This window comes from Phaseolus vulgaris, chromosome 7 (assembly GCF_051622355.1).
Source record: "Phaseolus vulgaris cultivar YP4 chromosome 7, ASM5162235v1, whole genome shotgun sequence".
In the NCBI taxonomy this organism is placed as follows: Eukaryota; Viridiplantae; Streptophyta; class Magnoliopsida; order Fabales; family Fabaceae; genus Phaseolus; species Phaseolus vulgaris.
The window spans coordinates 48,587,224-48,659,312 of record NC_143504.1 but is presented as its reverse complement, the minus strand read 5'-3'; the positions used below and the strand labels follow the sequence as shown (position 1 = coordinate 48,659,312).

The 72,089-nt window shown below is 31.8% G+C and overlaps 7 protein-coding genes and 1 long non-coding RNA gene across 11 annotated transcripts; 6 read left to right on the top strand and 2 right to left on the bottom strand.

The window, feature by feature from the left end:
* Positions 1-60: 60 nt before the first annotated feature.
* Positions 61-1,835, top strand: LOC137829732 (FCS-Like Zinc finger 8). Its single transcript, XM_068636618.2, has 3 exons — positions 61-457; positions 601-1,339; positions 1,427-1,835. The coding sequence occupies exons 2-3, from the start codon at positions 606-608 to the stop codon at positions 1,512-1,514; spliced, it is 822 nt and encodes a 273-aa protein (XP_068492719.1). The 5' UTR covers positions 61-457; positions 601-605; the 3' UTR covers positions 1,515-1,835.
* A 2,408-nt stretch (positions 1,836-4,243) lies between these two features.
* On the bottom strand, positions 4,244-6,861 carry LOC137829729 (flocculation FLO11-like protein). The gene is made up of 3 exons (XM_068636616.2): positions 6,518-6,861; positions 4,592-6,396; positions 4,244-4,495 (listed from the first exon to the last, which is right to left on the bottom strand). Exon 2 carries the CDS (start codon positions 6,180-6,182, stop codon positions 5,595-5,597), a length of 588 nt encoding a protein of 195 aa, XP_068492717.1. The 5' UTR covers positions 6,183-6,396; positions 6,518-6,861; the 3' UTR covers positions 4,244-4,495; positions 4,592-5,594.
* A 5,883-nt stretch (positions 6,862-12,744) lies between these two features.
* Positions 12,745-13,158, top strand: LOC137829373 (uncharacterized). Its single transcript, XM_068636179.2, has one exon. It carries the CDS (start codon positions 12,745-12,747, stop codon positions 13,156-13,158), a length of 414 nt encoding a protein of 137 aa, XP_068492280.1.
* A 5,197-nt stretch (positions 13,159-18,355) lies between these two features.
* Positions 18,356-19,572, top strand: LOC137828191 (uncharacterized). Of its 2 annotated transcripts, none has more exons than XR_016523478.1 (3): positions 18,356-18,462; positions 18,590-18,620; positions 18,846-19,572. It is a non-coding gene; the product is annotated as an uncharacterized LOC137828191 (long non-coding RNA). The 2 variants fall into 2 exon arrangements; XR_016523479.1 differs by lacking the exon at positions 18,356-18,462 and having other exon boundaries at positions 18,472-18,620; positions 18,846-18,945; positions 19,052-19,572.
* A 15,778-nt stretch (positions 19,573-35,350) lies between these two features.
* LOC137829728 (late embryogenesis abundant protein D-34) lies at positions 35,351-36,658 on the top strand. 2 transcript variants are annotated; one of them, XM_068636615.2, is made up of 3 exons: positions 35,351-36,054; positions 36,131-36,284; positions 36,380-36,658. In XM_068636615.2, the coding sequence occupies exons 1-3, from the start codon at positions 35,440-35,442 to the stop codon at positions 36,391-36,393; spliced, it is 783 nt and encodes a 260-aa protein (XP_068492716.2). In that variant the 5' UTR covers positions 35,351-35,439; the 3' UTR covers positions 36,394-36,658. The 2 variants fall into 2 exon arrangements, with proteins under 2 accessions (XP_068492716.2, XP_090160378.1); XM_090304252.1 differs by lacking the exon at positions 36,380-36,658 and having other exon boundaries at positions 35,353-36,054; positions 36,131-36,313.
* Positions 36,659-40,424: 3,766 nt separating this feature from the next.
* Positions 40,425-41,353, top strand: LOC137829727 (transcription repressor OFP16). The gene has a single exon (XM_068636613.2). The coding sequence runs from the start codon at positions 40,601-40,603 to the stop codon at positions 41,246-41,248; it is 648 nt and encodes a 215-aa protein (XP_068492714.2). The 5' UTR covers positions 40,425-40,600; the 3' UTR covers positions 41,249-41,353.
* Positions 41,354-49,744: 8,391 nt separating this feature from the next.
* LOC137829726 (uncharacterized) lies at positions 49,745-58,081 on the bottom strand. 2 transcript variants are annotated; one of them, XM_068636611.2, is made up of 10 exons: positions 57,817-58,081; positions 57,656-57,730; positions 55,659-57,576; positions 54,942-55,083; positions 54,748-54,830; positions 54,285-54,520; positions 52,889-52,975; positions 51,977-52,076; positions 51,096-51,309; positions 49,745-50,976 (listed from the first exon to the last, which is right to left on the bottom strand). In XM_068636611.2, the coding sequence occupies exons 3-10, from the start codon at positions 57,555-57,557 to the stop codon at positions 50,021-50,023; spliced, it is 3,717 nt and encodes a 1,238-aa protein (XP_068492712.2). In that variant the 5' UTR covers positions 57,558-57,576; positions 57,656-57,730; positions 57,817-58,081; the 3' UTR covers positions 49,745-50,020. The 2 variants fall into 2 exon arrangements, with proteins under 2 accessions (XP_068492712.2, XP_090160585.1); XM_090304459.1 differs by having other exon boundaries at positions 55,659-57,730; positions 57,817-58,007.
* Positions 58,082-63,053: 4,972 nt separating this feature from the next.
* On the top strand, positions 63,054-64,864 carry LOC137829725 (Ras-induced vulval development antagonist protein). The gene has a single exon (XM_068636610.2). It carries the CDS (start codon positions 63,104-63,106, stop codon positions 64,550-64,552), a length of 1,449 nt encoding a protein of 482 aa, XP_068492711.2. The 5' UTR covers positions 63,054-63,103; the 3' UTR covers positions 64,553-64,864.
* The last annotated feature ends 7,225 nt before the right edge of the window (positions 64,865-72,089 follow it).

Genomic DNA, 72,089 nt, shown 5'->3' with positions numbered 1-72,089 from the left:
GAAATAATAAAAAAATCCAGAGGGTCATTCTTTTTAATGACACAGTTGGGATTTATTATAGAGAGAAAAATAGTATCTTGTCAAAGAAAGATTGAAAATGAAAGCAAAGCTTTGAAGTAACAACGTTTGATTGATTTTCATGCACACAACATCTTTTGCTTTTTCTTCCTTTGGAACCCATATTCGGGCATCTATCCTTCTCTCTCTTACAACTTCAAACCTTTCCTCTTTTCTTTCCTCTTTCTACTTGTTCTTCATAAAGTTTCTGAATTAAAATTCAGAAACAAAAAAAATGATAAGCCCAAAGTACTAGTACTTGTTGCACTACAATTTCTGTTCGATGGGCATATATGCCTTTTTCCCTCTTGAAGAAAATTAACAAGAAGAGAGGATTCAGTTACTCTGACACTTTCAGATCAGCTCTTCTTTCTTTCTTAACCTGAACCTCAAGTTTAAGGTACATATATACTGTATTTTTTTTTGCTTGTTTTGTTTTGAAATAGTGTTTTTCTTTGGTGACATTTTTACTCTAAACTGATTTTTTCTGTTCTCTAGTTGTGAGAGTCTAGTTTAATAGTTTGTTATTTATTCTTCATTAAGGACTTATGCTGCTCAGAAACAGATCAAGAGCTGTGACCAAACCAAGTTTGATGGGTGATCACAGCTCCCAGCCAAGCCCAAATAAGGGTTACAAAAGAACCATCCCTTCTTTGTTTTCACCCAAATTCCGTGACTTCTCAGTGAAGTGTCTCTCAGGAGCTGAGGCTTTGAGAAGCCCCACCTCCATACTTGACACCAGAGCCTTAACCCCATTTGGGAATCCTTTGTCACATGAGAAGAAGATCGACACTATTGGCTCCCCAAGAGTGCCCTCAGAAAAAAGAAGTTCATGGGACTCAAAAAGCATTGGTCTTGCTCTTGTTGGTGCACTTAAAGATGAACCTCTTCCTCAGACCTCAACTAAACCAACTACTGCAACTGTTCTCTTTGGAACTAAGCATAGGGTGAAAATCCCTCCACTGCCGCCGCCGCCACCACCTTCATCGCCTGAATCAACTAAAACCTGTGATGTTGCTGGTTTTGCTGCCAAAACCAAGGATTCTCCATTATCGTTTGCAACAGGTGTTATGAGTTTGAGTGAGATGGAACTTTTTGAGGAGTACACGTGTGTGATATCTCATGGACCTAATCCTAGAACAACACATATATTCGACAATTGTATCGTGGAAAGTTACTGTTCCCTCCCCAATAACACTATCTCACCTTCACTCAATTTTCTTAGCTTTTGTCACACTTGCAAGAAGCATCTTAAGCAGACAAATGACATTTTTATTTACAGGTAAGGTTCACTCCCAGTTCCAATGCTTCCTAGTCATAGAATAATGAGACGTAATTTTCTCTTATAATCTGGGTTGTGTTTTTGTAGAGGAGAGAAAGCTTTCTGCAGCAAAGAATGTCGTCACCAAGAGATGATGCTAGATGGAGCAGGAATTTCAGAATTTGACGAATACTAATGGTCATTTTTAAGTTCCATAGCACAGCCTGAAAGTGATAGACTATGATGGGATAAGCATCTAGTCACAATTTTCTATTCTTGGTTAGAATTTCTAGATAATATTTTGGTGTGACTAGCATAGCATATTATATTTACCCTTTTTAAGTGTTTTGCTTTTGTTATTTTGGCCTCTCCGTGCAAATAGAGATAAGAGAGATGAGGATGTAGAGTTTTATTTCAAGAAATGGGTAGTTTTAGATTGCTTACGTTTTTCTCCTTTGTTTTTCGGCTCAAGAAGATGATGATGATGATATATGACTCAAAAATTGCCTCTTTATTATTTTTTTCTTCTTATCTGAGTAGATGATGATGCATATTATTGTAAATGGGACCAATTCATTATTTTTCTCGAGAAGATTCCCCTCTTAAAAGAAATTTTATTATTATTTGTTATGTTCACGCCATTGGATTGACAAAACTCGCAACCATTAAATAGTTTTTAGAAAAATGACATTGACAGAGAAATGTACATTTGCAAATAGTCATTTTCCGTACCTATTATCATTAACCAAATAATTGAATATTAAGCTTCCCTTAATATATATATATATATATATATATATATATATATATATATATACTTGCGGAATCTCAATGTATTAAACTTCCGGATAAAAATGATTTTATGCAGTTTAACTTATCTCAAAAGATGTTACTTTTAGAATTAGTTTTCACATATTTGAGAATTAAATAATATAAAAGGGGGGGAATAAATATTAAAATTACAAAATGGTGTCCCATGTCCCAACACCATAATCACAGTTCATTTAACAGCCCCAAGTATTTATGTGTCTAGATCAGGCATAGGCACGAAAAAGGTTTAAAATAAATGGGGTCATCATTAAAGCAACATTACGAACCCAATGTATAAAAATTCCAAACACGCTCTGGTAAATGCCGTAAATAGCATCACAAATTTAGCCAAATTATTAGGATTCAACACTACCATCCCTATCAGATAAGAAATCCCCACTACAGATCAAATAGTTATTTTTATTCACAAAGGGGGAACTGAGGTACTTTCGTTTCCTTCTCCATCTAACACAAGTACTTTTTTTGGCTATGGATTGGGATTTTCAGAGACTCTTAACCTATTTATTAACCACATAGTGTCACAAACCACAACTTTTTACTAGTGTAAAAGAACAATAATCAATGACATTCATTGTTAACTCAACTGTAAATTAGACGCAAAGCTCAAAACTATCCATTAAGCTGAAATATGTTAATGTATTCTCTAAGGCAAAGTTGAAAATGAAAGTATATGAGAAACAGGATTTACTAGTGCGCATGAAAATCAGCAGACAACTTGACTAGTCTTGTACCCAGAGAACCATTAACTAAGGAAATTGACAATCTGTAAGGTGCATTTCAACCACTATGGTGAAAACAAGAACACGTTGAAATTGGGACCCAGAGTACTGTAAAGTGAGCATGCTAAAATGTTGATAATGCTCAATTCATTGTGACAAGGAACAAACAAAGGTAACCTAGAAGATGGCGACTCCTTTGACATTTGCTGGAATTATTAGTTATTACGGATGAGAAATTAATGTCATTCAGACATCTTTCGTATTTCACCAAATACTTTTAATGTTTCCCTTTATAGTTCTGTGCCATTATCTTTGTAGATAAGATTTTTCATTCAAATTACGCACTTTTCAAACTGTTCTTATCTTATTGTCCACTCTTCAAACACCTATCATGAGTTTGCTACATCAACTATTTAATTTATGAATAAACACAGTATGAAAGTCTTGCACATAGTATGAATCTGTTTAATCAGTCAAAAAGAAGGAAAAAAAATGGAATCATGAAGCGTAATAGTGGATGTTTGAAAATTTCCAATTTCCAAACATAGTATTACATGCATTTTCATCTCCTGCTGTTCCATTTTATGTCTCAACTGTGGTTCCTTTTCATGTCTCAATTTTAGAAAACATTTCTTTTTTATGTATTTTAAGAACATAATTATTATTATTTTTCTGTTCTACCCTCAATCTCGACAATAACTTTTAAATAATTTAAATATATATTTATTATATTAGATGGAGAGAGAAATTAAAATATTAGAAAAACTTTATAACTATTTTTTAAAATCAAGAAAATTCATTATATTTCTAAATTCTTGAAAAATAACCTCAATAGATATATAAAAAAAAAAGTAACGGTAGACAAGGAAAGTGTGAATTCGATGCAATTTGCAATAAACACTTGTTGAAAATGTAACTAATAAGTTTCATCCATATCTAACCTAGAACTGAAAGAATTGAAGGAACAGACAAAATGAGTTAGAATTCATAGGTTTAGAATTAAGGTCAGCTACACAAACATCAACTACTGCTAAGAAAATTGAAAAGAGAAACTGTTGTGATCATATGGACTGAACTGAACAAAGTGAAGTATCCTGGTAAAACTACTGAAAGTGTTTTAATTTTTAGGAATGTTATATATCACCCCACAACTTACCCCTGCACGTTCCCCCCTCGAGTCAATTGGTTTATACAATGGAGCCAAACATACAGTTGCCATAGCAGGACAATAGACCATATACCATTCTGAATTGTAATTATTTAAACAAGATACCAAATCACTGCTGAATATTTAGTAATCCAAGTTCCATCGGTATTAGGAATTCAATGTATTTAAAGATCAAATAACGACAGAAGATACAGAAGTTCATAAAACTGCACAGAATCATGCCATAGGCCATAGCCTTGGACGAACTGCTATAATAAGGAGAATAAGTATTTAATTAAGATACAAAATGCAGTACAGATAATAGTCACCAACATTATATTTAAGCAGACCAAACAAATTCCACAAGTTACAGAAGCAGAAAGAAAGAAACACAGACAAGGGACACTACGGAGACAAACTGAAACACAACTGACCCCATCTCACGATTCACAACTGAAACAGCCTTCAAAAGTTGCCTCCCTGATTAACACATTGAACAATTCTTAGCAACTGCAGTGTAATGGCATGAAAAGATTATAGCAGAAGTATTTGAATAATGACCAAGTAAGATCATACCTTGAAATTTGGCATAGCATGGTCAACACTCCATGAGGATGAAAGATAAGCCAGGAGAGAACTACTAGGACTAAGGAAATAGCCATTACTTGAAATGAAACATTTGAGGGCTTTACTAGTGGGTGGAATGACACGGATTAATCCTAAAATTTGAAGCGGATACTACAAAGACTGATACAAATCCCTTCTCACTTTTCTTTGAAAAAATAAACAGAAAAGATAGTGAAGGGTAAACTATACCCTCAGTGAGGGTTGGTAATACAAAATTAACAAAGAGAAACAAAATGACTAGGGGAAAAGAAAGAAGGTGAGGAAGGTAAGTAGCAAACGAAGTGTATAACCATGTGGAAGAAGACTGATATGACAGTGATGAGCACAATAGAATCATGTCAGGCAAAGAAGGAAAGTAAAACAAATTAGAATAGAAGATTGAATGACTAAGGACATTAGAAAGAAGAAACACAGAGAGAGATTGGGGCACGGAGGGAGATGTGAGAGTTTTAAATAATATACATAGTATCTATAAAGCAAGAGACCTTCCTACGAGAGAACAAGGGAAAGTTAACTATTCTGTAAGGAGATGATGCTGACAACTATAAATCATATATTCAGGATGATTCAACTTCGAACGAAACTTTCTTCAGGTCCAATACATTGAAGTCCATTCCATGCCACTTCTACCCATCATTACCACCATTCTACATACATACCAACCATATTCATGGAAGCTTCCTTGCATGATCCATAGCAAGCCTGTTTTCAATAGATTCCTCTAGTATACACCCAGTTACCCTCTCCACAGCTAAGCTCAATCCAATTCCAAAATCAGGAGATTGTTGACCCACCATCACAGCCAAGATTGTCAAGGATACCACCAACTGAAAGCTACATAAACCAACTTAGACTACAAGCTTACAAACTTTATTTGGTATCTACACATATCTAACAATAACCCACTTTCACTAAAAGGACTTTCTTACAGGAGCCTATTGCTCCTTGCATTTCAGTAGTCATTGATGTTAAGATTAAGAATCCGACACAGGGTCTTCGTAGCAGAATCAGCATTAACAAAGAGATCCCTAGTAAAAGGCAAATCCAAATGCTCCCTGCCTGGGGAAGAGGGTGCAGATTTAGCCACCGGGCGCATTTCAATCTCAGGGGATGAGCCAGGAAGGTTAAGAGACACGGTCCTCTTTGGTCTGACAGAAAACTTGGGAATTGGTAAGGAACTAGGAGGTGGGGAATTTGAGTAGGTAGGACCAGCCCATAACTCAGAGAGCAAAAGATCACCACCACCAGGGACATCTTCGCTCTCTTTCCTACAAGCTATACCATTGATGGGAATTGGGGCGCTCTTTGGAGTAACTTTTACTTTCCCAAGCGTTTTATAGTCAGAGTTAGGTGGTGTTTTAGGGGAACCATGTGATTTCAAAGGAGTTGGCAATACACCTGTCCTCCCAGACTCAAAAGTCCTGCAACTGATATCCCTAAAGCCCCTGGAAGTTGAACCCCCGAATCGAGCATGACCCTGCGACTTGGACCCGCTGTAGTATTGGTTCTTATGCTGCTCAACAACAAAAAGGGTCTCCATAACACCCACAATAACTGAGTCAACGAGCGATTTACAGGTTATACCCACTAGATCCAAGAACTACAACTCAGTACAAGGTATCAAAGACAAGCTCAAAACCAAAATCTTTGCCGTCCTAGATAATCTCCCCAACAAACCGAACATGTAACTGAAAACCTTACAACACCCAGGTAAAAATCTCAGTTCAAATCAACCACGGAAACTTTCTCAGACACTGAAAAAAAAAAGAGCAAAGAATACAAAAAAAAAATATTAAAGCACTGCCACAAAAAAAATTGTACTTTATTAGGCATAAAATCAACATTTTCTCAAGAAAGAGGGAGCACGAAAATTACCAGTCAGTGGAAGGGAAACAAAATTCAAAAGGAGAACACGAGAAGGGTATGATAGTACTGTTGCTTTTTCCTCAGAACTACACTGGTTTTACGGTGTAGGTTAACTTACAATATTGATCTATGTGTTTGTTTGATTTAGTTTGGAAGCACTGAAAGTTGCATGGTTGGAGAATGAAAAAATCTAAAAAAACAGCTCCCCAGCAGCGGATCTGAAAATTAGATGAACCTCATCATCACTCTATACAGCAATAGTATATATATCTGTATTAGTTCATATTTAATTTAATTAATATAATATAAGTAATAATAGGAGTGGTTGCCCTGGTCAATATTACTTATGTTTTCATTTTTTCTTTATTGTCTCACTCATTTTAAGTCATATTTTCTATCTCTATTTCTTTTCTTCTAAATTAACTAATTACAACAAAAATAATGCAAGTGCTGAGCTGGATTAGGTCAAGTGTCTAACCTTCAACAGCAATTAAAAATGCATTCAATGTACCTAAGTAGGTTGAGGTAACCTGCTGGTGCAGGTTTGGATCCACCTCTGTACGTGTCATGGGGTATGACATTACACGTGCCAGTTTGGGTGTTTTTTCTATGCTTTACTTGGCAAGAGGAATTATAAAGTGATTAACTAAAGCAGTGTCAGAAAAAAAAAGTATAGTTTATGTTTTATTGTGCCCCGCCGAAAGTTATGACATTGCCAAACACCTACGTTTCCCAATGCTATCAAAAATTATAAGTTTCAAAAACACAAATTAAAATTAAAAAAAGGAAAATAATTAAATTTATTCTCTCATTTTTATAGAAAATCAAATTTCTAAAAAAAATATTATATATTACTTTTTGTAAACATATTAAGTTTAAAAAATAAGGTGTCTTAAACTACCCACTGGTGTTCTTGTTTTAAAATTTATGAACAATTATAAAATATAATCATCGTTTAGCAAAAATAATAACTCACTTATAATTGATTATGTAAACATAAATAATAAATTAAATATTTAAAAATATATTTTCTTATATTATAATAAAATAAAAATAAGTATTAAAATAATTAGTAAAATAAAATAAATATTTTCTTCGTATACATTTTATATTATAAAAATAAATTAATAATATAATAAATAAAATAAAATTAATTAATTTAAATTTTGATTATTTATTTTAAAATATAATTTTGCTTATTAAATTTTTATAATAATTTTATTTTAACTTTTAATTCATATTTTCAAAATTTTATTTCTACACTAAATTAATTTATGATTTTATTTTATAAATTAATTTTCAATATATTTATATACAACTAAATTTACTTTATTACATCAATTAAACTTAATTCAAAAAATATATTATTTTTTACTCATATTTTTATCAATTTAAACAACCTCATTTTTTACACTTTTTTTTTTCCTTTTCACTTTCTCTTTCATCCTTTTCTAAATTGAATTTGAAACTTTATATTTGGGTTATAATCATTTAAATTAGTGACTAACCTAATAATACAAAAAATATATTAACTTTTTGGAAGTGTGAAAAAAAGTAACTAATTAATAGTATAAGAAATTCAATGTTTCCTATTAACTCTTATTTCTTATAATTGCATATAAACTTCTTAATTTTTTAAATTATAATTCAGTTTCAAAATATTTTTCATTAATTATAAATTAGTTCTTAATTATTTTTTAAAATTTACAACTTAGTCCCCAAATGCTTTTAATAATCACATATTAGTTCCTAACTAATTTTGTAATATTTGCAATTAGGCCTCTAGTCTACTAATTAAGTTGATTTTTGTAAACACTCTAAATTTTTAAAATAAATTAATTATTTGATTTATAATAACTAAATTTATAATATACTTGGTTTAATATTTTATTTCCATTATAAAATTAATTTTTTTTATGTATATACTTAACTAAAATTTGATCACTATTTTTTATTTTCTTCAATAGTTTTGTTACTCAATTCATCACTAATTAGATTATAGAGATTCTGTTCTAAAATTTAAAAATTTTAAAAATTAAGATAAAAGATCAATAATTCATAAAATAGATGTTAAAATAAATTAAAAAATAATGAATATAAAAACATAGTTTTAAGCTAAATTAGTATATGATAGTGTAGAATTAATGTGCAATTATTAGGTTAAGGTGCTACAATATGAAAAATTAAAACAATTACTCACATTTTCTGTCACTGTTGTAAAACAACACAAGTTTTTATCATTTACTATTCATTAATAGTACAATTTTGGTATAATTATATTGTTGTCCCTACCTTAAAGTCAATGGTCAATTTAATTTAGTGATTTTTAAAAAAAATCAATTTTGTTGTTAAAAAGCATGTAATTTAGTAAACGATGTTAACTGATGATGTGACACTGTTATGCACACATGTATGCACGTCAAAGTCTCATCCTCACCCTCAACCCTAAATCTTTTTCTCTACCCTCTCTCTCCCAACCTTAACCATCTTCCTCCACAATTGCGTTTTCTGGTGCGCCATCCATACCTCCAGATGTGTGTGCAATGCCAAATGAATCCTTTTTAGGTCCCAACGTGGGAACCTCACCGCCTCGAACATTGCATTCATCTCCTCCAGGTCTAGCCCTTTCCTTCGTGCTCATACAAGAAGTCGTGTGACTCTAGCGGCCCTTCGGAGATCGAGAGTGGGTAGCCCCGTCATAGGCTGAGGAGGATGCGAAGAAGAGTTTTTGAGGAAGGGACTTGGCCAAGATGGAGATACGGTGGAAGAGGAGCGAAGATGGTGCCACATAACAACATCCTTAAAATTTGTGCAAATAACATCGCTTCAGCTTCGCCAATGCATTTTCCTTCCTCAACTCCCCCATCTCCATTTTCATCTTCACTGCTTCAATAGATTCGACAACTTCTCCGACTTCTCCTTCTTCTTCATTATTGCCATGCTGGAAATACGAGAGGTGTCGCCACAACTGACAACATCGAAGATCAAGCAGCAGAGCATGCAAAAGTGGCAGCTTGCGAAGGAAGATGGTTAAGGTTAGGAGAGAGAAAGGAGAAAAGAGGGTTAAGGATTGAGGGTGATGGTCAGGCTTTGACGTAAAGACATGTGTGCATAACAATGTCACTTGCATTTGTCACATCATCATCATCAGTTATCATAGTTCATGTGAATTTAAAAGAAATGACAAAATTGTATATTTTTTAACAAATTTTAGACTAAATTAAATTTTTTTAAAGACCAGTAAATCAAATTGCCTATTGATCCTTAATGTAGAGATAAAAAAAATGTAATTATAGCTACAATAATGTAAAACTTAAAAGATTAAAATTTGTTATCATTCTATCTTATCTCTTACCATTTTCAAGTATGTATTGTAAGGAAACTAAAACGATGTTTTCTAGCAAAATTAACTTTATGTTTTAGTACATTTTCTTGCTTATAAATACAATCCCATCTCTTTCATTTTTCCTCATATATTCTCATGACAAAAGAGAGGGTAACAACAAGGTAAGTCCCACCTCATTCTTCACAATTTTCCATTCTTAGGTTAGATTTGTGATTTCCAAAATTAGGTTCTTGAGTTTTTCTAGTTCAAATTTTAGCTTGCTTCTTCTTTCTTATTTTTTACTATTTTCAATTTCTCTTTAGTAATTCAAATTTAGGAATATGATTATTGGCATGAGAAAAATCAAGCTTTCACATGTCTTTAGAAAAAAACACTCCCTCGTATAATTTTTCTAAATTATGAAAAAAATAGCTTATACATAAAATTAGAAAAATTAACTCTAATGTTTTTTTCATTTTATATTTTACATACTTTAAGGATTATAACGAGATAAAGAATTAACTGAGTTATGTTTAATTGAAGAAAATATCACCTTAAAATTATAAAATACTAAATTATTTTTTATAAAAGATAAGACACCAAAATAAATAAATAAAATATACTATACAAATAACCATTTAAATAATTTTGCCAAAAAATAGATTTCCTATACTATTCCAGAGTCGTTACAAACTTAAAATAGGAAAACAGTAATACTGCAGTGGGCCTACATAACAGGCTGGGGAACTGAAAACATAAGAATAAAAAAAAGCAGTTTCTTCCTGCACCCCTAAAGTTTTCTTCCTGTACTCCCATAATTTTGTAAATCCTGAAACTGACCTTCACTTGGATTTGAATTCGGGATCTGGGAGTGTACTACGGATTTATCAATCCGGAAGTGAATCATGTTGCTTTCCGGATGAGGGAGTGTTCTGGAAGCAAAGTTTGTATAAATTCTTGATTTTCAGATTGTTGAATCTGGAAGCCTAATTTTTATTATGGATTGATGGATTCATAATAAATTTTCAATTATGGATTTCTGAATTTGGAATGCATATTTTGAATTATGGATTGGTGGCTCCGGAATGATTTTTTCAATTATGGATGTTTTGTATTTTTTTTTATTTTGGATTAACACTGTTATTCATATACTACCTGAAGGACCAATCCGGGATATTATTGAACGTGCCAATACGAAGTGCCAATCTGAAAATTCACCGGATTTCATAATCCGAAATACAAAAATATAAATATACAGTTTTACATAGAACAATTTTATCTTTGCACAACCTTGTGGGATGCATGAAGAAAAATGTAGGAATACAAAAAGAAACTGCCTAAAAAAATGCATTTGTGGGAGCAATTGATTACTCTTAGTAATATTTGAGCCACTGTGGTTTGTGAGTTTCCTCATTGGGCCTTCGGATAAAAAAAATACGGACATAGCCCATTATCAGATATCCATGGTAAATTATAAATGGCAAAATTTGGGAATTTCTTCTTCCACTTCCATAATTTTTTTCCTCCACCTCCATAATTTTTTCCTCCATCTCTATAAATATTTTATTTTCAAAATTACCTTTTTGTCGGAGAGATGCATGATTTAATTTTTTAATTATATAATCCATAGACTTTTCAAATTCTAAAATATTTTGAACTAGGAAACTCCACACATGCAACCTAACACGACTTCCTGGATCACGACATCTTCAACAATCATCATTATATGTCCAACATCTACCACGACACCACCACGTTCCATACATCACCATCACATCTCTGCCAATCTTGCTCCCAGAGGCTGAGTTTTGGATGGTGAGATTTTTTGTGCATTGAGAAAGCAGAGAAGAGATTAGATGGGGGCGCAGGTTTTTTGTATCAAGGGTCAAATGGTAGTTTCACTAGTCCATTGGGGTGCAGAAAAAAATAAGGAGGTACCGGAAGAAGCTGACCAAAATTTAACAAGAAATGATCTCTCCATTCGCCAACCCGTCTTATTTTGGCTCATTTCATTGCAAACGCTTCAAGATAAACTAAGAGTCCTGATCAAACTACCCATTTATTTATTTTAAATACATATATATATATATATAATTAAAAAATTGATAATTATTATTTTTAATTAAATTACTGGATTACAATTAATAGTTAAAACTTAATTTATTGTTATTATTTAAAAAAACAATAAAAAAATATTATATTTAAACTATACTTTTAGTTTTAATAAATTAATTTTAATAATATATATAATATAAATATTAATAAAAGCGAGTGTATTGAGTTCTTATGTGACGCACTTTCCCACTCTAATTTGGATATATTAGAGAGTGGTGATACTTTTAACAATTTAAGTTTTTGATATAACCACGTACGATATAACTCATTTAATTAATTTGTTGATTGAATGATTCCATTATATTTGAATGAAATATTTAAATATTAAAATATAGTTGTGATTGGGTTGTTTTAAAAAAGTTTGATGAGAATGTATGGTTTTCCACCCATGATAATAATATAATAATATTTGAAATTAAAAGTTAAATTGAATGTGATTAAAATATTATATTATGATTGTTAGTATGTTGAAGTTGTAAAGAAGAAAAGATGTGTGTAAAGAGAAAAGCAGAGAGAGGGTTGGAGTGTTTGAGAGAAGAGAATAGAGAAGTTGAGTAGGATATGAATGCATAAAAAAGTGTGGTTTGAATGGCTAAGAGAGGCACACTCAAAAGTGGAGTCTGACAGTATTCGATTTGGTGGGTATCTTTTTATCTTGTGGTGCCAAAGAATAATAAAATTAAGGTCAAGCTATATATGTATACATTCCCATGGAGGAACACCTTCATACTTCCCTCTCTAATTTTCGACCATCCAAACAGGGACTTAAAGCCTGCTCAATACTATGTTCGCCAAGATGGTCAACCCCTTCGCAGAGAAATCTTCCCACCGCGGTGTCGTTTCACCCGTCCCCAACAAGCTATTGAGACTGCCCCACGTCTTCTCCAAAATACTAGAGCTTCCTTGCCTCTCCGACCACGACGTTTTCGTCGAGGAAACGCCGCACTTTTTTCGCTTCGTCGCCCCCTGCAACGCCGCTGGCGTGCGAGCTCTGGCCATCGAGATTCTCCCGGGGATAACCAAAATCGTCATCAAGAGGATGGACGGCACTGATGTGGCGGTGGCGGGTCAGCCTCACCACGTTTCTCTAGGCGTTGGTCTCTGGCGGTTCCGGCTTCCCCCGTGGACCCAGCCGGAGATGGTGACCGCCGTATGCAGCGGCGGGAAGCTTATGGTGACCGTGCCGAAGAACAAAAACAAAGCAAACTGAATCCATCTCCAACCCTAGAACATATTAGGCGTGTGCTTTGCATAGTATTTTGTATATAAACTGTGTGATCGCGCTTACACATGAGCTTGGCTTTCTCTAATAAAATCACGGTCTTCTTCCCACTTTGCCTATTTATTCGGCTATGGTGGGTGAGTAATCAACTTCTTCTTCTTTAAACTCACCAGTTTTAACTTCCATTTCGAAACTACCCAAGTCCTCTAATCAAAACACGTATGCGTAGTTTATGAAAATTGTGCGGCTTACATAGGATTGTTAATTTGCAAACATTTGAAGTGAATCATTCTAATTCCACTCATTTTGTTCGTATACATCACTCAGAGTTATCAAGTAAAAAGCATATCGTTGGATCAAAATTAAGAATTCAGGACTTATTTTAGAAAAAAAATTGTTCATTTGTAATACTAATGATGCTTACTTTTAGGACTCTTTGGTGCCTCCAGTAGAATAATTTAAAACAAATTTAAAAAATAAAATGAAATAATTTACAATTTATTTATTTTTCTCAGAAAATACTTAAAGTTTTGGATGGTTAAATTACAGGAACTAATTGACTATCGTTTTTTTCCCAGCATGATTCTTTCCTGCATTAACGTATAGAAATATTGTACTTATGATAAACTTTTATCGTACATTATTCTTTCTATGTTCACCAAATCGATTCCCGTGAGCATATATACTTTTTGGCACACAGAATCCAATTATATTCTAAATATATTTTGTAACAATTTTGTTTTTATTTAAAGATAGATTTGAGGGACTGGATTTAAGGAAATTTGATGTGAAAATACTGAAAAAATGAGATTGTTTGGATTAAAGGAAACATGATAAGAAATGAAAAGAAAATCTATAAAAATTAATGAATGATATGATAAGTGTGATTGATAAAATATTTTTTTTTAAAAAGTATAAGATTTCAAATGTATCTTTATAGCAAAAAATAAATTAAAATAAAATATGATTAAATTGTTTTTATGTATAAATAAAGTAAAATTTATGTAAAAACATTTTATAATTTTTTTGACATATATATTTTGTACAAATAAAATTCCTAAATTATTAAAAAGATTTAATAAATATAAATCCTAAATTATTTAATGTAAATAAACAAAATTCTTAAATTATCAAAATTTTAAATAAATAAAAATAAAAATTATTTAATATTATTATTTAAATAAAATAAATAAAATTCTTAAAGTATTTAAAATCTCATATAAATATAAATCTAAACTATTCATTGTCAATATTTAAATAAAATATAATATGTTTGGTTGAAATAACTTTTTTAAAAATTTTCAAAAAATAAATATAATAAAGTTTTTTTTTAATTTTTTTTTACTAAACTTCGTCCTATTTTCTCTTCAATCATCAAATACAAACACAGAGGCACTAAATGATATGGGTAGTCGTATAAAGGAAATAGCTTCAACGTGGACGCATACTAAAAGCTGTGTGGGCGGTGCTATCCCCACCATTATGTTCTTTACCTACAATTTAATTCCAAAACACTTCTAACATTTTTTTTTATGTAAAGTTGTCTTTTATGAAAATTTATTAATAAAAAAAAATTTTAGTCTGAAAACAAATAAAATTCAATATGGATTTTCTTTTAAATAACATTCAGTTAAGAGTTTTAATCGAAGTGCATTAAACAAAATTATAAATGTAAAACAGCGATAATATAAATTGAATCTATCAAATTAATTTTATGTTGACTTTCAAAAAAAATATTTGATTTTTGAGATATAAAGGTTGATTACATTTACTTATTTTTTTTTATAAAATATTTTTTATGATTAACATTTAAATTTAAATTAAGGGGTTTGTAAGTGAACATGAGAGAAGAGGGAAGAAGGAAGAGAAAAGAAAACATATAGTTGATAAATAAATAAATATGTCTATTATAGGAAAAGTACCTTTTTATATATGTGCAAAGAAACAGAAAATTATAGAAGCAAATTTTCTATAACGGATTACTTTACATTTCTCTAAAACTTATGTTGCGATTAATTAATGCTATTAGTTTATTTTTAAAATTATGAAATAAGGAACCACATATTGATTTTGTTATTATATCAACAATTTGAAAATATCCTAGAAGATAAATGAGGTACACAAGTTTTGTTAAGTACGATCACAATGAAAATGCAGGTCTTTCACTTAAGAATATATTTTTGTAGGTGGAAGATGTTAAAAAGATAATTATTAAAGGGGTTGAAACTCCTGAAAAAGGTATGTTGTTTCTGAGTGTTAGAGATTGAAACTAATTATTATTTTATATGTTTTCACTGACTTGATCGTCAGAGTGTGACGAACAGGTAGAACCTTCTGTCTCAGCAGAGCGTTGTTCCAGTGCACCAAAAGGAGGCAGATTAGAAACGGAGTTTGCCCATCCAATCAATCCGAAGGTCAACCGACGAGAACAAAAATAGATACAAATTTTTATGAAAGAGATGATCCAAGTGATCTCAACAAACACTACAAAGATAAAATATGGAAGAACTACCTATAATTTTGATGTCATTTACATAAATGAGGATGATGAGTGTAAAATTATCACCAGATTTAGTAAAAAGACATGGATCACTTTTAGTTTTGGATTGATACCAATAATGAGTATGACTAAGTTTTTTAAACTATGAAAGTGGAATTTGTTTGACACCATATACAACTTTGTGTAGCTTGAACACTTGTTTTGGAATAAGAAAAATAAAACATAAGACTTATAGTATGTACACAATTTATTCTAAATTACCATGAAATAACACATTTATGTCGATGTGATTAATGAACCATTTTAAAGATATTGCTTAAATCATGATGATGCAGACAATTGTTGGTTTGACTATTGGGCTGAAGGATTTACCGTAGTAAAAACCCAACCCTTTGTAAGCAACTTGGCATTGTGACGCTAAAAACTTCCATTTGCATTAAACTTCTTCTTATAAATTTATTTGTATCCAATCATACAAGCAACATTACTTAGACTAGTAAGAGTCCAAATGTTGTTCTCAATAATAACATTATACTCAACATTTATAGAGTTGAACCAATATAAATTTCACATAACTTATTTGATTAAAGTGGATTCAATGTAAGTAGGAACTGTGACAACAAAGGACTTAAATTTAAAAAATCATGCATCATTTATAAAGTTGAACCAATATAGATTTCATAGAGCTTATTTGATTAAAATGGGTTCAATGTAAGTAGGAGTTGTGACAACAAAGGTCTTGGATTTAAAAAATCATGCATTGGCTTGTGTAACCATATCATGATCATAGTTAAGTGTGGTACAAAATAAACATGTGTCATATGCACAAGAGGGTGATGTACATATAATAATATGATTATGCAAGGTACATGTAATAATATAATAATATGATTAGTGTGATGACTAGTTGATTAAAATAAACATAGTAAGTTGACCATTTATATTAGAAGAAATAGGTTGGATAACAACGAAAATTAAGAGGTGAAAAAATATTATTGTTTATAACGTATTTGTATCTTGTATCAAGGCGTGAATTGACGAGGAAAAAAAGATAGCCATGAAAGTTGAAAAAACAAGAAAAAAATTAATAAAAACATGAAAAAAATTGAGATTTTTTTGGTTAAAACTTTCTTTGTCTTCATGAGTAGATTTGCGAACCAAGTTAGCCATGATTAAATTTTTTATAAAAATTAATAAATTATATACTGATTATATATACAAATTATATTTTAATATATATATATATAATATTTATAATTTCTTTATTAACTATTAATATTAAATTTCATATTATAATTAAATAAATAATAAATAAAACTTTAATTTTAATTTTAATTATTAATATGTATTTTTATTAATATTTAATTTGAATTTATTTTAACTCTAATATATATTTCTAAATTCTTTTATATTAAATTATTTTATATTTATCAAATTTGTAAACTTACATTCTATAAATTTTAAAAAAAAATTTCAATACCATACCTCATTTACAAAATTTCAATAAACTTTTCTCACAAATTTACCGTAATCCAAACAATCTCACTTTCCTATTAAATCATTCAAAATTCATTCTCTCAAATCTCCTCCTCAATCCAAACACACCATTAGAAATTAAGAGAACAAATTTCTTTAAAAATAATATAAATTTAATATTATATTTTAATTATTTATTATTTTAAAATAAAAAATAAATATTTTATTATATTTATTCAATATAATCGATTACATTAATATGTTAGTCAATTTAAGGTTAAAAAATCAACTTTCTTTCATACTTAAAGAAAGAAAATCTGACAGGTAATTTTGTCTAATTTTTCGTAAATACACATCTATTTTTCTTATATTTTTCACATTTGTTCGCTCTCCAACTTTCTATTGTTAAAACCAAACACACCCTAAACAAAACACGTCTTTTTATGTATTTTTACTGTTATTTGCTATTGTGTGTACGAAACAAGTTGTAAATAGTAAACAATAATTTTTAAAGTATTGATTTTTTTTTTTTGAAAATTTATTTATATTAAGAGATAGTATTTCATGTAGTGGAACCTTTTTTTTTTTATACCGAATTCATCATATATAGGAACTTAAAACATGTTTTTTTTTTCTCGGCAACTTAAAACATGTAATTACACGTTCAATTCTATCTTAAGCTATACATATTATAGATAATAAAGAAATTTGTATTTATGAATATTATCTGAATCTGCGTGAATGATAATGGCTAAATATGTTTAAACTAAAATTATACTTGAATAAACCAGAATAAATATAAATAAATTAATATTCAACCTTTTAAATAAGCTATAAGAATATTTTTTTTATCAGCCATAATTAAATATATATAATTTCATTTTCACTTTTATCTTTATTTTATAAATTACTAAAATTTTACTAAATTTTTGTTATTTTGATTTTAAAATGTGTGTAATTGTATTTTTCTATTATTAAATTAAAAAGAATAAAATTGTATTATTTTAATATTGAATTTTTGTTAATATTATTTTTGTAAATATTTGAATGGTTAGTGGCGCATGCATAGATAGAGGAGTCCGTTGATGTATAATCTCGAGACAAAAGTACATTAATGACCGTAACAAGTGCAGTCAAACCTTGTCTGTTTGTGCAAAGTAATCTTTCAGAAACAGTGATACATGCTGGTAACGTTGAAGTGGGTACATCACGTGAAGGATACAGATAAAGATTAGGAGGTGAAGTCAGGTGGAGAAGACCGTTCATTCACTGTGGCCTTGAAGATTGGACCCTAGCATGCAGAGGTTTTAATTCTGGTATTTCCATCGTTGAATACATTTCTTTATTCTGCGTTTCTTAACATGCTATGAACCTGCAATGCTAATAGTTGGTGTTGTTGAAGATGTATGAAGAGTACTGATGGAGTTGTGTTTCTGTGGACAGATTTGGACTGGTTTTGATGAGTGAAGAAAAGGTAATATCTATGGTTTTATTTTAAAAGAAAAAATAGTTTTGTGTGAATTTAAGATCATACAGATCTGCCGAAGAGATTGCTTTTGTCTAGATTCTTCAGAACCGGCATGCCCTTTCATGTTATGCGTTCTGAGATTCTACAATATATAACAAGTCTCACATTTTTTAATTTTATTTTTATTTTAAAGAGTTTTAAAAAAATTATACTTGTTTATGCATGTTTCAGTTTATTCTCCTAGCTTTTAGGGACATGAGGTGGAGAATTCAGATGAGGATGAAAACTGCTCTTTGAAGGTGGTCTGAAGTTTGAGGCTCAGCATGCAGAGGTTTTGTTTATTGTTCTTTATTGAGACTTGCCTAGTATCAGTTAAAGTTGTTTCTGGATTTTGATCTTCTGATATAGAATAAGTTTAAGAGGGTACAAATCTGCAGGGCCCATAGTTGATGGTGGTGAAGATGCATTAAGAGTACTAAAAGGATAATATTGTGTGGACGGATTTGGACAAGTGTGGGCACAGAAGCAAATCCGATGAATGAACAAAAGGTAACATCTATGTTTTTATTTTAAAAGAAAAATTAGTTTTTGGGGAATTTAAGGTTGAGGAATTAGGATTATCGACACAAAACTGACGAAGATAGTGCTTACTCTGCATTCCGTAAGTATTATCTGGTAAGGAATAATAACAGTTCACATTTGAAAATAGGTTTTAATCATATTCGTGACATTAGTGATGTTTTAGCATCTCCAATGTTTTATTGATTATGAGAATTCTTAGGTGACACTAATCTCTTTTGTAAAAAAGAGATATATATTTTTTGTAAAAATTAAGTATGACAACAATGATCTCAGAAGATACAAAGCATTAACCGCTACATGACCTATATGGCATCTGTTTTACTTCAGGAATAACACGTAGAATCTCCTAAAATCACTTTCAACAACTATTACTACTTTTTCTTCCAATATTATTTTAATTTAGAAAAATATACAATGACAACCTTATACAATTCTTTTTTTTTATCTAAAATTTTAACTTTTGTATGAAATGATAAAAATACCATTTTTTCATATCATCAATGAAGAGTTGGATAGTGGAGCAAGTTGTTCATATATCATTGCTATTAGATTTATTTTCTTATTTCATTATGTTGTTCAGTGTTATTTCTTTCTAGAATTTCAAAGCAAAATTTGTGTCATTGTTGTTTGTCCAAAATAATTAACTATGTTTATTTTAATAATTCAAAAACCTCATGGAGAACTTTACAAACTGAGTTATTTATTATAGGTATTAATATCTTAAATTCAATAATATTTTATGAAAATTGCACAGGCAAAAAATATGTTATTTTTAATATATTTTATTTGGTTTGTTAATATATTATTATTTATTTAAGTTTTCATGCATTTATATTTTTCTCTATAATTAATTTTATTAGGTTATACATTTTTTTATTACGAGGTGTAATAAAAGCTAGAATTAAATACAAATTTTATCTTTAAGAAAATAGTCTAATATAATTATTTACAATAGTACTTTTTAATGTTGTTTTATTTTCTTTTGAGTTTTGTAGGGTCAGGTATTTTTTATTTATTTGATGAGGACACCATTTTATACTTTTAATTATGTTGTTTTTAGATAATTGGAAGATGTATTTAATTTAATAATATTAATTGAATGCAATGAGATAATAAAGCAACAATAGTAAATAAGACTCTTAGATGAAGTAAAATAAATCAAAGTAAACATTAAAACAAGATATATATGAACCAACAAATTTTTTATTTATATACTGATTATTACATATGAATATTAATTCGCATATAAATTGAGTGTTAGATACAAATATTTATATATGTATTTAATTCAATATGTAAATACACATTACATATGGACACTACAAGAAAAACACAGATTTGCGTGGGCAAAAAACGGACGTAAAACAGCAAAAACCGACGCATAAGCTCGGATACAAAAAAATCGTGGACGCAAATGGAAATTAGTGTGGGCCAGTGAATGCGACGCAAAGCGGACACCAATTACGTTGACCAGGCGGATGTAAAGGCGACGCAATTGCAACGGCTTATACGTGGGTCAAACCGACACAATTTAAAATGTCGGCTTGGCCGATGAAATGAAAAAAAAAATTAGTATCAGACTTTGCGTGGGTCTGACCCATGCAAAAGCCGACGCATGGATTAATTTTTATAAAAAAATAAAATATAGTGTGGGCCAAAAGCCGACGCATAAAGAGGATGAAAAAAAAATTATTTTTGGTTCTAGCCAGTTTAACCTGTAAACAAGAAACAACATCCAAATCACATTCAGAAAAGTTGGTGTCATTCACACCATATCCAGAATACCAAAATAATTCAGATAGTTAGACAAAGTCTTTGATTCATTCAAATATTCAAGATAGATATAAATACTTAAACAAAACTTAAAATTAAAATTGTAGTTTACAAATTTAACTAAAAGCATTAAAATTTAAAATGCTAGATAATTCAATGACATAAAAGAATGTCATTGAATATATAAAGTGAATTCTATGGTGATGTGATTTATGAAAACCTGTAAAAAATACAAATAATATGAATAAATAAATGAAATAATTAAAATGCTCAGTATATAATAAAAATGTTAAATAATTAAAACCTTACAGTCTAGGATGCACTTTAAGGAACAAGTTGGTCATCCTGCTCAGGATTATACTCGTGATCAAATTGAGTTGTGCTACTGGAAACATTTTTTTCACGTTCCATTGAGATAAGCTTTTCCTTTTTAACCTTCATCTCATCCTCCAAGTGTGCATACTTTTGAACCCACATACTAAGCTCAGCACGAAGCATTTGATTTTCAATTACATGCTTAGATTGTGAAGTGTCGAAAGCAGAGGATTGAGTTAGGGAAGAGACTCCTTGGCGGAAGTTAACAGCCAAGTCTGCCGTACCATACACCCAACCTCTAGTCTTTCCTCCAGCAGCTTCCTTCCAAGTTTGAAGCTTAGTTGCAGGATCAAATTGATGGACATCAGTGCTAGAGTCCTGAGAACTATCTGCTTGAAGGGACCTCAATCGCTCATGATAGTTTTCCTACATAGATCATTAGGAAATGAAAGTGTTAGGAAATTAAAATATAAATATAAAAAAAGTTAAAAGAATAACTTACATAAGCTTCACGAGCACGACTATCAACCCATTTACCCTTCTTGTTTATGTGGGTAGCCATAAATAGTTCATCAGGCTCTGAAGGACGACCATATTGACGTTCCTAATAATGTTATACAATTAAAAGTAGTATAGGTTGCAAATGTCAAATGAATATCATGTAAGGCAGTGAGAAGTACTTACCAAGGTCATTGCAATATCTGTATGTGATTTTCGACTTGTGGAGTGCAGTGCTCCACCACGAGTTGAACCCCTATTGACTTTATTCTAAGTTGATTTATCTTTGAAATGTTGTGAATCCCAATAGTTCAGAAGGTCATCCCATGCCAACTCACATATCCAAGTAGGTCGGACACCCTTTGTCCTGGCTTTGGTCAACATGTCACAAAGTCTTTTTCTGACTTTAGACTCATAGACCTTTTTAATTTGCCACTCATCCTGAGGTGCCCAAGTGTCTCTACTCTGTTAAAAACAAGAAAATAGTTAGTTTCAGTTTTCCCATTTTGGTTTATCTATATGAAATTGTAATTAAAAATTAAAATTACCTGAAAGTCAGTCCACCATTTTAGTTTGTCCTCCTCAGGCATGGCATCATAATGATGATATGGACCTCTAAATTGAGACTGAATGCAATGTCCAATGGCCTTACTAGCAAAATGATTTGGCGTCCAACTACAATACAAACAAATCAAATTACAGACAAAGTAATATAAAGATAAAATTAAATATAGATTTAGGATGACTTACCCTCTACCAAGAAGTCGGATGATGACCCTACCAGTAGGGTCACGCTTGACCTCCTCCGGGGGGAGGTCATGCTCTGAAGCAGCAGTAGCACCATGGTCAACATGGTCAGAGAGACCTTGCACAGAGCCAGCAGTAGTCAGGACAGAGGGAGAAGATGTGGTGTGGACAATGGGATAAGGAGTAGTCTACACAAATGTACCAGGGGTAGGATGAAGTGGAAAACTCCATGTATGGTGGACTGGTGTAGGGACATTCTGATGGTAAGTCGAAACAGAAAATGATGGCCTTGGTGGTACTGGAATACTAGGAGGGTGTGAAGCTGATGAAATATGTGTGTGATGAAGGGATATAATGGGATGTGGATAAGCATACCGAAATTCTCCATGCCCAGAGGACGAGGGGATGAAGGAAGACGGACTAGAAGACGGTGTTGAGGAATGGAATGAAATATATGGACCACCGGATCAGACGGAAGTAAAATACCAGAATAAGAGATGCTTCCTAGGTCTTTAGCTAGCTCACCATGCATCGATGTAGAAACTCCACGTCTCGGTTGCCCACGCCTAACAATCCTACCATCCCTCCCTCTAATCCTAACCATTTTTCCTGAAAAATTATTCGTTCATAATATTAGTATAATTATATAATGATCACATGTTTGTTCATAGTTTATTAAAAGTAATATACATTAGTCATCATTGTTATCAAAATCTGAATCGTCATTGTCCATGTGATGTTCTGAATAATCTTCATTTAAGAGGTCAATATCTTCATCATCGTCATCATTATGTGCTTCAGTATCATCGTTGTCATCAAGTACTTCGACATTAGATGTGCCAGCTAAACATTGTAAATGTTCAATTCCTGTAACTGGTAACACATTAGACGTCTCCTCAGCTTGATACGACAATTCATCGTTGATGTTGTCAACTTGCACATGTCCTCGAGGTTTTGTTTTAATTGGAATGCACCATCCACGAAGGTTTTTACATATATCTAGATAAGTGACATAATAAACTTGTTTGACCTTCTGTGGAAGAATGAATGGATCATAGGTTCCATATCTTCCACTTAACTTGATTTCAACTAAATTATAATCTGGATGAAATCTAGTCCCAACATTAATTGTAGGATCAAACCATTCATAATAGAAAAGCGAGATCTTCTTCTTGAGAACAACATACACCAATTCATATATATGATGAATTATACCATAAAAGTCATCTTCTCTTCTGCTAGTGACACCTTTAACATATAATCCACTATTTATTGTTTTCTTACCATCAACCCATGCCTTTGTGTGAAATTTATATCCATTAACGAAGTAGATGTTCCATGATGTTGCCTTTGAATTAGGTCCCCAAGAAAGTCCCTTTAAGTTTGGGTTGAATACATTCCTTTCATCGTGAACCTGTGTTTTAGTGATAAGAAAAAAGTACATTTATTTAAGAAAACGTGATTTAACAAAGTAGAGTCACTTGGGTACCTTAGGATGAGTGACAGATTAAAAAGGTCTATGAGTCTAAAGTCTAAAAAACATTGTAACATTTTGATTAAAGTTAGTGCAAAGGGTGTCTAACCTACTTGGATAAGCAAGCATGCATAGATTAAGCTATTAAACTATTGGGATACACAAAAGTTGAAGGATAAATCAACTCAAAATAAAGAGAACAGGGCTTCTGCTCGTGGTGGAGCACTGCACTCCAGCGGTCGAAAATCACATACAAATATTGCAGTGACCTTGGTAAGTACTTGTTACTGTCTGACATGAAATCCATTCACATTTGCAACATATACTGCTTATAATTGTACAACAATATTAGGAACATCAATATGGTCGTACCCCAAAATCTGATGAACTATTTATGACTATCCACACAAACAAAAAAAGGCGATTAGGTTGATACTCGTACTTGTGAAACTTATGTAAATTATTGTTCTAATTTTTTTAAAATTTATTTTAATTTCGTAACAAATCCATATCTTAATGACCTTTGTAAGAAAACTATCATGAACTCTTGAGCCCTTCAAGTAAATAGTTCTCAAGGTAACACTGATGTCCAACAACAAAGCTTCGAATTTGGAAGGAACTTTTCGTAGGAAAGACTAGAGGTCGAGTGTATGGTACGGCAAACTTGGTTGCTAACTTCCGCCAAGGAGTCTCTTCCCTCACTCAACCCTCTGCTTCCAGCGCTTCACAATTTGATTAGGTGATTGAAAATCAACTACTTCATTATGAACTTAATATGTGGGGTCAAAAGTATGCACTTTTAGAGGACGAAATGAAGGTCTAAAGGAAAAGCTTGTCTCAGTGTTAGAACATGACAATGCTTCCTTTAGTATGATCCAAAGCATGACGACCAACCTATCCCTTAAAGTGCATCCCAGACTGTTAGTGTAATTATTTCACATTTTTATTATATACTAAGTATTTTAGATATTCACATTGTTTGAATTTTTTTTAAAGGTTTTCATAGATCACATCACTTTTTTTTCTACTTCATGGGATCCATTTTATATTTTCATTTACACTCTTTTTATGTAATTGAATTATTCAATATTTTAAGTTTTAGTTAATTTCTAAAGTACAATTTTAATTCTAAGTTGTGTTTTATGTATTGATATTCACTTTGAATAATTGGATGGATGAAATTATCTGAATGACTTGGTTTTACTACTTGAATGCTTTTTGTATTGTGAATGATATGAATTTGTTATTTTGAATTTTAGAACAAAAAATAAATTTTTTTTTTTGCTGCCATTTCCAATTCCCTCGACACCCGAGGATATTCTTATATTTTTTTTGTATAATTTTTGATCCAATCTCGTATTTTTTTATCTTCTTGTATATACGTTAGCCAAGCCCACGGAAGTTTTATTTTTTTAAATTAAGTTATGGTTGACGCAAAATCTGATGTCATTTCTATTTTTTTTATCTTCTTCGTCGGCCAAACTGACGCATACACATTTTTTTTATACAATTGGGTCAGTTTGGCCCACGCATAATCTGACGATATTACGTTGGTGTGGTATGACATCTTCGTCAGCTTGGCCCATGCAATGTGCATCACCTATGTTGGCCGATGAAAACCTTGTCTTGGGTCATCATTTACATTAGAATGTCTCCTATGACCACCACTACATTGCTTCACTCACCCAATTCACATTCATACGCTCCACCTAGGTGTTTTTACACACATCATGCAGAAACCTTGTCATGGGTCACCACTTATACACACAGTTAGGTCAACACTTACACTACAAAGTCTCTTATGACCACCATTACATTGTTTCACTCTCGCGATTCACATTCAAATGCTCTACCAAGGTGCCTTGACATACATCATGCACTGCCAACGCATGCTTCCTAATAACCAATATGAAACACATGACCATGTAGAAACCTTGTCACAGGTCACCACTTACAATACAAGGTTTTGGATGACCACCACTACATGATTTCACCCACCCAATTCACATTCATACATTCCACCTAGGTGCCTTGACACACATCTAATTTCTATAAATGATGACTTTTTACGGCAAGTGCACCGCGTTTGTCAAAAGTAATAATTGTCCCTAAGGACGGATATCGATCCACAAGGAACAGTGTGAATTATCGAGTACAATAATCGCTAAATATAAAAACAGAACAATTAAAAAGAGTTTTGAATTAATTGTGTTGGCAATGATCAATAAGAAAACAAACAAAGAATTAGTTGTTTCAATTGGAAAAATAAGGATTAGTTTCTTCTCTCTCACTCTCAAGTATTTTGATTAGCATGTCAATATTAAGTTCTTTTGATTGAAATTGATGCCCGTATAAAAATCATTTATATCGATTCCTCGCATATAAAATCCTTAAGAATGTCCCCTAACTATCGATCTCTCGCATAATTATAAGAACAACTTAGAACGAAGCTCAGACGTTTAATAGCAATTAACATTTCAAGTCTATTCCTAGCACTCAAATATGTTAAGTATTGTTGTTTAGGTCCGAACCCTAAAAATACCTCCTGGTCAGATTTAAGATTCTCAATTTGTCACGGAAAATTAAAAGTAAAAAAACAATACCAATAATCAATCAAGAACTGAATATTAATATATAAAATATCACCTCAATACATAAGAGTTTAAGCAGATTACTCCCAATCCCAAAGGGTAGAATTAGCCACGCATACTTCTATCACCTTCCATTCTCCCAATTGGGTTACAATTCACTCTATGGTGTTTTCCTCTCAATCTGGCACACTAAGGTTGAGCCTTTAGCCCTCTATTTATTCTAGTTTTCTAGGGTTAGGTTTATTGTGTCGCGCTAATGGGCTAAATGATAAAACTTAAAAAAGGCCCAATCTTTCTTTGCATCTTTTCCATTCTGGGACCTTCTATCTTTATCCTTTTTAGCTCAAATCATTCATCTTTAATCCAAATCTCCAATCTTCCTTAGAAATCTGCAATTAACACCAAATTTGGGAATAAAATACTCTTATTCAAATAAAGATCATAAAAAATGTAAAAAGGTATAAATTCATAAATTAGGGATTATTTTATATGTAAATTAGCAATAAATCCTCATAAGTGCCTATATTTTAATATGAAATATTACTGAAATTAGACACTTATCAATAAACCATCCCACAAATTCATATATTTGACAACTAAAATGCCACAATCATAATTGCATACAACAAATAAATTTTTAACCCTAAACGACAATTCAAAATATTGTAAAAACTAATTAAAATACATATAAAATCAGAATAAATAACACTATTACTTTCAATACTAACTCATTTGGATGTAGGGGAACCTTTTCTTTTATCAATGTAATTTGAGGTCCACTCTTTCTAGAGAATTCGTCAAGAATTTCAAAAAGATGTTGGAGTCGATTAAACTACCAGATGCAATATAACAAGAATGATAAAGAAATCCTAACCAATTGAAATCATTCACTATTGAAGAACAAGCAACTATTTACTATTGCTTTATCAATTTTCTATCGACCTTCAATTCTATTACCAATGAAGTCCAACACATGCAATTTCCTCGTCCGATTGCGTACATCCACCAATGGTCATTGAACACTGTTGGCACAAAGACCTAAAAAATAGTGCAAAATTTTAAATTGACAGTGAACGTGAACATGAACATTCTGAACAATACCAACATTTATTTACATAGAACATCACTAATATTAACTTACAAAATCACAATATGATATTCCCTGATATGGGAATAAATCTTTCCCATAAAAGGACATGTAATCAGAACTAGTCCAAGATATTTGTCCCTCATTCACGTTGATCTCTTCAATTACACGAGTTTGCAACAACCAACTTTATTATTACTATTACGAAAAACTTAAAATAGATAACAAGAAATTTAAATCTACATTAACCGCAAAAAAAAGGATTGAATGAAAATCGCTTTACCATTCCACATTTTCCAATTTCATTCAAATTTAACAACTCAATTACAAATAACATAACCTACAACATAAATAAGTAAATAATATAACTACATACAACAAATACAACAATATGTAAATTTTTACCATGTTGTCAACTCTTGAGCGCGACCTTAATGATTGCAAGTTCATTCTCGTCAAAATATTATTTTCTATGTTGACAATAACACTACAACAACATTTAACACAAAGTCATCAATCATGCAATAACAACAAGTCAAGTAATAACTAAGATAACTTATGTAGGACATTTTGTTTATTTACTTACCATTTTATGTCACACTTAAAAGAACAAATTGTTCTATAATTTTCAAAATATCCAAACCAGATAAACTTGGACCACCAGAGGTTCGATTGGGTCCACTATACACAAATCCAATTGACCACTGCTTTTCTTTGTGAAGCAGTTGTTGGACCTCTTTAAGTTGCTTATCCAAATCTAGTATGCTATTCTTGTTAGCTGTAACTTTCTTTTCACAAATTTTATGTTGGTCAAGTAAGTTCTCCCACTCACTTGTACCATCACTACATTCTGAATGGACTGCGACAAATAGTAAGAAAACTAAGTTTGACTGGATTACAAAGAATATAATAACTTTTGCATTGAGTTGTGATGAATTTTTCAGGATATCCCAGTGTGCAACTCGAAAAGAAATGTGAGACATTCTTGAAGTCACACATGAGGGGAAAAAATGTTGTCAAGAGGGCAAGGAAACATGCTCTCATTTAAGAATATGAAATGTTCAGAATGCAGAAGGGAGAATCAATATCTGAAGTACAGAAAAGATTCTTTCACATTGTGAATCATCTTATGAGCCTTGGGAAGACCTTTGAGAAAGAGGAACTAAATATAAAGATTCTCAATTGTCTGGGCAGAACATGGCAACCAAAAGTTATTGCCATATCAGAATCAAAAGATCTAACCTCAATGTCAACAACCTCTTTGTTTGGAAAGTTGAGGGAACACGAATTAGAAATAAATTGATTGTTTGTCCAAGAGAATGAGGACAAGCATAGTAAAGGCATGGCTCTGAAAACAAATGGACATAGGTGTCAAGACTCAAGTGATAGTGAGGAAGATACACTCAGCTTGATGTCAAAGAATTTTAGCAAATTCTTGAGAAAGAACATCAACAAACACCAATCTTCCTAAAGGTACAATTCCAAGAAACTAAGTGATTTCAATACTAATAAGTATACATGCTTTGGATGTGGTGAGCAGGGACATATCAAAGCAAAATGTCCAAATAGTGAAGCTAAGGAGACAACAAACTTCAAGAAAGGAGAAAAAAGAGGCAAGACAAAGAAAGCCTATATAGCTTGGGAGGATAATGAAGTGTATTCCTCCAGCTCCTCCTCTGAAGATGTAGAGGCTAATTTGTGCCTAAACGCTTCTATCTCAAGTAGTGTAAGTTCAACTTCTTCATCTAAAGGTGATAGCTATTAACAACTTCTTGAGACTTTTAAAGAGACTCTGGAAGAAGCATATAAGCTAGCCCTCTTAAATAATAGATTGAAAGGTTTGAACAATTGGTTGGAAACAAGAGTTAAAAACTTAGAAAAAGAGCTCGATAATTCCATAAGCGATTTTGAAACACTTGATATCATTTACAAAAACTCTTCTTGTAAGTGTAACTCAAGCTTTTGTGAAAATTGCAAAATTCTTGAAAACAAAGTATTTTATCTTGTGAAAACTATGGATAAACTCACCAAAGGAAAATCGATTTTTGAGAGTGTGCTAGTATCTCAAAATTGTGTGTTTGGAAAATCAAGTCTTGGCTTTAATCCACAGAGTAAGAACAATGGTTTTTTAAAACCTTTTCAACCTTTGCAGAAAAATAATCGGTTAAAAAATCGAAACAACTGATTGTTTCGGGTTTAGGGTTAAAGAGAGGCCATTTTGTAAAATTTTGCAAAGCTAGGAAAATTCTTGTTCCCAGAGGTATATTCAAATGGATTCCTAAGAATCTTATTGGTTTTTATGATCCATCTAACATGAAAGGACCTAAATTCTTTAAGGGATCAAATCTTGTTATTTGATATGTTATTTTTCCAGGATTTTGCTTCCATATTGAAGGATATGTAGAATCTTGCCTACATGGATGCATATACTCAAGATATAGCTTTGCTTCTGGTGTTATAAACATTTTCAATTTTGTCCAGTGATCTTGAAGAATAATTTTTCATTTTCTACTTATTGTTCCTATACTTCAACAAATTGTATTAAATCTTCTTCGGTGATTTTGCAATTAGTTTCTGGCTTATCTGGTTATCTATCTTCTATATTCTCATACAAAAAATATGTGTTTTGATCTGTATCTTTGAATTTTGGTTTATGTTGAAGGATTTGATTTTATTAATCTCAAAATGTTGTCACAGAAAATCAATCGATTGTTTTCACGAAACAACCAATTGTTTCAGCCCTCACAACACTGTGGTTAATTTTGCTTTATTTCTCTGTGCCTTGATTCGTATCTCTGATCATTCTCAGAGCCGTTGGTGGTCAATGGTGCATTTATTATTGCTTTGAACATGTTCTCTCTGTGCACTTATTTTCTCTCTGCATTCACGTCAAAGACTATTGTCCTTCTTCACTTTTTGCTGGAAGTTCATTTCTTTTCCGTGGATTCTACACCACCCACTTTTAAAAAGGATGAAAATCAGGGTTGTAAGGATTTCTAGGTTTCTGAATTATTTTGAAGAGGAGTTGTCTGAATTTGTGAAGTCCTAAGTGAAATCAACAATGGTTCCCTAAGTAAGATTGGGTTTACCAAAGTTGATGGTAAATGGATTAGCAAAGGAGAAGACAAAGTTGGCTCATCAAGTGGAGCACAAGCTGAGGAAGAAAATGAAGTTGCTGCCATTGGAGATGAACCTGTTGTTGAAGCTTTTGAAGCTGGACCAAGTACTGCCACTGAAGATGAGAGGATTACATCCATGACTCCGTTTGAAAGGCTCATGATAAATAGAATGGATGACTTTGCTGATAAGCAAAAGAGCCTTTATAAGCTGTGTGACAGAAGGTCCAGAGTATGGATACAAGGTTTTAGACCTTGGATAAACAAATCAAGGTTGTGCATAACCAACTTTTTGAGTTGCAGTATGGCAAGGATTATTGAAGCACATTTACAGCTTTCATAACAATTTCTTCTTCTCCTTATGTTGTTTTTATCCCTTCTTACACTCTATTTGTGAAGACAAATAGGGGGAGAAGTGGCTTTGGGGTTGTAATCATCTAATTCCTGCACTTATTCTGTTTGATAACTGCTTAGATAGATGTTAAACTGCTGCACTCTGAATATTTTAACCGATTAATCCTGTTTTTTAACGGGTTGTTTTTCTGCTACTGCATCTATGTGTGTGTAATTGGTTTTCACACTGATTTGGTTGCTCTTCCTCTTTGGAAATCACCTAGTGGAAATTGGTTATGTGATGCTTGATATATCTAGAATAGATTACCTCTTGTACCTGCATCTTTTTGTGATTGCACGTTGTGCCAAATTCTAAACAGAACTTCTCAAAGCAACCCAGGGATTTATTTTAATCAAATAGGGGGAGAATGTGGAAAATGAAGCTTTGATGCCTCAAAATCCATGAAGACAGCTTGAAGACTTTGTTGTTGAGTTTAGGATTTAGTTCTAGGTAGTTTAGAATTTGCTAGATCCACTATTAATCAAATTCACAACTGAATCAATCTGGTTTTAAAAAGAAAAGTGTTTTTTCAAAGTTAAGTGAAAAACAAGCGGTTGAGTTCTCGTTTTAATCGGTTGTTTTTCCCCTAACCTGTGTGAAGGGTTTTTTAAACTGTTTTGAATTTGGTTGACTTAAATGTCAAACCAATTCAACTGGTTAAATCTACATTTCAACCGGTTGATTTTTGAATTTCTTAAAACTGCTTTTCATAAATCTGTTATATATGTTTTCAGTTGTTTTCAAATTGTTTTGGCTCATGTTTAACTGTTTAAAACGGCTAGTTTGAAGAGATATAAAGCTAGGATTACCCTCCTTATTTGAAAAAGGAGAGAAAAGTGATTGAGTATACATTTTGTGAAAGTTTGGATTCAAGAAAGCAAGATTGCATTGGGTTGTGCTTCAGTTAAAAAGTAGATCAGGAGCAACTATGATTTCCTATAGTCAAGTGTAATATGTTTCATATTCTCTTGTAATTTTTTTTCGGTTTGAATACTTGTAATATGTGTATCTGTAAAGTCAGAGGGTTGTTTTGACTGTGTGTGTAAGAAGTCATAGAGGGAGTGTGTTCTTGAGTGGTCAAGATCACCTCTTTGAGGTTGTGGTTTGTTGTAAATCTGTTGTTGATTACTTAGTGGAATACCCAGTGGTTTTTTGGGGACTAGATGTAGCTCTGGTAAGGAGTGAACCAATATAATTGTTTGTGTGATCTCTCTCTCACTCATTTAAAAACTGTTTGACTTGTGATTTTATCTATGCTGACATAAACAATTGATTAAATCATATTTTCAACCAATTGTTTTTCTGATAACAGTTTTTAATCAATTTGTTTTCTTAGCTGATATGATTCTTTGATCTGTAAATCATCATTAATCTTCATTCTTAGCCAGTATTTGCGAAAAACTTATCTTAAACAATTCTCCCCCTATTTGAAAAAGGAGAGAAAAATGATTGAGTATACATTTTGTGAAAGTTTGGATTCAAGAAAGCAAGATTGCATTGGGATGTGCTTCGGTTAAAAAGTGGATTAGGAGCAACTATGATTTCCTATAGTCAAGTGTAATATGTTTCATATTCTCTTGTAATTGCTTTTCGGTTTGAATACTTGTAATATGTGTATCTGTAAAGTCAGAAGGTTGTTATGACTGTGTGTAAGAAGTCATAGAGGGAATGTGTTCTTAAGTGGTCAAGATCACCTCTTTGAGGTTGTGGTTTGTTGTAAATCTGTTGTTGATTACCTAGTGGAATACCCAGTGGTTTTTGGGTACTAGATGTAGCTCTAGTAAGGAGTGAACCAGTATAATTGTTTGTGTGATATTCTCTCTCTCACTCATTTAAAAACTGTTTGACTTGTGATTTTATCTCTGCTGACATAAACAATTGATTAAATCATATTTTCAACCAATTGTTTTTCTGATAACAGTTTTTAATCAATTTGTTTTCTTAGCTGATATGATTCTTTGATCTGTAAATCATCATTAATCTTCATTCTTAGCCAGTATTTGCGAAAAAATACCTTAAATAATTCTCCCCCCTCCTCTTGTTAAGGTCATTAATTCTAACAACCTTGCTTCCTCTCCACCCAAGCACTACATAAGTTACTTAAAAGTCCACACCTCTATTTTATCTCCTCACGCAAAAACATAAACCATCCAAATGAGGTCGACTGTATACAAGACTTTTGTTCCAAACTTAAGTGTTTGTTCACATAACCCAAACACTTTGACTTGCAATTATGCCTAAGAACATGTATATCAAATACAAATACACTTTAATATATAAAATTATGAAGAAAACAAATATACCATCATGTCTCTTTAAAACAAAAATCATGATTTCAATCAAACCATAGGTTGAGGTTCAAGATCAGGATCAATCATAAGAAACGTCCTCATCTGAACGTTCGCTACTTGACATTATATCTTGAACGTCATACAAATTTCAGATTTTTCAAATCAATGGGCAATTCAATTGGATCACTGAACCAATGCATCAACAAATTATATGCATATTTCTTTTTTAAATAAAATTGCTTAGCATTTTTTGGGAAAATCTGCACCAAGACAAATCGTTTGGACTAATAGTTTTTGGAGTGCCCCAACGCTTCTACTGGACCAACAACACACAACCAATCTAGAAATGTTTAAGATACTAAAACACTATTTCAATTTTAATCCTCCCCCTTCCAATCAGCCAGCAAAAGCCATCAACGAAAATAAAATGTGCATAAATCTTGAACTAAAATAGGTCACAGTTCTAGCAATCACCAAACCAGAAATAAAAAAAAAAGAGTAACACATCCAAAACAACACTTCATGGACTACAATACTTTTATCAAACAGTATTCTGCAACAATTTTTCTTTTCACTGAATAATTTTATCAAACACGTTAACTACAATTTTCAACCAAACTCAAATGCTTCAACTCCACACAACACCACTTCCAAAATCAATCCCAAAATCACAAACCACAAAACACTCAACAATAAAATCCAAACAATTCAAATTTCAAAACTCAAAAACCACAACACAAAACAAACAAACGAAATAACATTACACTGAATGCTAAAATCGGGAAACCAAACCAAAAGCAAAATAATCAAACAAATAAGTCCCAAGCAAAGGAACAAAAAAACATACATCAATCCAAATTGCAATCCCAATCCAAAACCCTAAACCCCTCAAAATTGCAACGCACCTCTGTTATGTTTCCTTCTCCCTTCAAATCCCCTAATCGAAAATGTCCCAATTGAAAACCTAAAAACCCTCCAAATCCCTCTTTGCACAACGAAATCGGCGAACCTCTGCTTCTTTTGCTAAGCACACACAAAATTGCAACTCTTCATTCGCAATCCAGAACCCTCAAACGCAAACGTTCTTCCTTCGCAGTCCACAACCCTCAAACACAATGTTTTTCCTTCGCAATCCACAATCCTACCTTTCAAATGCACTGCTCTTACTTCTTCACAAACGTCAATCCAATGTTTCAAATGCTAAATTTAAAAAAATTTCCACGTCAGAAAGTAGGACCCACATACTATTGTTTAATATTTAACCGCCATATCTACCAATTGTATTTTGGTGCTAGGGAAATATGGTTGTCAAAATATGGGTGCCCATGTGTTACAAATTTTAAAATTTAATTTACGGAAAATGGTTGTTTGACACTCATGCTCCACCTTACATTCCACTAAATATTAATATTTTAATTTTTTTAATTTTAAAAATTATTTTAATATTTTGTATTTTTAACCTTAGACTTGAGGGCTTATGGGCACTTTATAACCTTGCTGTACAAAGTTGATGACCTGCATCGCTCACAGAGCACTATTTTACAGGCTCCTTCTTCCTTGTACATGACTATTCCAAAATAACCCTAGAAAAGAACACAGAAAAATAATAATGAAGCGTGCAATGTATATGGGTTGGTGTCTCTAGAACTAGATATATAGAGCCCTAAATTTCATGTGCTCTTCCTACTTTATTCTACACTGCATTCGGTTAACATGTGTCATGAACCTAGGTGCTGTTCAACGCCACCTGTTACTCAAAACACCAAACCATCATCTGTTTGCATGACAAGTGTAAAATTCTCTCTCTCATTTCTTCCCTTCCTGTATCCACACAAACATCTATTCTATTGGGGTGTATATATTTCATGTCTCAGTCCTAAAACCAAAACCAACACACAAACACCTACAATACAATAGTTGTCTTCAACTAAAATATAAAGTTGTAAACAGAAGCACCATGAGCCAGGAGCAGCCGGAGAGGCCTCAAGCGGAGAAGGATCCAATCAAATACGGCGACGTTTTCGTCGTCTCCGGCGCGTTGGCATCCCAACCCATCGCGCCAAAAGACGCAGCTCTCATGCAAGCTAAAGAAAACCAAACATTAGGCCAAGCTCAAAAGGGAGGCCCCGCCTCCATCATGCAATCAGCGGCCACCGTCAACGTCCGCGAGGGCGAGGTTGGTCGTGGCGAATTCTCCGACGTGGCAAGGGAGCAAGGCGTTAGCGTCTTCGAAGGCAAAGCAGATGGCCAACGCGTCATCACTGAGTCCGTGGGAAGACACGTGGTGGGGCAGTTCGTAGTGCCCGAGATACCGATGGAAACCCCCGGCACCGCGCTGGAGCGAGACGCCATAACCATCGGTGAGGCGCTGGAAGCGACTGGAGTGGCCGGAGCGTTCGACAAGCCGGTGGATGAAAGCGACGCCGCCGCAATACAAGCGGCGGAAATGAGAGCCACTGGGAAGAATGAGACAGAGAGTGGAGGGTTGGGCGCCCGGGCCCAGTCAGCAGCAACGCATAACACGCGCACTGTGCCTCAGTCTAACAAGACAACCTTGTCTGATGTCTTAACAGTAATTAACCTTTCTTATCTCTTCTTTCTCACCAACAATGAGAAATTAAATTAACCCTATATTATTATGATTATAGGATGCGAGGGTGAAACTGCAAGCCGATAAAGTGGTGACGCGAGAAGATGCAGAGGGAGTGATTGGAGCTGAGCTGAGGAACAAGTTGGACATGAAAACTACCCCTGGTGGGGTGGCTGCGTCCATGGCTGCAGCAGCCACACTTAATCAAAACAGTCAAGTTTCTTAACTAGTATCTCTTTTTACCTTGTATGAGTAGGGTACATTTTTATGTAACATTAGCTGAATTTATTTTGTGTGAAACCTGCAGGAAATAAGGGATGATACATGAAGATCTTACATATATCATAGAGTTTAAGTTTCAAATAAATCAAGTCACTCTGAGTTTGACTTGTAACAGTACTAGTTTTAGTGGCAGCTTTTTGTGTGTTTAATTTTCTCTTTCGTACTTTTGTGTACTTGGACTCTCCTACTTTAATACTAGTTTTTTCTTAAAAGAAAAAGGGATTGGCCCATTGTGCATGGAGAGGGAGGGGAATTTTGGGGTGAATAGGCCCATAGTTAAGTTCAATGATAAAGACCAAAGCCCTATATGGTCGGTGCCGGAATAGAACGAAGAAGCACTTAGATTGATATTATATTTATTTAAACGGATTAATTGCTGATAAAAAAAATGAAAATGAAAAGGTATACATAAAAGAATGATATCAAACTAAATAACAATAAAAATATTGAGAATGTAACATTATGCTAAAATATTCTTTAATAAGTAACATTTCGATTTTCTTCTTATACAAAACTTTAAAATCAAGCTAAAAGGCACAAACTTAATTCATTTTCAAAATTCAAACTTAAAAGAAAGAAAGAATGAACGTAGGTTTTGCGAGTGAGAAAATAATTTAGTATTGATTTGAATTTACGAATTTGTATGGATTCAGAATGGTATAGAGTTCCTGAGGGATAAAAAATAGCATGTGCATTCGAATACCGAAGTTAGAAAAAAAGCATATATTTCTGGTAAAGCCTTTAATGCATGGCAGGCAGAGACAGATGATGAGTCGAAGACATCATGGCATGCTCTTCGTATCCCACAACTCCATAACATATATGTCACACTGACATAGCCACGTTGAGTATGGTCGAAGTGGGACAGCATCAACATAAACATTAAAATCCAAGATAATATGAATTTAGCTAATCAAATAACTAGAGTGTGAATCCATGCAAGGACACTCTGTGAGTCTTCATATGTTGAATCTTGAGTATCTTGATAAATTAGTTTTAAAAATGGGAGTGTTAACTAATGTAAAGGCAGTGATGGTAGCTAGCACGGAGGAAGTACATATGCATGCTCGAAGTTGGTTGTTGATGCTGCAAATCATGATTGTGCACAACTAATGATTCTTCTCCACCAGTCTTACACTGTTAAGGGTGTCGGTTTCGTACCAATATTATATATATATATATATATGCAGGCACAGTAGAGCACTATTGGTGCATGACTGAGTTGGTCAGTGTGCCTGTGGACAAATGCAATTAAGTTGGCATGCATTTTATATACGTTTCACAGCTCACTCTCCTTAGTATGTCTATGGGATTCACTAAAACTACCGAAGACTCTTGTCACTCCAACTCCTGAACTCAATGATTTGACTTCAAAAACAAATTAGTATAATTTCATCTATTGTTTATTAGAGGAATGTATATATATTAACAACCTCTTCCACTGTACAACCTTAATTGGTTATATAAAAAAATGTATTTTGTATTGAAATTTTAGATAAAGAATAAGGTGAGAAAAAATTGAAATTTTAGCAAGGTTGTCAAGGTTTTCAATAATGTATCATTTTTCTGTTTACTATACTCAATATATATGCCACACACTTATAGTTTTCATTATTTTTTATTTATGATATTTTAAGTTATAAAGAATATAATATAATTTGATATACTGTTTGAGAAGTCATCATTAACTATTAACTAATATATTGATAATTATCTATTAAATAATATATTAAATGATTAACATTTCAAAGTTTTAAAATTATATTTTTATTGAAGATTATGAAATTCAACCTAGAATAATATTTCAAAGTTTTAGAATTATAATTTTATTAAAGATTATGAAATTCAATCTAAAAAGTTGGAGATAGTCTTTTAATGCATCTTAAATATGTGAGAGGTGTCATTATAGAGAAAAATTGTGAGAAGTAAACAAGAGAATTAATATCCACCACACAAAGTGAGAAATTAGAACTTTAATAAGAAATTAGAAAGACATTGTATTTCATTCTTGTTTGGTAAGATTAACTTAATCGCACTAAATGAGAAATAAATATTGTAATTTTTTCTTTAACTGCGAAAATATTTTTAATATTAGATTTCATGAGTTTTTACTTCTAAAATTAAGAAGATTTTTTCATATGTTAAAAAATTTTAGTTGACACTATACTATACTTTTATTTTATTTTTTAACTTAATACTTCGACAAGTATTCATTTTATATCTAAACAATGAGAGATAATTAGTTAAGATATTTTCATATACTTACATATTGAATAATATTGAGTATATATAGTACGAAAATTGTTGGACAAATAAAAGATTAGTTTGAGAAAAAAAAATATTAACAAATCGACAAGATCATTTAATATTTAGACATGAAAATATCTTCATATCAATTATAAAAATTGAGAAAAGCTATCCCATAGGTTATGATTCGAGAAAATATTTCTTTGCTCAGGACACTAAATGGAATGAAATATCTCGATAGCAAAATTGATTTCGGCCACACAGGAGAAATAGTTTTAATGAAGTATTCTTAGAGAAATTATTTTTACAGAAAGAAATCGAAAAACTTATAAAGAGGACATTTAAGGAACAATTACAACATATTATAATTCTATAAATAGTACTTTATAAGCATGTTAGAAGATAAGAATACATTTGTAATGCAAATATTCTTTATAACATGCCCCGAAACTTAATGGCAGCAAAGAAGATTATTTGTTTTATTGTGTGTATCTTCAAATTTTCTTTTTATTTGACAATTGCCCTCAAGTTCTCTTCTTCTTCTTCTTCTTGAATTATTGTACTTTTATTTCAGTATTTTACTACTAGTGTAGTTGAATATAGCAAAAAGATTTTGTGTTTTCATAATTAATCATATTAAAAGGTGATAATATATGAATTGCACTTTTGTTTATTTAGTTTAAAAGATCAATTATTACTTATACGAGATCATTATTAAATACATTAATTTAGAGATTTAAACTGTTTTAGATATCATGTGTTAAGGGGGGCAATAATGCAAGATAATTAAATGAAATATGAGGCCAAGATTATTTAGAGTAATACCTGGGAAATGGGAAATAGCATGAGAAACTCAAAATTTGAATATTTGCAGAAAACAAAATATTGGGATTCAAGTTTATGCCCGTTTATGTACCTACCATTAAAGTTGTTGGTAAGGTGTCTGTGAGAAGCAAATATGCCAAGGTGAAGAGCGGTTTGTTGGTCTCTGATGGGTTGTTTGAATTGTTGAGTGATGAGACTAATGTGTTCCAAAGGAAGAAGACGTTGGTGTTAGGAGTTTGGTTCTTGGCTTTTTCTTTTCCTCGTTATTAAGCAGGACGCACGTTTTCATTCACTTTCTGCTACTTCCAGTTGAGTGAACACAGTGTCACGTACCTGAATGATTGGAATTATTAAAGCGCACACAAACCTGCCTTATACCATAACCATTCTTATACCAACGTCACAAATTAAATCCTTTTAATGCTTCTTTTGTTTTCCACTCTCTGGGTCAATCTTCTGCACATCACTTCAATCAGTTAATGATAAAGGGTAACCCTGTTTAAATATAACTATTATGCAAAGCAAGAGTCTGAAAAAAAGGATGAGAGTGGGACCGAATTTGAGGAGAAGGTTTTTATTGTGGTATCTTGTATGAATAATGAATTGATAGGCGCCTGATACATCACTTTCCTGTATGGTGATTTTAAGTAGATCTGTGCATGAAATGGACCAACCATGAGTAAAATTGTCTTGTACTATTTGGAATCCTTCTATTTTTAATGATTTTATCTTCGCATTGGTATTCACTACTTCGTTTGTGTCTCGTAAACAATTAAATAATACCACTGAAAGGCTTGTTATTGGTTTTGTGCCTTGCTTTTGTTTGATACCACTTTAGTCTTTATCGTTTCCCATGTGCACCTTGCTTTCATCTCAAACTAAGCTATGCACTGAAAAACCGCATCATTTGGGCGTTTCGCTATACTAGTCTTTTAATTTACACGCTCCTGTCACCTCATATATTCATAAAAATTATAAAACTTCAACTCACTTTCATTTTTTTCGTGTTTCACCCTATATTTTCCCTTCGATCTATACCTCACAACCACTCCTACCTATATAATAATATATATATGTTGTTCTTCATGTACCAAAACCTTCTTCCCATCTGCATTTCTTCCTTCACTTCTTCTAATAAACCTTTCTTTTTTTTTCTGTTTTCAAACAAATTAATATGCCAAACACAAGAAATCTTAGGCACCTCAACCTCAACATGTGCTGCTCAAACACACCCACTCCTGAATCAGAATCTCCTCCATTGAGCCCTGTTACTACTTCCTCACATCACAACATTCACTGTTCATCTCCTTCTTCCATGATGATAAAGAACTTCAACTCTATATATGACCCTACCTTAACCTCCAACCACTCTTTCAGCTCCACTTTCTTCTCCACCACCACCTTCTTCGAACCAGAACCTGAACCTCAACCCGCTGACTTCGCCACTGCTTTCGCCTCTCAGAGGTTCTTCTTCTCCTCTCCCGGCCACTCCAACTCCCTCGTTGAATACACCAACAAAACTACTCAGCACCACTCGGCGTCCTTGAGAGAAGATGGTGATGTTGAGAAGATGAAGACGAGTAAGAAGGTGTTGTTCAAGGGGAGCGTGGCGGTGGCCACGTACTCGCCGGACCCTTACGTGGATTTCCGGCGGTCGATGCAGGAGATGGTGGAGGCGCGTCCGGAGCTGATGGACGTGAAGTCGAACTGGAATGTGTTGCACGAGCTTCTTCTCTGCTATCTTGCTCTCAACCCAAAGAGCACCCATAAGTTCATTCTTGGTGCTTTTGCTGATCTCCTCGTTAGCCTCATGTCTTTCTAGTGCTGGATCTTCAATTTTTCGATGTAAATTCAAATAATGAAACATGTATTGCTCTTTCCAGATACTCATTGTTTCATTAATTTATCTCCTTCTTCATTGCTCTCACTCGTTTTTGTTTTTCCCTTTATTTTGGTTTCTGTTCATTATGTTGCTAATAGCTACAGTAATAGAATCAACGTAAATAATATAAAGATCTTCTTTCTCACTTACAGCCAGATGGTAGTACGTGCAAGAAATTATGATCAATCTTTACTTAAAATGTGATCATATTTTTCAATTTTAAAAATATAATTATGTGTATGATACTGTGAGTGACAACTTCGGTTTCTTTCCTTTGAGTGTTGGGAACCTCTTCTCAAACTTGGTCCCCTCAGGAATGTCGTTGTCTTTGTTCATCTTCCATTATCCTCCTTATAATCTTTATCCATCAACCTTTCTGTTTTCTTTTACATTTTTTGTATAATACAATATAGTGTAGCAGTACTTGTTTTGTTTTGGAAAGAGAAATTTTGAAGGTTTTGAGAATAACTGTAAACATCCATCTCATTTTGGGTAAATTTGGATGTAGGAAAAATATAGAGAGAAATAAAAGAAAGATATAGAGTGAAAATGGGGTGTATGCTAATTTATAGCCTTATTGTTGGGAACTTTAAGTCGTATTTCTGAGCTTGGTGCCCTGTGACCATCTTATTAAAGTTGCTCTTTGGAAAGTTGCTAATAATTTTCGGGATGTCTAGTCAATATGGAAAGTCTTTGATGCCTCTATAATTTATACTAGGAGTACGCGCCAAGCAACTCTAGAGAAACATGAAATTCCTTGATTTTTGTGATCTTGTAACATGTGGTAGTGTTAGTGTTTCATGTTGTAGTTCGAAAATTAAACTGAATTAATGCTGCATGACCAGTTGAAGAAGTTGCTGCAGACAACATTAGTCAAGAACATTGGCATAAATAGCTAGAAAATGGAATGCACAAGCTGGCTAGGCAATTACATCAATGAAGGGAATGAGTGTGTTTCATGTGTTCGTACTGCCTTTGTATTTTAGTCCAAAGGAAAGAACAAGCACTATTCTCAACCCTGCAATAGCAGAGGAGCAACCATGATGGTGTTTTATTGATTCATTGAAACTTTCAGTGAATGCTTCATTAACCTTTAATTTATGTCAGCTAAGATTAACCAAGATGCAGAACAGTGGTAAAGAAATGGAATCAAACTCAGATGGATCATGAAAGATTCTAACATTTTGTTCATGCCCATAATGTTATTTATCTCTTTACTCCTTTGTGACACACAATTGAACTCCTCACAGACTTTGTAATAACGAAATTTACTTGTCAAAGTTGGCTGCTATATACCATGTGCACACGTTCGTGTAACATTGATTAGTTAATTATAATAAGCCAATACTAATTGTATATATAGTATTGGCTTATTATAATATGCATACACTGATTACTTTTGTTGACTTGTTGCAGTGAAAATTGTGAGAAATCCGTCTCTATAAACAATTGCAACTGGTTGCTTAATTGTTGTTTGATTGCACAGAATCGATGCATCAAGACAAAGAGTGACTCAGAAAGGGCCAAATGCAAATCAGTAAAATATGAATTGGGAAACAGACAGAATCAAGGAATCCAATTTCTGGCCACTTTTCATTTTTCTGGCCTCTTCTGTTTTTCTGATCAGATGACTGGGATAAGCCACGCTGAAGATTCACTCACTGAATATTTTTTTTGGTATTATCCTTCTCTTTTCATATATTAAGATATAGTTCATGATCTGAACTGAGTGCTCAGAAATCACTATCTTCTTCAGCCAGTGCCGTAGAAAAGGAAAATAAAAGTAATAATTATTTTTTGGTTTTGGTTTGAAGTTTTCGTATTTAAATGTATCCCTACATATTTTATTAATTGGATTCAACTCAGATCGACTGTGAAAGCAACCTCTTACAAATTAATTTACTGATAAAACAGCATTTTAATTATTTTTTTTAAGTAACAAATCACATTAAGATGTAAAAAATTATAATTACTCGTTTTCTTAAGAAAGAACGAAAAACACAATCAGACGTGAAACCAGATTAACTACAAATTATTATTTATCAAATCTCCCTTACGATTGTCTCTATATCCTAATAAAAATAAGTATTAATGTTTTATGACATTAGATAATTGTTTATAATTGAATTATAACAGTGTAGCGGTATTGTGGATTGCTTTGTTATGCAAATAAGATTATTAATATTTATAATAATTATTGAAAAATTATATATATATACACAATTAATATATTAATGTATTAATTATTTTATTTTATTTTAAACTTAAAATATATATATATATATTATTAAAATAAGTTATGTCAAAGTATTATTTTTGTTTTTTTTTTCTATCTTTCAAATAATGCAATAAAGTTGTATCACAACAAGATCGATCCAGAACCGATTTACTTCGTTCGACACAAAAGATAAGTCCAAGGCAGGTTTAAATGTAATATTTTAATATATACTTTTATTTCCGTGGAATTTTTATTTTGAATTATATCGAGTAGTTTCTTATATATTGTTTCCCTGGGTTCTTAAAATGATTTAAGAAAATTATAACTGAACTATTTGAAATAACTTATTAAGATAACAAACAAATATTTAAATAAATATAAAGAGAAGACATAAATGATGAAAATGTAACAAATAATAATTTAATAAGAAAAAGATAATATAATAAGAAAATATCAAACATTTGAATAAAAACATATTAATATTGCTCTTCTTCATATCCTTATTGTTTTATTTTTGCATGATTTTTATATGTAGTGTGTTTGTTATCCCAAATTACAAATAAAATTCATTTTAACTTCTCATATCTTCTTAGATATTCTTTTCTATTAAAATTGATACTATCTCTTCTGCAATATATAACATTAATCTAAAAATAATTCAATCAGTTTCTAACTATGAGGTTTGGACACTTTTTCTTAAATATGTATTCGGACACATGTATTCGTGTTGATACTGGTAGGATACTTATTGGTAAAGTGTTTAATTCAAAAAAAATATTTATTGGATTTTTGAAAATTCTAGCAAGTTTTTAACACAATATTAAAATGTATAAATACATTAACTTTCTAAAAACTCAAATTTATTATATAAATTTTTATTATGATTATAAAAATAAAAACGAATTCTTTTGAACCAGTCATGAAAAATATTTTTCTGCTTCCAAAAGAATCGGAAACATATTTTTGCACATAAATATTTATTTTCAATTTATATAATTCAAAATTATATAATATATAAATTTGTGTTCCCGTATCCTAATTTTAGAGATTATACATGTTGTTTCAGTATCCATATATGTGCTACATAGGTTTCTAAACATATAAAGCAAGACTTAGTTCTCATTCAATATATTCATTAAAGAAAATTTCTTATATTTATTTACCCACTAAATATTATCTGGATTATCTTTAATCTGATTTACTTGATAAAAAAATCACCATCTACAATACATATTTTTCATGATGTTAATTTATCCATATATTTTAAACAATTAATATATTAAGCTATCAGTTATATTTTAATTCAAATAATACGTTAGAAGATAAAAAAAAAATTATTATATTTTAAACTTAAATTTATAATTTTAAGTTTGTTCTTAATATTTTAAATGAAGTTTGTCATTTAATTATATAATAATTTAAATTATTTAACTGTTAATGTAACAATTTTATATATCTAGAAGTTATAAAATTAAAATATAATAATTAAATCTTTATATGTAGAGGATGACGTGTCCTCGTCGAAATTGGAGCAGGTTTAGGTAGGTACAAGGTTGGTAAATAAAATCTTTTTTTTCTTGAGAATTGTTTCATTGTACTTATAGTAAATTGTTTTTTCCGCTTTTATTGTGAATTATGATTTCTAGGGTTAACGTCATATTTTATTACTAAATTTTTATATTTTTGTGAAATTTATTAATGAATTTTAAATTTGGTAAATTTTATTATTTAAATTTTAAAATATACATATTTTATCTCTATTATTTTTATGTTAAATTATGAACCGTGTGATGACATTACATTGGCTTTCAATCATACGAAATATTTATTATATTTTTAAATTATATATTTTATCACTAAATTTTTACATTTTTTTAAATTTTATTCCTAAATTTTCTATTTTACAAATTTTACCAATTTTTTATTTTATAAATTTTTAATTAAATTTTCAATTTTGTAAATTTTATCATAAATTTTAATAGATATTTTATTGATATCAATTTACTAATCTATAATTATTTAACCAATAAATAAGATAAAAAAGTAAAAAGTTCAGTAATTTGATTATTAAATTAAACACAAATATTTCATGTTGTATTAATTAAAAATAATTATCCAAATTTTCTACTCTTAAATATTAAACTATTTATTTATAAACTATTATAGGAAACGAGTTTACAATCTTGAAAACTTAATTTATTTAACTACATTCATGTTTAAAATTCCACCTGGTTTATATTTTTAATACTTTATCTAAATTTACGTTCGAATAATGGTAAATTAACTAATATAAAGTTATATAACATGGTAAACTGAGAAAAATATATAAAGAAATTCAAAAAATGTGCGGGAAAAATAGATACAATACAAATAATCAATAATAGTTTATATCATTGTAAATAGCAAAATAAACGATTTTAAAGTAAAAGATATTTTGAAAAAATTAAATTAAATTATTCTCATCTAACACATTTTAGTTAAAAAGATTGAATATATTTTTAATCCTCAATTTGACACAATTGTTATTTTTTAATTCTCCAAAAAATAAACGAGTAGATATTATTTATCCAAAAAATTTGCATCCTCGTCTATAAAATAAAACTTATAATCTCTTAGCACAAACACAGTATAACTAAGGAATAAAACAATTTTTTATTTATTATGTTGTATTTAAAATTATCATTGTAGAAATTAAATTGTTTATCGTCTTATGGTTACGACTTCAATTTGGATCTAAGTCTAAAATATAGAAGTTGTATCAAGATTTCATAACTTTTTGTGTAGATTTGTATATCAAAAAGTTGTTGATACTCAACACAACTTTAATTAGATGTAATGTGAGCAAAGTCAAAAACATTCAAGACGACTTCATAATTCCAATAATTAAAACTCATAACAATATTAATAGAAATTCTAATAATTTTCTATGTTTGAAGAGATAATTATGGAGAGAAATTATATTAATGATCTACATCTAAATATGTAATTTATTATTTGGTTACAATCAATTAATTTAGTAATAAAAAATAAATAGATAGTATTTTAAAAATTAAATTGCAGCGAAATTATCATGATTAATTAAATACTAATATAGTGAAATTATCATGACTAATTAGGTATTGATATGTAAGAATTTAAAGTTGAAAATGTTTACACATTTTTATGCATATTGACATCTTTAAATATAGAAAAAAGCATAGCCAAAAAATATAATAAATCCACCCATCAATCTGAAAATAAATAAGAAATAAAACTACTTATAAATTTCAATCACCCATAATTCCTTTTATTAAAACTCATAACAATAGGAAGTAAAACTCATAAAATAGGAATTCTAATCATCCTCTAATAAATTGTAATAAACACTATTTAGATATTGTTTCAATTGTTAGTGACTAAAAGTTTTTTTATGTAGAAAAATGTTTGTCAATTAATTTTCTACAATCATGATTTTCTTTCAACATTTTTTACCTTATTGACCTCTTTAATTTACGTCATGAGAAATTTGTGAAACACACTCAAATTTTTACAAAAACAGGTCTGATATAGAAATTCAAACTACTATTTACATAGGCATACAACCAAAACATAAAAATAACATAGGTATACAAAAAAAAAAATTGAAATAAATATTTTTTGAGAAATTTATTGTATGGTCATGTCTTTACCTTTTCAAGTAAATAATTGTATGAATTATAGAGATTACATACTATAATTTTACCCACAAAATTCTTTTCTTTGCATGTCAATATCTAAAATTGACAATAAGATCCAATAGCACTTGACAAACATTGTTTCTCAAGGTTATCTAATTTACACACAAAGCTCTAAAGTCATATCTATAGAAAACTCTTTCAACCTGCAATGCACATTCAACCGTATCATTTCTAAAAACAACAATTATTTTTTTTAATCTCTTCGAAGAGTAAATGACTACAAAAGGGAATCAATCAACACAAAAATTATAGTCACATCTATCTATAAGGAATCAAATTTTGCATGAGATAAAAACTAAGCTGCGAAGTACTAAAATTTATTTTCTGAGAAAAGGACTCCTAATTTGAAGAAATTAAAATCAATTACAACTGAAATTATTTACTTAAATATACCTCGCAAGTACTAAAAATTGGTGTTCTGAACCAACTCCAAAATCTCCTCTTCCCTTTTATTTTATGGTTAATGTTGAATGCATCATGTAAGCAATTAATTAAAGATTGAAAGTAATTAAGAATAAACCAATTAATTATATATTGTAAACAAAAAACCATTTGGCATACCATAAGCATATAACATTCTTAACAGATTCTCTTGGAAAACCATTGCATCAAAACTTTCATAGACTTCGTCATGCATACATCTATATATACTGATGGCGAACAAAGATCTCCATGCTGAGATAGTTGACAAACCACAAACCGAATGACCCTTGCTATGAGACTTCAATTCTTTTTTTTGTTTTAAGGATTTTCAACATTTTACAGTTCTCCATAAGAAACTATCAACAGAAAAGATAAAAAGCAGCAGAAAACTTAAAAACTGACATGAAAGTTGGATCAAATGGTCACATTAGATGAAGAAAAAAGGAACATGAGAAATTCAAAAATAAACCGTGGATGAGTAAATAAACAATGGACAGAAAAGATAAATGAAGGCACACCAGAAAGCTAAAAACAAACCATAAAAGAGATTAAGAAAATCGGCACAAAAGATTAAAGCAAGAATTTGTGAACAGAAAATCCTAAAATACTGCATCAGTAAAAAAAAAAAACGAAATTAACAAAAAACCAAAAATATCAAAAACACTACAGAAAAAAAAATCATAAAACGTCACAAAAAGAGAACCAAAAATATGTAAAAAAAAAACCCTAAAACATCACATAAAGATAGCCAAAAATAAATAAAAAATAAAAAACACTGGAGATGAAAAAGTTGTATCAGATGAAGAAATAAAAATTACTGAAAGTCAAAAAATAGAAATAAGATGAAAACATCCTTACAATCCTAGAACACGAACTCAACAATAATAAGGAAAAATACACTAAAAAACAAAATGATAAAAATGAGATGAAGAAATGGTATAAAAGATTACCTCGTCATGAAGAATGAAAAGAAGAAAATCGAACAAAAATGAAAAAAAAAATGATTTTATACAACACCATATATATAGTGAAAAACAATCGTCATTGTAATTTCAAATTTCAAAAGCACGTGTCAATTCTACAAATGTATAATAGTATTTTTGGACAAAAATATTTTTCAATACGACATCTTTGCAGTTGCCGGAATGATGAAAAGGAGTAAAGGAAGATGAGAGAAGGGGGGCAGAAGATTGAAATGGAAGGTCTTTCAGGGTTTAAGAGAAAAGAGAGAGATCGAATTTCACAGAGAGAAGGGTAAAGCAAAATGAAAGTGAAAAATATGAGTTTTAAAAAACGTTAAGTGACAAGTTTTGGTTTGTCGAGATGTGGTGTGGTGGAGGTTTTACTACTTTTGGTATTAAATATTTTGAATTTTTTTGTACGAAATTCTCTGATAGATAGTGGTCATCACCATAACACACGTATTTCCAATTTTTGTACCAACAAATTTTGTCCACTTACATCACTTTTCCATACCAGTCAAAAATTTAGATTTAACAATTGATTAGTTAGCTATTCGCAAAAAATAATCTATAACAAAAATATTTATTGAAATGGATATAAATAATTCTTTCAATATTTGTATGGTATAATGAAATAAGTCTGACGTTATAATTGGTCACATCCAACTGACACCGATTCAAAAGAAAAGTAGAATGGGTTAGGATTTTTAAAATTCAAGAGTTGAAATTTGTGAAATTGAAACCTAAGGGATAAAATTGTATTCAAAGGTAAAATATATAGTAATATAATGCAGATTTATCACACCGCCGTTACGCTGTTAATAATTTAGTAGTTGATAAAAGGGAAAAAAATAATTCTAAATTTCGAATGATAAATATCACAGTTTAAAATTCGGGATAAAAAAACATAAAATATAAATAAATAAAAAGAAAAAATATACAATTAACCCTAATTTATAAAAACGTTACAAATATGTTTTAAGGTTCAAAAGTTTTCCAGAAACATTGTCATAATATGGCTGACACTTCTTAACCTTTACAGTCAACTTGTATTCTCACTTCTTCCGGTGAGAATGTCGTGAGGAGATAAACATAATTAGAAGAAACATAATAAATGATAGCTTGATAAAAATGTTTTTTTTTTCAAAAAATTGATAATGAAGAAGGGAATCTAACATTCCTAATATAAGACTTTTGAGAAACAGGAATTACTAGGAAGTTAAGATCACCCTATTCTAACGGCCAGGATATTTCAAAATACACGTACAATCTCGTCCATCCTTAAGTACAAAGACCAAGGGCTAAACTCCCCTTCCAGATTGCATTGCTAGATTCCCTTTGTTAGTGAATACCTCCAAATATAACCTACTTATAACTACAAATGGTGCACAAATCAACTGGCTTGGTTTGACAAAAATATCCCCCCGCTACCACGAGAAGCACTGCCTGTAGATGCACAACCAGAAGCCGTGTTAGGGCTCCACGGGGAGGGACCACTGTTCCGTTCAGTTTCATCCACCTGCAAATCAGGCTCAGATACCTCTGAAGACCCTTTCACCCAAGGCTTGTTATTGGTCATGTCCTGTGATGTACGGTGCAATAACACGTTAGTGGCGGAAGCACCTTCACCAGAGGCACAATCACCATTAGCTCTAGAATCAGAACCACAAACACTAATAAATTCACTATGTTTTTCTTCTGTTCCCATGAAGTTCGGTGGACCACAGTCCGTGTCGCTTCTCAGTTCACAACTGTCGGAAATTATACATGAATCCTGGTGAATAGAGTCAGCACAAACTTTTGAATCTCTTGTAATACTTTCTGCACCACAGGGTTCCGAGTCTTCGACACTTATGTTATTTGATATAACTTCATTTGATACTTCGACACGATTTGGAAAGTTTTCAGTAACCTCCAACGAAACACTAACACACTGTCCTTCTGTAGCCTCAGTGTTAATACGAGATGTGAGACACAGTCTTTCCTCATAAGGAACCGCGCAATTGTTCAACTGGCTATCTCCAGCTAGGCAACAAGTATCAGTCACATATTCACAGGCATTTTTAATACTGTTGTCCATGACCGGATTCTCATCACCTGTCTGACGAACAACTTGACATGTGTCACCTTTTGAAGATTGTCTATAATCATTAATGTTGCTAGCAATGTCAGGTACATTATTCAGTGAACCCTCAGGAAGATGACAATCAGATTCAGTCGATATGGTTTCATCCTCTATCTGGCATGTATTAGGGCGGGGAGGAATCTCTATATGATTGATCAAATCAGATCCAGATGAGCCCGCTCCATTGCAATTATTTACTATTTGATTGGTTTGAAGATTGAAAGCTACAATAAATCGTATTGGGTAAAAATCAAGTTCAAATTTTTGAAGACAGATAGCAAGTGCATTTGTCTCCAAGCATACAAAACTATAATAAAAGGAAAAAGTGTAGAGGCAAATGTACCGTCTGAAGGAATCGGTTTATGACCAGCCAACTCATGTTCTGATATCTTCTTCTGTAACATATCTACATGAGGAAATACCAATAGATTCATATTATGTATTGTTTGCTTGATTGTTGATTCAAGTGGCTCAAACCCAAAAATGGAAGTCCAAGTTTCTCTGAGTTCTGAGATAGCTGGTATCACCAATAACTCAACATTTAAAGAGCCGAGTCCCTGGAAGTAGGAGAAATAGAACTTTGGATCTCAGCAAAATGGAAGATAAAAAAAATATGAAATCGAGAGAAAAATTGAGAACAAAATGGTGTCAATCCACAAAAAGCATCTATCAAAGTGCAACGTGATTCTTTCCTATGATAAAACTAACCATATACTCTGGGCCCCAATTAAAAAAAAAGCTCTACTGTCTTTGTCAAATAGTTAATATAATATGGGGATAAAAGTATATTTTACTGACTAGTTAGCAGTATTTACTTTTAAGATTCAGTGCCATCCAAGACACTGTTCATTGTTGTGCATGCATATAATAAAATTAAGATGAAAATGTAAGCACAGTAAAATCTACTTTCATTTTCTCTACTTTTCATCACAAATCCAATGTTCCCTTGTTGGTCTAAGACTTTCAAATCCAAAAAAAGAGGTCTTAAGCAAACCCTGTCCAGTATTCAATATTCATCTATAGCAAATAGGCTAAGACGGTATTATCCCACCCTTCAGAAAATATGGCACACAGATCATACATCATTTACTTGTCTTTTACAGAAGATGTGACAGAGTAACGTTAGGGAAAAAATAACAAATTATAGGCTAACAGAACACAGATTTCTAAAAAAGAAAAACAACAAAGTTTTGGCAGCAAAAACTAATGAGACAAAAAATTTACCAATTCAATGGCATTTAGAAGCCTGCGGCACATTCCTTGTCGCCTGTACATATAGCGGGTTCCAATAAATGGCATCTCTGCTAGTTGGTTCCCATGGATCCTATTTGATTAATTAAGATGAAATGTCATCAGAATTTTTCACCAGGTTGGAAGGGAGAGTAGAAAAGCTATGCAAAAGAAATTTTCTAGGTATTTGGCAGAAAATAAAGGACAGTAAACCATCATATCTTATCACAGAAGAAAAAGACAGCCCCACGGAATACATCAATTATCAAACAAGTTAACTATCCTACAAACGGAATGTTAATGCCCATGAAAAATGAAGGTTCTGGAAAAGTAGACCCAAATAGTTAACTGATGGCTGTGTCACATGGATGGATATGGGCGTGCAGTATGGCAAACTTTCTAAAATCTAGGACAAGGCCACAGCAATTTGTTATATACAACAGTATGATGTAACAACAATAAAGTAATTAAAAAACATAAGTATTTTAATAAACTTCTAGCTTAAAGTTTATAGAAGGTTCAAGTTGTGAAGGGAAGAAACATGTTACATAACAATTTATTTCATTTATTAACAAACTAAATAACTTTGTAACAGAAGTTAATGTTTCATATCAACTAACTCAACTTATGGGATACATGGGTGCTTCTATTAAGCAGTAGCATATTATACTCGTATCATGGGTATGTTAGGAGTGTCCATGATCATAAAAAATGTAAACATCGATTACATATCTTGGTGAGATGCCTATATCGCAATTTTTTGAACAAAAAGAATATGTCCCAAATTTGTGAAGTGCCAAAAAACATTGAACTCAACCGTTTGCAGTCAAATACCAACACAAAGTATTTAATCCTTGTTTTGCCACAGAATTTCATAAGCAAATATCAAATTAAGTAGACATTTACCTGATAGATGCAGCAGAAATTATCTCATCCCCTCTCTCTAGAATTGCAGTAACAAATCCACTATAACTCAGACGACTGAAATTTGACCTGACAGATAAAATTGCTTTGTTATTACTAGCATGCATAGTCCTAGAATTATACCAATCCATTCTAATACAATATTAATGTTCTAGATTCATGAAACTAGGTCACCGTTGTTTATTTACTTAAATATAAATGTAGCAACTGTGAAGGAAATTTAAAAAGAAAAAATACATTTTCTGAAAGTTTACTAATAGGATTTGACTGCATCAGAAAGTTTCATATATTATGAAACTGACATGTATAATATTAAAAATGAGCATTGAATTGATCATGGATTTCATAGAAATAATCTTGACATGGATTCAATTGCTTAACATGAATCTAGAAATTATTAATGCAATTTATTTAGTTATATGCGGTCTACCAATTGCAATCATTGATCAACTCCACAATTTTACAGACCAAGTGTAAACCTAGCTTAGTATCACTATTGCACATTACAAATTATCGATTAAAAGGTTGTAGGGATATCAAAATGCCCACAAATGGACTAAACCTTTGGGGTTATAACTTATAAACCCACTCTTTCAAGAGGAACCCCACGTGTAGGTCGCTAAAGCACTCTAGAGATGATAAAACATCAAATATAAATCTGTTATCTGCCAGTTCTACAATTTTCCATTCCAATGACCAAGAAAGGGAATACTATCTAACTGATCATGAATTTCCACAAAGGGGACTCATTACATCCCAATTACATAATTTTCCATTTCAATGACTAGGAATCATACATGTATATTTCATAAATATCAAATATTAAAAATCCAAGGTTATAATCTTTGTTGAATTTCTAAATATGAATGCAACCACTACAAGACAGCCATCGGCTTATGAGAATTGGCTGCACACATAGGAAATAGGCTCATGAGGCACATTTGTTGCAGCAGATTGAATGCAATCAGTAACATCCAAAAAGAAATATTTTGGAAGAGGACATAGGGATAAAAGCACATTAATTAAATGATAAGTCTTTTGAAACATTATATACATGTCATAATTTACTTCCACATCCATACATTCGTCTAGCAAAAAAGCTCTAACATTAATATCCTCTTTTATTTCAATTATTATTCTGCACTTCCCTCCATCACACTGATTTAGTTTCAAAAGAATATTACCAAACTTCCGTTCACAAATCATGTGATAGTTTTTTAATTACCATACCTTTTTATTGAAAAACTCAGACCACATATAACACAATATGTTAATCAATTACACAAACATAAAAGAAGGTGTAGGCATAACCAACCAGGCGTTGCAAAGAAGAAAAGTGGTTAAAAGAATGTGAATAAGAGGGGCAAGATGACCTTACCCACGGTTATAGAGAATACTGTGGATCAGATTGACCCCACTTCTATGATCAATATATGGCATGAAGCACTCATCCATTATCGATAATGCAACAGCAAGCTTAGAATTACATTCAACCATCTGAGGTTTTATCTCAGAAGCATCAATCCCAACATCTGACCGCCGAATAAAAGTCCATGAATATCCATCTTCAATTTCATGTTTAACCCCTAGGAGCATTTCAAGTCTCTCAGATAACTAGACGACAAAATGAAAAAATAAAATTAGTTTGATAACAAATACAAGAAAATGTTTCCAGATTAAGCAACAAATACAATGAACCAGGAAGCAACAAATCATTAAAACAGTGACCAATATTGCAACTCAAAAAGCTTGCCACGAATCAATTTCCTAAACCAATTAATCAAGCAACTACCAATTACAAGCAGCAATCAATATTAAAGAACATGAAAAACAGATCATACCTCTTGACATCTGTTTCCACAAAAGAACACATCACTGGAATCAATAGTGTTGCAATCATTTGCCTCAATGCAGGATCTGTGACCTACAAAAGTTAAGAAAAATTATATTCATTTCAATCGAGGAAAAGCAACTGCTACTCACTTGAGAAAAATGAGCATCTACTAAACAAAAGATATGTATTTATAGGACATACATTTTTGCTCACATAGTCGGCACGTGAGTAATTTTGACACAGTAAGATCATTATCACCATCCTTTTGGTCTGAACATCCATTAACTGACCCACAAAATTTGCAACAGCAATAAATGCAGTGCCAATCACCAGATGGAAACTTCTGCAAGCAGAAAACAAAAAATATCATTTACTTTCCACTACACTATTTTCTATAATGACATGGATACATCAGAAAACTAAAGATATAGAAATAACAATAAGAATTTCCCATTATTTCTCACAATGTTACAGGCATAACCATCTCAATTTTTTCTAATAATAAATATATATCATCAGTAGACGATAATTGAGTTTTCTAGGTAGTGAACCATCTAAGCCACAAATAACCAATATAAGTGACTGGGAACCACGTATTATGCCTTGTACATCTGTCAAAACATGCTGATCCTGGCCATCTTTCGTATTTAAAAACAAAACATACAACAATTAAGAAGCAAAAGGATAGAAAACACACTAGTGCTCAGAAATGCAATAAAACTTACACCAAATTAGCATAAATTCAAGTCATTTATCTGTCATGACTCAAGAGACTCTAAATAAAATGCGACAACTGGATAATGCTTAACACACTGAGTTATCTATCCTAATAAGAAATAAACAATGAAACATATCTACTCAGATCAATTATATAGAAATCACTTTAAAATGACATTGACCGCACATCAAGATACATACTTCTATATCCAAGCAGTCTTGATGGAATGTTGATGGGCAACCATCACAACATATCAGGTCTCCACCATCTCCACAGACCCCACAAGTATCATCATTCGGATCTTCACCCGCAACATCAACAAAATGAAAACCATGACGTTCAGATTCATCTTGCTTATTCCACGAATCTAGCAAACACTTTAAAAGAGACTTTCCTTCCTCCACATATATATTTTGAAGTGGATCAGCGAATTTTCTTCCTGCGTGAACTTCAAATTCTGAAATTGTAATGATTTTATCACAGCAGCCACAATGAATGCCATCTCCTGTGATCTTACCATCCAGTACTTCACTTTTATCTTCAGGTGCCTTATAATGAACCTTCCCATTTAGAAGGACTGTGCCCAAATCAATCATCCAAGCAAGCAAAGTTCTTTTTCCACTGTACAGTACATATCCCTCAGTTTCTGAATCTATCTCCTCAGCATTACGAACCAATGGACCACTTCGCAGCTTATTTTGTGTTTTGTGTCGCTTATGATCCCTCACACGAACTGGCATCCTGTTAGGTGATATAGCATCTGTGTCTCCAAGTGACCGCTTCCTTTTCATTTTCCTCTTCACTGACTTTTCTTTGTTTTTGTTACCACTGACTCCATCAACTTTATTTCCACCCTTTCCCCCTTTCTCTACAGATTTATCTTTCTTTGTTCTTTGCTTGTTAATTACCTTTGTGAGTATTTTGAAATCCTGTGCTGGTATTGGTGTAAATTTGAAGCCTGGCCCATATGCCTTACCTTCACCATTACCAGCTTCATAATACTCTTTAAGCCTTTTGTAGGCCAAGGTGATTGACCAGTGTGTGTGTCCGTCCAGACTAACATACACTGCATCATGGTACTCTCTACCATTCCTAGGTCTATAGTCAACTGTCCAGCCTGCAGCTGAGAGAATTTCCTTTATTTGCTCCCTCACTAACTGCTTTACTCTATTTTTTCCACTTTTTTCATTCTCAGTATTTGATCTTAATGGTGAGGCCACCAAATTGTTGTCAGTTTCCGAAGCCTTACTAAATTTAGACTTCTTGCCAGAAGTGACTTCCTTCTTTTCTAGCTCATCCCCAGCAGATTTCCTTGAATTTGTATCTTCCATTGCATTCACATTAGCATCATGTCTCATAGTTAAACCCTTTTTATCTTTTCGAAGGGCAGTCTTTTCTTTTCTATTATGCACATCCACATGGTTTTGTTTTCCGGCCAGAGGGGGTCTTCCACGCTTACGTGGCAACTGATCAACTAATTGATGATCCACTAATTGATCTTCCACTTTCAAATTTATTTTGGGAGGCCTCCCACGCTTCCGTTTCAAATTCGTCGTGCCATTCTCTTCCTTCTTCACCATAGCCTTTTCATTCTCAGAACTGTCAGCCAAAAATTCATCAGCTTCTTCACATTCCGCCTTAACTTTCCCCCTCTCAAACCCACTGCATTCTCTATCACTCTCAGAAACAACATCTTCATTCTCTCCATAGTACACTCTTTTATCCTTCCCCCCATTAGACCTTGAGCGCAACACGCGACCCCCAACCCGTACTTCATTATTCGAACCTTGCTCCTTCTTTGTCTTCCTATCTACCTCAGCTACTACAGTACCACCCACACCACTAAAACAACCCCTACCACTCCCATTCTCTTCCAAGTCAACCTCTCCACTCGCACTCACATTCAAATCAAAGCCACATTCTTCTTTAACATCACGTGCAGCTTCACCCTTCTTCTCAATCGTTGAGTTCTGCACCTCCAAACCCTCGCCATCCAAGTCAACAGCCTCGCTCTTCACAACGACCTTTTTCTTGTGAACAACTCCTTCGCCTCCAGAAACCGTCCCCAATCGCGCCCGCGATCTCAGCCCCTCTCTCATTTCTCACGGAACCCTAATTCTACAAACACCATATAGTATAGTTATTAGGGTAAGCCAAAAGAAAACCCAAACGCATAAAATACTGATTCCATTCTAACCAGAAAAACTACAGGTACAGTTGCGTAGATGAAGCAAAACGCGTGTAAGGTACGTTTCCCAATCGGCCTCTGAAACTGGCCACAAAAAGAAGAGCGTTAAAGAGAAATCGAATAGAGAGATGAGATGAAGATGAAACGCTTGCAAAGGTTTGGAAGCTTACCAATGTGCGAAAATTTGCAAGAAATTCTACGAGACCTGAACCTCCACGCAATGAATCATTCGGTTCCGTGGCAGTCGAAAGGGTATGGCGTACCAAAATTGCTTTGGAATTCAAGGTTTTAGAGCGAGAAAGAGACGAATAGAGAGAGACACCAAGAGGGGTTTAGGAGAGTGAGAGAGAAGACGCACAATTGACAATATAAAAATAAATATATACGGTGAGAGAGCGCGTGTTCAGACTTTCCACTCTCTTTCTTTCTTTTTTCTTTCTTTTTTCTTTTGAAAACTTGTTAATCAGATATATGGTGCCAAAAAAACACTCATTCAATTTGATTTTCATAATATTTTTAAGATCTTTTGGCATTTTCTATTAAAAACGAGGCATTTAATTTTATTTAAAATAACTTGAAAAATTTAGAAAATGTTGAGTTTAACTGATATTTGAAAAGATATTAGGGTAGAAGTAGAAGATGTTATCTTTCCATATTTTAGTGGGAAATAAATATTTGGTTTGAAATTTGGTTGTTTTGTACGGTGGTGGTGGTGGCGGTGACTTCTTAACTATTGGCGGCACTGGTGGTGGTTCCCATCTGCGTTCTCCAAACCTAAAACCCTCCCTATTTTTTCAGTCCTATTTTGTCAAGTCCAATAATCCTTTAGCTTCTCTTTCCGATTCTGCCATAATTAAACTCGTCATTTCTTTTCATCTTCCTCAATTAATATTATATTTTTTTATTACGAAAATAAATATTAATCAATCAGCAAAATGGAAATGGGTGATAAATGATATTTTCACCACAACATATTATTTGAAAAAAAAAAAGAGGTGATGAATGCTTAACATTAAATCGGTTATTGTAGATATAATCTAATTTCTAAATTTGTATCACTGTTAATCTAAACAAACCTTTAATTATTATTTTTATTGACTTATTTTTATCTTCGAAGTGTGAAATAATTAAAAAGTGATAATTCAGTTATTATATGTGTAACCTTTAATTTATTTAATGATATATTTAATCTTTGTTATATGGGTATTGGGCTCTGGCTTGTTGAACTGAAATAAAAATAAAACAAAACAAATAGGAAGTGGGTGGTAAACTTAGTAAACTCACCAGAAAGTAAGTAAATCAAACTTGGTTCATTCTCCTTCAGTCTTCCTTCTTCGAAACTTTCTTCCTTCTCTTTAAATCCAAAACCCCAAAACTACATGGCAAATTTTCCTGCACCATATCAGTTCTAACATATATATTCGAAATGACAAAAATACTCTTTAAAAATAACAAAAATAACCTTAAATAAAAAGAGAAGTGGATAAATATTACTTCCAAAACTCTTTTGAAATATCAACCTTGAGTTTTGTCTCATTTAATTTTATTTTATTTTCATTGTCATATTTTCCTTTAAGATGACACATGCATGTAATTATGATGGTAGGGAATTCTGAGCTTAAAGTTGGTTTTTGGTACGTTTAATGAATATGTGGTAGCAGTATTGTATTTTGTCATCTTCTCCAAATTCTAGTTTCCTTATAGTTCAAACAAAACTAAGATAAAGAAAGCTAGTTTTCTACTAAGATTCAATTTAGGTTATAAATGATAGCTTAATTTTGTTAATTTGACAACCTTGCATTACATGGAAAATTTTACAACTTAATTGATTATTTTAATATTGAGAAAAAAATATTATTAAAATGCATGAATATTCAACTTCAATTGTGATTCAATTTCTTATATAACACTATTTATATTTTTATTTTTCTCGTTGTTTTTATTTCTCTATTTATCACCTTTTTGTTTTTATTTTTTTATCTAGCACCATTTCAAGAGTAAAATAAAATAAAATTGAATGCATTAAAAAAATAAATCTTTTTAATGTTTAATATAGTTATTAATGAATAAAGAAAATTTTTTTACAAAATAAAAATATAAAAAAAATAAATTAAAAATGTTTAGTTTAAATTTATTTTTTTAAGAATGAAAATAAAAAATTAAACCCTACAACAACATAAAAGTTGAATTTGTAAACATAAATTAGTATTTATTTTTATTATTATTGATGATGTAATCATGTTAATTTTAAGAAAAAATTACAGGACATAGTTATAAAAAAACCAAAGTCAATTAGTATTAATTAGTAGTGGACACACAGATAATATTGAAGTGTCCACCCTAAATGCAAAATCCTAAAAAAAATACAAATGCTACACTTAATACTTAACAGAAACAAAAATAAATAAAGAATGACAGAAAAAATAATAATAATAACTAAAAAATATATAGAAGATAAAGGCAAAACAAAATAAGATAAAGATAAAATATAAAAAAAATAAAAACAAATCTAAACAAGATAAATATAAAACGATTCTAAATAAGTATGTCACACCCAACATCTTTGATTTCTCCATCTTTCCTTTTGTATTACACACCCAACATTTTGTTTGTTATCAACAAATGACTTCATTATATGTCATTGTTCACTATGATGGTTCAATGAAATAATGTTTCATTGAAGGATGTACATTAAGTTCTATGACACCAAAAGTTGTTGTTATCAAAAGGGGAATGACCTAGAAAGAATGAAAGAAGGCATCAAATGATTGTAGAAAGCATTCATGAAATCATCCAAGCTGACCCTTCCACACCAGTGTTAACCATAATAGCGCACATGAAGTCATCCTTAGAGTATACTGTCACATATAAAAAGGCATGGCTAGGAAAACAACTGGCCATAGAAAATGTATATGACAACTGGGAAGAGTCATACAAAAAATGGTCAGCACTCCTAAATGTAATGCAACTTTACGTTCCTAGGTTTATTCAGAAAATAAAGACCCAACCTATTTATGAAGGAAACCAATCGGACGCGGACCACATCATCTTCAACATGGTATTTTGGACATTCAAATCATGCATTGATGGTTTCAAATTTTGCAAGTCGGTGGTCCAAGTTGATGGAACTTTCTTGTATGGGGTCGCAGTTGCGCAAGATGACCGGAAAAAATTATCCATGAGTTTCTTTGGAAAATTTAAAACATTATATAATTTTTGGTATAATTAGGCTGAGATGCTTAAGTTTCATATATGGATTGATAACTTAGTCAGAAAATTGGATTATTGATATTTGTAATTTTCTCTTAAGTGCATTGCTCTAACTTAAGTGATAATGTACTAAAGATAAATTAATTAATTTTAGTAGATATTTTTCAAGTGAACTATCGTCGTTTTAGTGAGGATCAACCTAAGATAATAAGTTCAAATCTTAGAAGTTTTCGTTAAAGTTTTTAAAAAATTGACTTAAGTGAAATCTCCTCGTTTCAACGATACCAATTAAAGAGAAATTGAAGTTTTATTTAACCAATGTCATTTAAGTGAATATACATTGTAAAAATGATATTCCCTTGTGTTTTAAGAAAAATGCTTCTATTTGTTTAAGATAGTTTTAAATGTCTTAAATGTTATACTTGTAGTATAATGTTTTTTTTTCACATAAAATGGTTATGTTTGTTAGTGTATCTTTATAGAATGTGATTTACATGTGTTTGGAATGTGATTTTGATGAAATCATTTATGTAATTTTGTGAATGGTGATTATTGGAGAGGTAACTCAACTTCACATGGCAATTGAGTTATGGAATGTATGAATAGTATATTTAGGCTTTATTGATAACATAAATCATGATGATCAACGTATAAAGTTGTGAAAAGTTTATGATTGTTCCTACATCTATTTAGGAATTAAAATTCACTGAAATTTCATGGGTGAACAAAAAGTTATCATCTATGTGTGAATTATCTCATGGGATTGAAATTGTGGGACAATTCAATGACCATGTATACAATGAAAGATATGATAAATATTAATCTTAGATGTTCGAACTCAATAAAATATTTCATAATCATATAGTCTTATAAATTGTTTATGTGATTTTTTATGTTTTTGGTAAGCAATGAATATGTATGCGTACTTTTATTAAATAAATTGTGAGTTTTCTTATATCAATTTGATGTTAACTTACATTACTTATTTCTTATACATGTCAATTGATCTTGTTTATTTATATGATTACAATGATCATATATGTGTAAGAGAGTTTAAGAACCAAATGTAAAGGTGAGTGCCCTTAAAGATATTTGTAAATTTTATTATCAAACTTTTGTCAACACGTTTACTTTTACATTAGTTGACCTTATGTTTTGTAGTTGAGATATGTTTTATAAATTCACATGAACAATTAAATTTTATTTTTCTATTTATCTTTAATGTCACTTGTAAATTTTTTTTCTCAACCATTATCTTATTTTAAATTATTAAATTTATAATCTTAAATTTGATACTAATTATTAAATTGAGTAATTACCACAATATAAAAAAATTATAACTATAATTAAAACACAAATCTTTACATTTAAGAATATAGTATCGCATGTCCTAGTGTTTAACTTGACCTACTTTAACTTTTTTTTCATAAAATAATTATTATCACCTGCAAGATAGAAGAGTTTTAATATAAATTTGAAAAGGAAGACCCTTTCCTAAATGAAATTCTATCTTCAACAACTTATTGTAGTTATAGGACTTCACCTTCTCTTTTTAGTTGTTTGCACCACCATAAGCATGTAACATCACCTCCTTAGGCTTTAACTGTTTGCATCTTTCTATTCTCAACATATGAAAATGCATCAAAGTTCAATAACTTAATAATTCAGCATGTCTTGTCTCTCATGGCAAGTGACATGATCAACCATTAAAAAAATTTCTATACATACGTGTTACCATTTTGAATTTATAAATATTAAAATATGAATATAGTATTTCAGTAATTCAATAAAAAATTAGAAATATATTGATTTTTTTTTTCAAAATTTAACTATTAAACCATTGTTATTTATAATTTTTATATACTCTTTATAATTAAGTATAATTTAATATTTAAAAATAAGAATCGTGAAAACATGACGGTTTATAAAACATTTACTTTTAACAATACTGCTGTGATATGAAATAAACATTCTGACTATTTATAAGATAATACATCTAAAACAAAATATAAAATTATGAAATCATTATTTGTTATGAAATATTTACTATATAATTACTAAATATTTACTATATAATTTAGTTAATTAAGCTTATCAAATTTAAAATTTATAAATTTATCCAACCCAAATTTAATTTTAATCAGCTGTAGTAAAAAAACTTCATTAATAACTACCCTTTTAACCCAACTAAATTCATAAAAATTGGATTGGGTTTTCAACCCGGTTCACAATTGTTTTCCATTCGCGATGGGTAGGCCATCCTCCACCATCGAAATCCCTCACGAACGCCACCGACACAACACTCGCCGCACACCGGACTTCGATACATCCGACGACTATCGCCGCCGTCGCAGCCCCAGCTATGACTCTTACGACCGCCCTACGGATCGCCGCCGCCGTTCGGAATCGCCTCAGCACAGAAACCCTAGATACGCCAATGGAACTCCCAACGACAACGCTCTGCCGAAGAAATTCGGTCGCCGAAACGGCGCGTATCTGGACCGCGACCGCGGGGATTGGCAGCGTCCCGATTCCGACTCCGACGAGGAGTTGAAGGGTTTGAACTACGAGGAATACCGAAGGCTCAAGCGCCAGAAGATGAGGAAGTTGCTGAAATACTGCATCTGGAACGTCACGCCCAGTCCTCCGCGGCGCGACGACGATGATCTAGAGGATTATAGCAAACCTGATGAAATCTCTGACCGAGACGACGTCGGTGGGAAGATTGACAAGGAGGTCAAACCAAGAGGAAAATCGAAATCGGAATCTGATTCTGAATCTGAAAAATCTATCAGCAGTGAATCAGACGATTCGCGTTCTAAGAAGAAGAGAAGGAAGAGTTCTGCTGGTTCTTCGAGGAGATCGTATAGTGATAGTGGGTCAGAATCTGAATCAGAGTCAGAATCAGAAGAAGAGGATCGTAGACGAAGGAAGAGTAGGAGGAATAGAAGAAAAAAAAGTAACAAGAGCAGCAGGAAGAGAAGATATAGCGATTCAGATGAGAGTGACGTGAGCGAGAGTGGTGATTCTGAAAGCAGTGGGAGAAAGAGGATGAAACGTTCTTCTTCAAGGTCTAGTTCGAAGCGTAGCAGAAAAGGAAAAAAGAAAACTTCTGAGACGGAAAGCGAGCCTGCTTATTCGGAGGAGGAGAATGGTTATGGTTCCGGTGATGCTGGTAAAGCTGCGATAGATGAGGTGTTGAACGCGGAGATTAATGCGGAGGCTGTGAAGTTAAAGGAATTGTTCGAGTCTCAGAAAAAACCCGCTTTGGACAACGAACCGGCTGTTGGGCCAATGCCGTTGCCGAGAGCTGAGGGGCATATCAGCTATGGTGGAGCGCTTAGGCCGGGTGAAGGTGATGCCATTGCACAGTATGTTCAACAAGGTAAGCGTATTCCGCGAAGAGGAGAAGTGGGTCTTTCTGCGGAGGAGATTCAGAAGTTTGAGAGTCTTGGTTATGTGATGAGTGGTAGTAGGCATCAGAGGATGAATGCCATTCGTATCAGGAAAGAAAACCAGGTTTATAGTGCTGAGGATAAACGTGCTTTGGCTATGTTTAACTATGAAGAGAAGGCCAAGAGGGAGCATAAGGTTATGGCTGATCTGCAGCGCCTTGTGCAACGCCACATTGGCCAGGATGTTGGTCCAACTCATGATCCTTTTGCTGCAAAAGCCTCCGATGGTGCTGATGCATGATCCCTAGTACTGATGTATGTTTACATTCTGTTATTTACTCTCTTTTTTCCTTTTTATGCTACTGGCTATGATTTTACATTTCTATGGGATTTATAGACTTGGAGAATAGATATAGATGGCATATTAAGACTGAGAAAGTAGAGGAAATTTACTGTCTTCTTTCTGTGTTATGTTTTGTTCTGTTCTTGTAGCTTGGGTAGAAAGTACATGATATACAGAAAGAAGTTTCATGATATTTTTTTTCTGTATGACTTGATGAACCATTGTTATAAGAATGACATGGCTGTTGTGGTCCCTTAAAATTTTCAGATAGACTTGGCTGCCGTTGTATCGAGCAACACCATTTTCTTTTCAAATTCAATACCCGATCCAACCCTCAATGTGTTTCACTTAACTATTTTGTGATCCCTAATTCATTGGGATTTTGACATATGATCTAATGAAAGTGAATTTTCTTGACCACTTGTTTGATTTTAGGAACCTTTTTCTGTGTAATATAGTTTTGAGAACTATATTACAATAGATTTGAGAACCTTACGTAAAGAAATGTGTGCAGGAGGAGCATGATATTATACCTTTTCTTTTGTTTTTAATATATTTTTGTGTGATGAAATGTTGTCTAGCAAAAATATGAAAAATGCTGCAAAATTAATGGGTGTGATGTGAAGGATGGTTTCTCTCAAATCCATCCTTGCCAGTTCAATAAAGTACTTTATTTTTTGTTCATGCACTTCATTCAAATCCCGTGGTTCAATAGCAAATTTTCACTTTTGGTTTAATAAGGAAAAGAGAAATCAAAGTAGCTTAAATGAATTGGAGGATCATTCTGACTATATAGGTCTGGCTAATGCTTAAGAAGACCAAGTGGCAGAAGTCTTAGGCTGTTACGATAGTAGAAGTTAATTTTTTTTATGCGCAATTTGTATGGATGAAGGAAGTAGATGAGCTGAGGAATCTTATGAGGGTTAATGGGGTGCTGGAGTAAGGACAACGATTTAAGTACACTTTTATATTCTCCAATGCCACAACCTCACTCTATAGAATATTATACCTTTTGGCCCATCATATTAAATTATTAGTTGTTTATGAGATGCTGCCAGAGTAGTATGATGGCACACTGTCAAAATGCACATTCTATTTTAATTATAAAAGTATTCATGCAGAGAAACAAGCACGCATTTTTTAAGTAAATTCTTCAAATGGTCTATAATTGATAGAAAGAAAGCAGTGTCTTGTTTAGAAAGTAGAAAAGTCCGTGCTGCATTAGCTGTACTCGCCTCGTCTGAAATTATTGTTTTGAGCACTTAAGGCTGTAGCTTCTGTTTCTCTTGTCGTTTTGACTGCTGGGGCTTTGCATGCTGGTGCTGTGAAGGTTTATGAGATTGTACTTGAAATAGCTTGCTAGCTGCTGCATGTAGTGGATGGAGTAGGTAATAGTCTCTTGAAGTGGAAGAATTACTTTCCTGGGTCTAATTTAATTGCTTCTCATACAAAACCAATTTACTTTGAATTGGACAATGGGTCACTCTTGCATTCCTATGAGTGCATACCATGCTCCTATATTAGTTTTTCCTAAAATCTGTGTAATGTGAAGCTGGACTGATTTGATTGTAGGTGGAGATTTTATATTAACTAAAAATATGATCCAATTTTAAGATATAAGTTGGTGCAAAAGTTGGTTGTGTGATGTTGAGTTAGATTTAATGGTTACTTTCTAAGTAAAAATCAACACTCTTGTTATTAAAAATCAGCTACGGCAGTGCCATGGTGGAAACCTGTGGTAGAGTTGTAGCTTGCCCGTCACAACATGATGGTGGTGATGAGGTTTTCCATTGCAATTGCTTTTGGCACAGATCAGAATGGCATTGCATAATGGACATGGCAGAAATCATATCTGAAAATTCCTAGGAAGAAGTTTCCGTCGGTGCAACCTGACCTTTAGAACCCCAATTTAAAAGAAAAGCAGTTTTAGGTCCTTTAGAACACCCAAGCCAATAAATTTAATAATTAAGTTTTATGTATCTCATAATTTTAATAATTTTCAAGAATATCTGTTAAAAATTATCATTCTATTTACTGCTTCTAATTTTTATTTTTTTTCGATTAAACACCCTTCCGTTTGATTTTTGCTCGTAACAAATCATTACTTTTGGGTTTGAATTTTGTTGGCAACAAATCATTACTTTTGGCTTCTCGTTTCCAACCTATAAATCAATTCACTCATTTACTCTCCAATCTTTTTCGCTCACAAGTCAATTTGTTTTTTCTCTCTATAAGAATTAGTCAATTAACTCCTTCACTCTCTAATATTTTTTAACTCGCAAGTCAATTTGTTCTTTCTCTCTAGAAGAATTAGTTCACCGATTGGAGAGAAAAGACGAGAGTTGATCGGTGCGATTTGGAGACAGGACGACGACAGCAAAATCAAATGGTAGGTACTTGAATAAAAATAAAGAACATTTGTTAATAGACTCCATTGAAAATGCTCAGATCTATTATGTATTAAATTTAAAAAACAAAAATGGTTTTGGTCAGACCTAATTTTTAAAAGAAGCTATTCAGGGTCCTTTATAATCAGACCCAAGCCCAATAAACTAAAAAAACGAAAACGATGACGAAGACCATGTCCAAAATTAAAAATTTAACTAGCCTTAAACGAACTAGTCGCCGCCGCTCCCAAGCCATTCCAGTGCTACCGTTGAGATGTGGTGCTGCCACTGCAAAAAACTGGTTAAACTTTAGCAGAATTCTAATAGATATATGGAAGCAAAAAACTGTTTTGGTTTAAAACTCGCTTTATTTTTTTAAAATAACTGGGTTTTGAACTTAAACTAGCTTTGGAAGTAGTTTCAGAATATAAAAACTGTTTCTTTGGAAAAAATTATGGATGTGGATTGGATTTTTAAATTCCAATCCTTACCTTGTTCAGGGTACTACCTACATTGCTTCTTTGAAACTAACTTCTTCAATTTGTTAGTTTAATATCTGCCTTGTTGTTTCGTTGGTTATTGGTTAAGGACCATTTTGAGGGGATTATGTAATTTCGAGTTTTGCTTGCAGTGGGTCTGTCTTTATGTTCTGGTGAATGGTTTCATTATGATTTGCTTATTGGGTCACACTTGAACAGTCTTGAGTATTTTATGTGGTGTTGTTGATGTTGCATCCAAGCTTGGCGTGTAATTTCTCTGATATGTCTATTAGACACATGGAGGATCACATACAGCGAAAAACAATCAATAGTTCGGAGTGAATGTTGTCTTTTCTGTCATCACGTCTCTGACTTACTCATTGTAACTCAAGTGTCTGAATGTCTTGTCTTTCGTCTGCTTCAAGAGTAAGGAAAAAATCTAGACTCCTACGATTTCCTTAGAAACAGCAACATTTATTTTCTAAATTATTTTCCAATCGAAACCTACATGTAAGCATTACAATTCCTTGTTTGGTAATCCTCAGTAAGATATCCATGTGAAGTTATTAAAACTATAGCTCAGCAATAGCCCTGGTGTTGTCTAGTCGTACAAGGATTAGTACATTGCCACTTCCTGTTTGTTATTGGATCTTACAAGGCGTATAAATATACGAAATTAAATATAAAAAGCTCTACACTTCAGCCACTATATAGATCGTAGAAGCACTTTCACAGGCAGCATATAAAAAGTATAATACATGAGCTGAGTGAGAAAAAATAAAAAATACGTTAACAACAATAACGATAACGGAAATACTGCTCCCACCGTATTACTACAAGGTTCCTGAGTACAGTTGTTTGTGTGCTTTTATGCTTTGTTTGGATTGAGTAGTGGAAAATTAAGAGTATTCTAATTATCTTTCTAAGAAACAACACATAATTAATTATGTATTCAACCTAATTGATTATCAACTATTTTGAATAACATAATCAATTAAGTGTTATGTTCTTTTTCAGTGGTAATCGATTAAGCATGGTAGAAAACTCACACAATGGTTAACTTGAGATAGAAGATGCAATGACAAACTCATTGCACTCTACTAACTCACGAAGTTTTCCAAGGCCACTCAAGCAAGACAGAAGTCTGTTTGAATAAAATGTTTGTTTCAAATGTATTGTGTGTTTTCCAGAATCATGCTTTTATATAACTTGTGAATGAACACATAATTTATGACCTAACAACAACGAGACAGTGCATTCATTTGTATTCATCATGTTCATGGTGATCAAAGAGATTATCTGTGTAAAGTCAGGAATATCTGAAATGGAATAACTGTGTTGTTGTCATGCATAGCAGTGGTGCAATGTAAAATCAATTCACTTTCAAAAAGTAAAGAAAAAGGAGGGTACAATGGTAGTATTTCACATACTATGACATGACTTTCTCTTCACTTATCTATCTTTTTTCTTCAATATTTAAAAGATTACTCATTCTTCTCTCCTCCCACTCCCTCACCCTTATCTTTGTCCTAATCCAAATGGGACGACACCCTCTGTGTCTCCCCAATCCAAAGAGAATGTTAATCTATTGTTGGACCTCATAAAACTTGCATTCAAGTTTAATCCTGAATATTACTACAATTTACACAATTGGTTTTATTTTATTTTATATAATTTTAAAAATATTTATTTTATTATTTTAATAATTGTTAAATATTTTAAATTGCAATATAAGATTATTTATAATTATTAAAACTTTTTTAAGAAAAAGTATTAAAATTCTCCATCAACAATTATTATTTCGGTTTATGTGTTTCTATCACATCGTATTACTCATCATACCTATATTGTTTCTCTGTAGATGTGATTTATATGTTAGGTGTTCACCTATTGTTTTTCAATTAATTTATATAAAAAGGACTCTTGGGGTTTACTCTCCGTAGTGTTTTCTTCTCCAGAAAGAATCATCTCGTTGAATTTGAGTTAGGAAGATGAGAATATTTCAACAGTCAATGAATTGGATGATCGAATATGTTTAATTAGACAATTATGATCAGATGTCCAAACAGTTCCAATGTAATTAAAATTGAAACTAAGATTAGGAATTAGTCTCTAGATGAACAACCACCACAAAATGCTTCCATTTCAAAAATAAAAACTCCATTCTTTGATAGCTCCTCAAATCCAGCTAGAGAGAGTCAGAGTTGGTGTTTCTTTCTCTGGTTTGTTGGTTTCTACTTCTTAAGGGTTTAAGTCATTATAAATCATATAAAGTATAAATTAAAATTGTCAATTTTTAACATTATTAGTTGAATGGAAAAATGTGACATGGTAGATTTAAAAAACTAAAAAAAATAGGATTGAAATTTGTATTAATAATAAAACGAGGGGCAGTGTGGTGAGAGAAGCAGTTATTCGGTTTGTTGTTTGATCCCGTGAGACTTTTCTTTTTCCAACCTTTGATGTAAAAAATAGTGATTGGGGCCATTGAGGTTTGACTTGAGACATATCATGATGAGGTAGCCAATGATGGTTACTTAGCCAAAAAGATTGATAAAGTTTGCTGGGAATCATAACACCATTTGATTTTGAAATGTCCACAGCATGGCAATAGTAGAAAAGATATTGGGTTGCAATTGCAAGAGATTGAGAATTGGTGTAGCAGAAAGAGGTAGATGAGAGTTTTATGCAGAAAGATGTGATGAACATATTTGATGTGTGGTGGTGGATGGGAAAAAGAAAAAGCCACATGGCATGTTGATGATCCAATTGAACTTAATTGTTGACAACTGCCTTGGATGACTTGGTACTTTCATCACATGGGTAGGCTAGGCTGGCAATACTTGTTGACAAAGCCTTATCAAACTCCATAAAGTCCAACATAACCCATACACTCTTTATTGCTCTTCTTAGAACTCATTGCTTACAAATATGCTCTCTTAGTGCTCTCATTACAAACACTAAATCTCATCAACCATCCCTTTCTTTATGCTTTCTAGTTTAAACCTTTTTTCCTCTCCAAATAAACAAACCATTTACACCACAAGCACACTAGGATATTAACCTCCATTTCCAACCAATGTTTTCTAGTTTATAACCTTTCAAAAACAATTCATGTTGGATCTATATTTCAATAAAAAATTATTGAAAAATATATATTAAAAGACATCAGTTTACAATTATATATTTTGAAAAAAAGTTATATTTGAAAATTATGATCTTATACATCTCACTTACATGTTTAGATTTATGTATTTGCATTGATTTGAAGAGATAACAATGTTAAAATTTGATAATTAATGTTAAATAAAATTTAGGAATTAATTTAATTTTTTTATTAATAATAAAAATTATTTTAATTTTTTTTTTAATTTATAAAATAATATCTAATTTAGTAAATATAATAACTAATTTTTTTTATTTCTAAAATTTACTTGTTATTTAATAATTTTTTTTTGTAGTTGTAGTGTACTATTGAATTTTTTTCTTAACAATAAATATATATATAATATTATCTTTTGTTATATAATCAATTATTTTTAAATATAGAAGGATTAATTTTGTATAAAATATTTTTTATTTTCTCAAATTAAACATACCTAAACCCACTCAACAATTATTTCTATTAATTTGATTTAACTTCCCTATATTCTTTTTACCTTTTCTTCTTCGTATTAAACACACCCTAATTAATGGATATCTAGAACGAAGTTCAAAAAACCATTTTACTATCTACAAATATAAATATAGTAATATTATCTTTTAAAAATAAGAAATTATATATATATATATATATATACTTTATTAACCATTGTGATGGTTTTATTTTTTCATTTTCTAACCCAGTTTGTAAATCAATCATATTTATATATTTTAGTTTTTTTCTCACTATTTTGAATATTTTTATTTTTCTTATTTTTTAAACAAATAAATCAATATAACCCCTTCAATTAAATTTATAGTGATAATATTATTATAATAACACATTGCTCATTCTACGAGTCACTCCTCTCAATAGAAGTAAACCTTATATGATAATTTATTATTTATGTCAGATGTATTTATAAGAAAAATAATAAATATTGTTGAAAACAAGTATAAATTAAATATTTTTTCATTATTATCATATAACACATTTTTTTGACTTAATAAAGTCAAGGCATTGAGTTAGAAGTCTAATCACTTTAATTAATGTATTAAAAAATAATAATATGTGAATTTGTATGTTTAAAGATTATGAAACAAATAAACTATACTTTAATTTTCTTAAACAAACTCAAAACATCGGTTAATTAAGAAAATGATTTAAGTAATCAAGATATTTACTAAAACTGGTTATTGATTTGATTAAAAAGAATCACATAATTTCTATAATGTTTCCGAAGGGTAGCCAGCTGAACTTGTTTTTATTTTATTGGCAGAGAGTTATTCTAATTACTCTTAAAAAAATATATTTATTCATGAAATTTAAAGAGCTATCAATATACAAAATTATTAAATTAAAATTAAAATACTATTTTATAAACTAATATCTAATATAGTTTTTATTATTAATAAAAAATTTAAAAATAATATTTAATTAGCTACTAGTCTATAGTTAATACATTCTTACACCATTGCTCCCAAAAA

What these genes read in the sequence shown, in the direction of transcription:
- LOC137829725 (XM_068636610.2), top strand. Translation starts at nt 63,104, where the DNA reads ATGGGTAGGCCATCCTCCACCATCGAAATCCCTCACGAACGCCACCGA.
- LOC137829729 (XM_068636616.2), bottom strand. Translation starts at nt 6,182, where the DNA reads ATGGAGACCCTTTTTGTTGTTGAGCAGCATAAGAACCAATACTACAGC.
- LOC137829727 (XM_068636613.2), top strand. Translation starts at nt 40,601, where the DNA reads ATGCCAAACACAAGAAATCTTAGGCACCTCAACCTCAACATGTGCTGC.
- LOC137829732 (XM_068636618.2), top strand. Translation starts at nt 606, where the DNA reads ATGCTGCTCAGAAACAGATCAAGAGCTGTGACCAAACCAAGTTTGATG. An exon ending in AATGACATTTTTATTTACAG is followed by an intron (nt 1,340 to 1,426) that starts GTAAGGTTCACT and finishes GTGTTTTTGTAG; the next exon opens with AGGAGAGAAAGCTTTCTGCA.
- LOC137829728 (XM_068636615.2), top strand. Translation starts at nt 35,440, where the DNA reads ATGAGCCAGGAGCAGCCGGAGAGGCCTCAAGCGGAGAAGGATCCAATC. An exon ending in CCTTGTCTGATGTCTTAACA is followed by an intron (nt 36,055 to 36,130) that starts GTAATTAACCTT and finishes TTATGATTATAG; the next exon opens with GATGCGAGGGTGAAACTGCA.
- LOC137829726 (XM_068636611.2), bottom strand. Translation starts at nt 57,557, where the DNA reads ATGAGAGAGGGGCTGAGATCGCGGGCGCGATTGGGGACGGTTTCTGGA. An exon ending in CCGACTATGTGAGCAAAAAT is followed by an intron (nt 54,831 to 54,941) that starts GTATGTCCTATA and finishes TAACTTTTGTAG; the next exon opens with GTCACAGATCCTGCATTGAG. An exon ending in TAAACCGATTCCTTCAGACG is followed by an intron (nt 50,977 to 51,095) that starts GTACATTTGCCT and finishes GATTTATTGTAG; the next exon opens with CTTTCAATCTTCAAACCAAT.
- LOC137829373 (XM_068636179.2), top strand. Translation starts at nt 12,745, where the DNA reads ATGGTCAACCCCTTCGCAGAGAAATCTTCCCACCGCGGTGTCGTTTCA.